The sequence below is a fragment of the Tamandua tetradactyla genome, chromosome Y (assembly GCF_023851605.1).
Source record: "Tamandua tetradactyla isolate mTamTet1 chromosome Y, mTamTet1.pri, whole genome shotgun sequence".
Lineage (NCBI taxonomy): Eukaryota > Metazoa > Chordata > Mammalia > Pilosa > Myrmecophagidae > Tamandua > Tamandua tetradactyla.
Window position 1 is genome coordinate 16,617,022 of NC_135354.1, and position 72,089 is coordinate 16,689,110.

The window sequence follows — 72,089 nt, forward strand, 5'->3', positions numbered from 1 at the left end:
GATGAATCCTACTTGGTCATGCTGTATAATTCTTTTAATGTGTTGTTGGGTATGATTTGCTAGAATTTTATTGAGGATTTTTGCATCTATATTCATTAGAGAGATTGGCCTGTAGTTTTCTTTTTTTGTAATATCTTTGCCTGGCTTTGGTATGAAGGGGATGTTGGCTTCATAGAATGAATTAGGTAGTTTTCCCTCCGCCTCGGGTTTTTTGAAGAGTTTGAGGAGACTTGGTACTAATTCTTTCTGGAATGTTAGATAGAATTCAGATGTAAAGCCATCTGGTCCTGGACTTTTCTTTTTAGGAAGCTTTTGAATGACTGATTCAATTTCTTTACTTGTGATTGGTTTGTTGTGGTCATCTATGTCTTCTTGAGTCAAAGTTGGTTGTTCATGTCTTTCCAGGAACCCGTCCATTTCCTCTAAATTGTTGTATTTATTAGCGTAAAGTTGTTCATAGTATCCTGTTATTACCTCCTTTATTTCTGTGAGGTCAGTAGTTATGTCTCCTCTTCCATTTCTGATCTTATTTATTTGCATCCTCTCTCTTCTTCTTTTTGTCAATCTTGCTATGGGCCCATCAAACTTACTGATTTTCTCATAGAACCAACTTCTGGCATTATTGATTTTCTCTATTGTTTTCATGTTTTCAATTTCATTTATTTCTGCTCTAATCTTTATTTCTTTCCTTTTGCTTGCTTTGGGATTAGTTTCCTTTTGCTTGCTTTGGGATTAGTTTGCTGTTCTTTCTCCAGTTCTTCCAAATGGATAGTTAATTCCTGAATTTTTGCCTTTTCTTCTTTTCTGATATAGGCATTTAGGGCAATAAATTTCCCTCTTAGCACTGCCTTTGCTGTGTCCCATAGGTTTTGATATGTTGTGTTTTCATTTTCATTCGCCTCGAGGTATTTGCTAATTTCTCTAGCAATTTCTTCTTTGACCCAGTCATTGTTTAGGAGTGTGTTGTTGAGCCTCCACGTATTTGTGAATTTTCTGGCACTCTGCCTATTATTGATTTCCAACTTCATTCCTTTATGATCCGAGAAAGTGTTGTGTATGATTTCAATCTTTTTAAATTTGTTAAGACTTGCTTTGTGACCCAGCATATGGTCTATCTTTGAGAATGATCCGTGAGCACTTGAGAAAAAGGTGTATCCTGCTGTTGTGGGATGTAATGTCCTATAAATGTCTGTTAAGTCTAGCTCATTTATAGTAATATTCAGATTCTCTATTTCTTTATTGGTCCTCTGTCTAGATGTTCTGTCCATTGATGAGAGTGGTGAATTGAAGTCTCCAACTATTATGGTATATGAGTCTATTTCCCTTTTCAGTGTTTGCAGTGTATTCCTCACGTATTTTGGGGCATTCTGGTTCGGTGCGTAAATATTTATGATTGTTATGTCTTCTTGTTTAATTGTTCCTTTTATTAGTATATAGTGTCCTTCTTTGTCTCTTTTAACTGTTTTACATTTGAAGTCTAATTTGTTGGATATTAGTATAGCCACTCCTGCTCTTTTCTGGTTGTTATTTGCATGAAATATCTTTTCCCAACCTTTCACTTTCAACCTGTGTTTATCTTTGGGTCTAAGATGTGTTTCCTGTAGACAGCATATAGAAGGATCCTGTTTTTTAATCCATTCTGCCAATCTATGTCTTTTGATTGGGGAATTCAGTCCATTGACATTTAGTGTTATTACTGTTTGGATAATATTTTCCTCTACCATTTTGCCCTTTGTATTATACATATCATATCTGATTTTCCTTCTTTCTACACTCTTCTCCATACCTCTCTCTCCTGTCTTTTTGTATCTGACTCTAGTGCTCCCTTTAGTATTTCTTGCAGAGCTGGTCTCTTGGTCACAAATTCTCTCAGTGACTTTTTGTCTGAGAATGTTTTAATTTCTCCCTCATTTTTGAAGGATAATTTTGCTGGATATAGGAGTCTTGGTTGGCAGTTTTTCTCTTTTAGTAATTTAAATATATCATCACACTGTCTTCTAGCTTCCATGGTTTCTGCTGAGAAATCTACACATAGTCTTATTGGGTTTCCCTTGTATGTGATGGATTGTTTTTCTCTTGCTGCTTTCAAGATCCTCTCTTTCTCTTTGACCTCTGACATTCTAACTAGTAAGTGTCTTGGAGAATGCCTATTTGGGTCTAATCTCTTTGGGGTGCGCTGCACTTCTTGGATCTGTAATTTTAGGTCTTTCCTAAGAGTTGGTAAATTTTCAGTGATAATTTCTTCCATTAGTTTTTCTCCTCCTTTTCCCTTCTCTTCTCCTTCTGGGACACCCACAACACGTCTATTTGTGCGGTTCATATTGTCCTTGTGTTCCCTGATCCCCTGTTCAAATTTTTCCATTCTTTTCCTGATAGTTTCTATTTCTTTTTGGAATTCAGATGTTCCATCCTCCAAATCACTAATTCTATCTTCTGTCTCTTTAAATCTATCATTGTAGGTATCCATTGTTTTTTCCATCTTTTCTACTTTATCCTTCACTTCCATAAGTTCTGTGATTTGCTTTTTCAGTTTTTCTATTTCTTCTTTATGTTCAGCCCATGTCCTCTTCATGTTTCCCTCAATTTATCAATTTCATTTTTGAAGAGGTTTTCCATTTCTGTTGTATATTCAGCATTAGTTTTCTCAGCTCTTGTATCTCATTTGAACTATTGGTTTGTTCCTTTGACTGGGCCATATTCTCAATCTTCTGAGCGTGGACCGTGTTCTTCTGCTGCCTGCGTCTGGGCATCTAGTCAGATTTCCCTGGGTGTCACACCCAACAAAGTTGTAAGATTTTTCTGTGAAATCTCTGGGTTCTGTTTTTCTTATCCTGCCCAGTAGGTGGTGCTCGTGGCACCCGTTTGTCTCATGTATTTGGAATGGATCTGCCCAGTCACCGATCTCCGCGGCCTGGGGATTTCCGATCCAATTCTCTCCATTGGTTCAGGGTGCCATTCGTGGTAGTGGTGTCAGCCGCCATGGCTTGAGGGGACCGTGTGGCTGGTCGCCGGCCTCAGCGGGCCTGGGGAATTTGCCACCAGACCAGGAAGTCGCCCGCAGGGGTGGGGCATCGGTCACCGGCCACCACGGCCTGGGGAATTCCCCACCGGACCAGGAAGCTGCTCGCAGGGGATAGCCACCGTGACTTGGATAGCCCTCTGATCCGAGACTCGTAGCCGTGGACTCACACCCGAGACTTGAAGCCACCCGCAAAAGAGGGGTGCAGGCTGCCTCGGATTGGGAAACTTGTCTCTCCGAGACTCTTAGCCGGCCCGGGAAGGAGGGAGGAAGTAGCTCCAGCCACCGCAGCTGCCGCTGCTCGGGAAATCGCACGCCGCTCGGGGATCTCACTGCAGCCGAGTCCCGTAGTCAGACTAGCCAGTCCAGACTGGGGTACGCTGTGTGTCCATTCCCTGCCGTAGCCCCGGGAGCTGTTCTGCACTGTTTCAGTTCACCTAGTAGTTGCTTTGGAGGAGGAACTAAGATGCACGTACCTTACTAAGCCACCATCTTGGCCCCCTTCTGGCAACTCAATATTTGATTTTCTGAGGAACCACTGGACTGTCTTCCATAGCAGCTGTACCATTATATGTTCCCACTAGCAGTATATAAATGTCCCAATTACTCCACATCCTCTCCAACACTAATAGTTTCATGTTTACTTAATAGCAGCCATTCTTATAGGTGTGAGGTGGCATTGTAGTCTTCATCTGTATTTCCCTTATAACTGATGAGAATGAGCATCTCTTATGTGCTTTGTAGCCTGCTGCATTTTTTCTTCAGAAAAATGTCTATATCTTTAGCCACTTTATGAGTGCATTGCTTATTTTTGTTCTTGAGTTATATGATTGTTTTTTGTATACAGGATATCAAATGTCTATCCAATGTGAGATTTCCAAATATTTTCTCTTATTGAGTTGGCTGCCTCTTCACTTTTTTTGGCAAAAACTTTTGAGACACAAAAGCATTTGGTTTTGATGAGTTTCCATTCTTCTATTTTTTTCCTTTCTCTTCTTTTTTTTTGTTTGTGCTTTGGAGGAAAGTTTAGGCAGCTACTTCCTATTATTAGGTCTTGAGGATGTCTCCTTACATTGCATTCCAGGAGCTTTATGGTACTGTTTATTATCTTTAGGTGTTTGATCCACTTTGAGTTAATTTTTGTATACCATAGATAATTTTATTTCATTATTTGAAAGAAGCATTTTGTCCCAGTTCAGCGGATTTGGGACTGTTGTCAAAGATCAGTTTACCATAGATTTAGTAATTTATTTCTGTGCTCTTCATTAAATTCCATTGACCAATACTTCTATCTTTCAGCTAGTATCATACCATTTTGATCACTGTGGCTTTATAGTAAATTCTAAAATAAGGAATATTTAATCCTCCCAGTTCATTCTTCCTTTTTTAAATGATGTGTTCAGGTGTTTGATGTCTCTTTCCCTTCCAGATGAATTTGAAACTGGCTTTTCCATGTCTTCAAAATAGATTGTTGGAATTTTGATTGGTACTGCATTGAATCTGTAGATTACTTTGGGTTGAATCTTAACTACATTTAACCTTCCTACCTGTGAGCAAGGAATGTTTTTCCACGTATTTGGATCTTCCTTGATTTCTTTTAACAATGTTAAGAAGTTCTCTGTGTAGAAGTCCTTTATCTACCCAGTTAAGTTCAAACCTAGATACTTAATTCTTTTAGTTGTTATTCTGCATGGATTTTTTTCCTTGGTTGATTCCTTGGTTAGGTCATTGCTGTATATAGAAACATCACTTATTTTTCCAAGTTAATTTTACATCCCACCATCTTGCTGAATTTGTTTATTAGCTCAAGTAGCTTTGTTGTAGATTTCTAAGAACTTTCTAAGTACAGTATCATGTAATCGTCAAATAATGAAAATTTTATTTCTTCCTTTCCAATTTGGATAATTGGTATTTCTTTTTCCTGCTTATTTGCTCTAGCAGGAACTTCTAGTACAATGCAAATAATAATGGTGACAGAGGGCATCCTTGACTCATTCCTGATCTTAAGGGTAAAGATTTCAGTCTCTCACCATTGAGTATATTGCTAGCCATGGGTTATTTACATGTTGAAAAAGTTACTTTTTATTTGTATCTTTTAATATATTTTTGTCACAGAAGGATGTTGAATTTTCTTTTATTGTACCATCCTCACATTCCTGGTATAAACCTCACTTGGTCATGCTATATAATTCTTTTTAAAGTGCTGTTGGATTTAATTTGCTAATATTTGGTGCATCTATGTTCATTAGGAAGATTGGTCTGTAGTTTTCCTTTTTTATAGTATCTTTACCAGTTTTGATATTTAAGTCATGCTAGCTTCATAAAATAAGTTAGGTAGTATTCATATTTCCTCAATTTTGGGGGAAATTTTGAACAAGATTGGTGTTACTTCTTTTTGGAATGTTTGACAAAATTCCACTGTGAAGCAATTTGGCCCTGGGCTTTTTTGTGTAGGAAAGTTTTTGATGTCTGATTGACTCTCTTTATTTGTGATTGGTTTGTTGAGATCTTCTATTTTTCTTGAGTTTGTGTAGCTTGTTTGTGTATTTCCAGGCATTTGTCCATTTCATCCAACTTTGGTTTCTTGGTGTATAGCTGTACAAAGCATCCTATTATGATTTTTTTTATCCATTGAGTTACTCTGACTGATATTCTTCAAAGCTGTGCCCTTCTCCAGACTTCTCTATCTTGTCTTTTCTTTCAGTTAGCAGAAGTCCCTTTAGTATTTCCTGTAGGCTGCTCTCTTGCTGAAAGATTCTTTCAGGGTTTGTCTGTGACAATTTTAATCTCTCTCTCAGTTCTGAAGGACAATTTGGCTGGGTACAGAATTCTTGGCTGGAAATCTTTCTCTTTCAGAAACTTAAATATATCACACCTGTTCTAGTTTGCTAGCTGCTGGAATGCAATATACCATAAATGGAATGACTTTTAAAAAGGGGAATTTAATAAGTTGCTAGTTTACAGTTTTAAGGCTGAGAAAATGTCCCAGTTAAAACAAGTCTATAGAATTATCCAATCTAAGATATCCTCCAGGGAAAGATACCTTGGTTCAAGAAGGCCAATGATATTCAGGGGTTCTCTCTCAAGTGGAAAGGCACATGGTGAACATAGTCAGGGTTCCTCTCTCATCTGGAAGGGCACATAATGAACACAGCATCATCTTCTAGCTTCTCCTCCTGGCTTCCAGTTTCATGAAGCTCCCTGGGAGGCATTATCATTCTTCATCTCCAAAGGTCACTGGCTGGTGGATTCTCTGCTTGGTGCTACAGCATTCTCTGCTCTCTCTGAATCTCCTTCATTCTCCAAAATGTTTCCTCTTTTATAGGACCCCAGTAAACCAATCAGGACCCACCCAAATGGATGGAGACAAGCCTTCACTTGTTAAACTGGTAAATCCAGTTTAACAACTGCTCTTGACTAAATCACATCATCCAGGGAGATGATCTGATTGCAGTTTCAAACAACAGTATTGAATAGGGATTCTACCTTTATGAAATGGGATTTTGATTAAAACATGGCTTTTCTAGGGGACATACTTCTTTCCAAACCAGCACAACACCACTGCCTTCCTGCCTCCATTGTGCCAGTTGAGTAGTCTGAACTCAGTCTTATGTAGTTTCTCTTATATGTAGTAGATTGTTTTCCCCTTGTTCTTTTCAGGATTTTCTCCTTCTCCTCAAATTTGACAGACTGATTAGCATATGTCTTGTAGAATACATAAATGGATTTATTCTATTTAGAGTCCTTTGGGCTTCTTTGATTTGTATTTGTGTCCCTTATAAGGGTTGGCAAGTTTTCCCCCATTTTATCTTCAACAAATCTTCCTAGGTCTTTACTATTCTTTTCTCCTTTTGAGACATCAATGATTCTTATATTTGTGTGCTTTGTATTATACATCATTTTCATGAGATCCAATGACAAATTTTCCATCTTTTTTTGTGATTTGCTGCTTTGAGCATTTGCAATCAGTTTTTCTACACTCTAGTTTGTTTATTCTGTCTTCTGCCTCTTCAAATCTGTTGTGTGTGTCTCTAGCATATTTTTTATTTGATCTACTGCATCTTTAATATCTTTAGTATCTGCTATTTTCTAATTATTTTTTCAAATTCCTGCTTTTGCTCTTCTAGCATCTCCTTGATCTCCTTTCTGTCATTAGCCATCCTTATATTTTATTTAGTAGAATTATATGTACATCTTTGATTGTTGTTCCTAAGCCAGTGTCTCTTTCAGTGTTTTAATTTGGTCTTTAGGCTGGATTATATTCATCTTCATCTCATATGCTTATTGATCTTCTGTTGTCTTCATAACATGTAAATATTTTGATTGTTTTACTTTGTAAGTTGATTTCTTTCAGCTAAAACTTTGTATTTGTGGGATGAATGTGGAGCAGGATATAGGACATGGGGTGGGGCACAACAGTGCAGTGAAGCATTGCAGCACAGGTAAAGGCACAGGTTGGGGGCACTACACTTGTGCCTTTGAGCATGGGGTATGGGTCACAGAGTTTTAGAGGGGTGGTGCAGGGGCCATGGTATGGGGTTCAGCTAAGGCAGGCTTTGGGAGAGAAGCAGAGTGCAGTTAGTAGCACATAGAAGTAGAGCACTCCTAGTCTCCATTTCCCTACGTCCATAATCCTTAGAGTTTCAGGTTTCCATTTGGGAAGGGGCACTTTAGGCTGTTTGCTCCAGTTGGATGGTTACCAGTTCTCTGCATCTCAATTATTCAGCTTTTTGAACCATGGATTCCTTATGTGGTGTAGAAGGCCCTTCTGAGTCATTTTACACCCTGGTATCACCATCTTAGTTACCTTCTCATCCTTTCTCTAGCTGTTCCTTATAGCAGGGGTAAACTCAACCTATCCTATTATTCCATATTCCAGGAACCCTGGGTCCAGCCTTTTGCAGTATTTTGTGCTATCTGACTCAAAAAGCCTCAAGTTTTTTTTTTCCATTGTCCCTGACTCCTTTCTGCTGGAGCAAAAATTCTTTGTACCTTTACCACATATCCCAGGAATCTCTGTGCTGGGAACCTATTTTCAGCAGTCAGGAATTGTTAATTAACTGCACAAGTAGAGCCTTGTTGAGCTAAATCCTTGCTGTTAGTAAAAGCCTGTTTCATTTCCCCTTGAGGATCCAGGTTGCTGCATTCATGGGGAAGGGGCACTGGCTTCCATGGCTTATGAGACTTATATTCTGTGTGAGGTTTCATCAGCAGGGCTGGCTTATCCAGACTGGTTTATGCTGTGTTTCTTGTCACTGATGTAACTCCAGTGGTTGTTCTGTACTGTTTCTGCCTATTTACTAGATGCTCTGGAGGATGAACTAAATTTCATACCTCACTAAGCTGACATCTTGCCCTTGTCTTCTGGCCAACTGATTTTTGATAAGGAAACCAAATCCATTCAATTGCTACATAACCACCTCTTCCACAAATGGTGTTGGAGAACTGGATATTTATACATAAAACAATGAAAAAGGACACCTATCTCATACCTTATTCAAAAATTAATTCAAAATATATCAAGGATCTAAACATTAGGGCTAACATAGAACCCTTAGAAGAAAATATAGGCAAATATCTTAAATATCTTGTAATAGGAAGTGATTCCTAGATCTTACACCCAAAGCATAAGAATGAAAGCAGAAAGTTGAAAATGGAATCTCCTCAAATTGGATATTCTTGTGCCTCAAATAACTGTCAATAAAGTAAAAACACATCCTATTAGTGGGAGACAATGTTCAGAAGCCATATAGCTGATAAGGGCTTCATATCAAGAATATATCAAGAAATTCTACAACTCAACAATAAAAGGCACAAAACCTAATTAAGAAATGAGCAAAAGACATTTATATTCTGAGCAGGAAATACAAATGGTTGAGAACATATGAAAAATGCTCAACTTCACTAACTATCAGGGAAATGCAAATCAAAACCACAGTCAGATGCCATTTCATACCTACTAGAATAGCCATTATCAAAAAACAGAAACTACAAGTTCTGGTTGATGTGATGAAAGAGCTACACTTAGTATTCATGGGAATGTAGAAAGGTGCAGGTGCTTTTGAAGGCAGTTTTGCAACTCTTAAAAGCTAGTATAGAATTGCCACATGATTCAGCAATTCCATTACTAGGTATATACTTGGAAGAACAGAAATCAGGGACATGAACAAATGTTTGCATACCAATGTTTATAGCAGCATTATTCACAATTGTAATAGATTGAAGCAGCCTAAATGCCCATCAGCTGACAAACATATAAGCAAATTGCTGTATTTACATGCAATGTAATATTCTGCACGTTTGAAAGAATAAAATCATGATGCATGCAACAACATGGATGAAACTTGAGTCATTATTTTGAGTGAAATAAATGGGACATTTACTATATGTTCTCACTTACATAAACTAACTATAATGAGGGAGCACTGGCAGTTGAATTAGATAAAAAGGTTATCAAGAGATAGAAAGAGCACAATGATTGGGCAATTTATTTATTTTTTCAATTGTTAAGTTTCCTTTGGTGACCCCCATTTCCCTAAAGGACAGGTGCAGGTAGCTAGGTGATGGCAAGAGATGTTATCTTGAAAATCTTGCCTTGATGAAGGTTTTGCTCACACTTGAAAGGCCCCTGCCCAGAAAAGTACTCTGAAACCAGTGTCTGGGCCATCTCACAACCAGGATCCAGCTTACCCCGTGTATACGACTCATAGTCCACTTACAAATCCAATTTCAGTGGAAAGGCAAGCTCTTGACCTTGGGAGACCCACACTTCTGAAATGGAACTGCTACTGTTGGTTCTAAAGAGAATGAAACTGGCAAAGGCATTCATTCTCAGCTTGTCCAATCATTGGAACATTCCATTAATAAGGTTGTAGAACATGAAGGTCTGGGTGAACCCTACAAGAAAGTAGTACTCAGAATACCATGGGAACTAGCCATCCTTATCAAAGTGCTTCTGAACTGTGGCAACGCCATCAAAATTGTGCCCTCTTTGGAATACTTGCACTTAAATTCATCCAACACAAAGATACTTTTGGGCACGTGAGCAAAGTTATTTTTTGCCTTTGGCTCAGCAGCCAGGGCCTGCTCACATTCATCCATCTCCTCTTCAGGAGCAGGAGCAGTTACCTCTTTCTCCTCTTTCTGCTCAGCCTCAGGCCTCTGCTTCTCCTCCCAGAGAGCCTTCTCTTTCCATGGGGTATCCTTTTTAGCCTGCCTCTCTGCAAACTTCTTATCATCAAACTTCTCACAGAGTTTTACCTCCTCTAAAACTGTCTGAAACTGGTGATGAACCAGTGATTGGTACTGAGGAAGGCATGGTGAAAATAAGGCTCAAGGACCTGTTATAGAGCCACAATAGGAAGCAGACAGCTATGATGCCAGCCAGAGTCATCCACCAAGTGAGTATCCAGCAGCCCCAGAATTCACCTCACCTCTTCCTCTGCATTCTCTGTGACCTGTTTTTTGTGATTCATAATGCCTGATGTGGGGAAAACCCAGGTACCAGCTGGAGGAACTCAGCAAAACTTACCCACTGTACCACTTGCACTGTGGCTCTGGAATACTTCCCAGAGTTCCTCATTGCTCACATAATAGACAGTGGCATCACTCTCAAGCACACAGAATCCATCATCATCTTCAGAGCTAGAATGTTGCCAGCAGAAAATTTGTAGAATAATTCAGGAGTGTGGTTGGTTTGGCCAAAGTGGAAGTGCAGAGGAGTGGTGCAGAGACATGCAGACCTGCGCCCAGCTGTACTGAGCAGCAATGAAGACCTTAAAGTGCTCCTCACTTTCTGGATATTTTTGTAAGGTCCCAGTCACTGTGGTGACTCCTCAGAGAAGGGATGGGCTTCTCAGTGCTGTAGCAAAGTCTGGGCATTTGGTTTTAAGGGGTACAGAATATTTTAATGAGGTTAATTATAAAGACTCAAAAATTAATAGCACAATAATATTTGAGGGCAACACAATGCTTAAGTGTAATTAACAAAGCTGAGTGTGAATATGGTTCAAAAAGAAGGTTGGGATTCCTAAGATGGCGGCTTAGTAAGGTACATGCATCTTAGTTCCTCCTCCTCCAAAGCAACTACTAGGTGAACTGAAACAGTGCAGGACAGCTCCCGGGGCTATGGCAGGGAATGGAAACACAGTGTACCTCAGTCTGGACTGGCTAGTCTGACTGTGAGACTTGGCTACAGTGAGATTCACGAGCGGCACGCGATTTCCCGAGCAGCGGCAGCTGCGGCAGTCGGAGCTACTCCCTCCCTCTTTCCCGGGCTGGCTGAGAGTCTCGGAGAGGCAAGTGTCCCAATCCGAGGTGGCCAGTGCCCCTCTTTTGCAGGCGGTTTCGAGTCTCAGCTTCGAGTCCGCGGCTATGAGTCTCAGATCAGAGGGCTATCCAAGCCGTGGTGGCCCCCCCACCACAGGCGGCTTCCTGGTCAGGTGGGGAATTCCCAGGCCGCGCCGGCTGGTGACTGAAGCCCTTCCCCCGCAGGTGACTTCCTGGTCCGGTGGCAAAATTCCCGGGCCCGCTGCAGCCGGTGACCAGCCACAGGGTACCCTCAAGCCATGGCAGCTGACGCCCCCACCACGCACGGTACCTGAACCAGTGGAGAGAATTGGATTGGAAATCCCCAGGCCGCGGAGATCGGTGACTGGGCGGTTCCATTTCAAACACATGAGACAAACGGGTGCCACGAGCACCACCTACTGGGCAGGATAAGAAAAACAGAACCCAGAGATTTCACAGAAAAATCTTACAACTTTGTTGGGTGTGACACCCAGGGAAATCTGACTAGATGCCCAGACGCAGGCAGCAGAAGAACACGGTCCACGCTCAGAAGATTGAGAATATGGCCCAGTCAAAGGAACAAACCAATAGTTCAAATGAGATACAAGAGCTGAGAAAACTAATGCTGAATATACAACAGAAATGGAAAACCTCTTCAAAAATGAAATTGATAAATTGAGGGAAACATGAAGAGGACATGGGCTGAACATAAAGAAGAAATAGAAAAACTGAAAAAGCAAATCACAGAACTTATGGAAGTGAAGGATAAAGTAGAAAAGATGGAAAAAACAATGGATACCTACAATGATAGATTTAAAGAGACAGAAGATAGAATTAGTGATTTGGAGGATGGAACATCTGAATTCCAAAAAGAAATAGAAACTATCAGGAAAAGAATGGAAAAATTTGAACAGGGGATCAGGGAACACAAGGACAATATGAACCGCACAAATAGACGTGTTGTGGGTGTCCCAGAAGGAGAAGAGAAGGGAAAAGGAGGAGAAAAACTAATGGAAGAAATTATCACTGAAAATTTACCAACTCTTAGGAAAGACCTAAAATTACAGATCCAAGAAGTGCAGCGCACCCCAAAGAGATTAGACCCAAATAGGCATTCTCCAAGACACTTACTAGTTAGAATGTCAGAGGTCAAAGAGAAAGAGAGGATCTTGAAAGCAGCAAGAGAAAAACAATCCATCACATACAAGGGAAACCCAATAAGACTATGTGTAGATTTCTCAGCAGAAACCATGGAAGCTAGAAGACAGTGTGATGATATATTTAAATTACTAAAAGAGAAAAACTGCCAACCAAGACTCCTATATCCAGCAAAATTATCCTTCAAAAATGAGGGAGAAATTAAAACATTCTCAGACAAAAAGTCACTGAGAGAATTTGTGACCAAGAGACCAGCTCTGCAAGAAATACTAAAGGGAGCACTAGAGTCAGATACAAAAAGACAGGAGAGAGAGGTATGGAGAAGAGTGTAGAAAGAAGGAAAATCAGATATGATATGTATAATACAAAGGGCAAAATGGTAGAGGAAAATATTATCCAAACAGTAATAACACTAAATGTCAATGGACTGAATTCCCCAATCAAAAGACATAGATTGGCAGAATGGATTAAAAAACAGGATCCTTCTATATGCTGTCTACAGGAAACACATCTTAGACCCAAAGATAAACACAGGTTGAAAGTGAAAGGTTGGGAAAAGATATTTCATGCAAATAACAACCAGAAAAGAGCAGGAGTGGCTATACTAATATCCAACAAATTAGACTTCAAATGTAAAACAGTTAAAAGAGACAAAGAAGGACACTATATACTAATAAAAGGAACAATTAAACAAGAAGACATAACAATCATAAATATTTACGCACCGAACCAGAATGCCCCAAAATACGTGAGGAATACACTGCAAACACTGAAAAGGGAAATAGACTCATATACCATAATAGTTGGAGACTTCAATTCACCACTCTCATCAATGGACAGAACATCTAGACAGAGGACCAATAAAGAAATAGAGAATCTGAATATTACTATAAATGAGCTAGACTTAACAGACATTTATAGGACATTACATCCCACAACAGCAGGATACACCTTTTTCTCAAGTGCTCACGGATCATTCTCAAAGATAGACCATATGCTGGGTCACAAAGCAAGTCTTAACAAATTTAAAAAGATTGAAATCATACACAACACTTTCTCGGATCATAAAGGAATGAAGTTGGAAATCAATAATAGGCAGAGTGCCAGAAAATTCACAAATACGTGGAGGCTCAACAACACACTCCTAAACAATGACTGGGTCAAAGAAGAAATTGCTAGAGAAATTAGCAAATACCTCGAGGCGAATGAAAATGAAAACACAACATATCAAAACCTATGGGACACAGCAAAGGCAGTGCTAAGAGGGAAATTTATTGCCCTAAATGCCTATATCAGAAAAGAAGAAAAGGCAAAAATTCAGGAATTAACTATCCATTTGGAAGAACTGGAGAAAGAACAGCAAACTAATCCCAAAGCAAGCAAAAGGAAACTAATCCCAAAGCAAGCAAAAGGAAAGAAATAAAGATTAGAGCAGAAATAAATGAAATTGAAAACATGAAAACAATAGAGAAAATCAATAATGCCAGAAGTTGGTTCTATGAGAAAATCAGTAAGTTTGATGGGCCCATAGCAAGATTGACAAAAAGAAGAAGAGAGAGGATGCAAATAAATAAGATCAGAAATGGAAGAGGAGACATAACTACTGACCTCACAGAAATAAAGGAGGTAATAACAGGATACTATGAACAACTTTACGCTAATAAATACAACAATTTAGAGGAAATGGACGGGTTCCTGGAAAGACATGAACAACCAACTTTGACTCAAGAAGACATAGATGACCACAACAAACCAATCACAAGTAAAGAAATTGAATCAGTCATTCAAAAGCTTCCTAAAAAGAAAAGTCCAGGACCAGATGGCTTTACATCTGAATTCTATCTAACATTCCAGAAAGAATTAGTACCAAGTCTCCTCAAACTCTTCAAAAAACCCGAGGCGGAGGGAAAACTACCTAATTCATTCTATGAAGCCAACATCCCCTTCATACCAAAGCCAGGCAAAGATATTACAAAAAAAGAAAACTACAGGCCAATCTCTCTAATGAATATAGATGCAAAAATCCTCAATAAAATTCTAGCAAATCATACCCAACAACACATTAAAAGAATTATACAGCATGACCAAGTAGGATTCATCCCAGGTATGCAAGGATGGTTCAACATAAAGAAATCAATTAATATAATACACCATATCAACAAATCAAAGCAGAAAAATCACATGATCATCTCAATTGATGCAGAGAAGGCATTTGACAAGATTCAACATCCTTTTCTGTTGAAAACACTTCAAAGGATAGGAATACAAGGGAACTTCCTTAAAATGATAGAGGGAATATATGAAAAACCCACAGCTAATATCATCCTCAATGGGGAAAAATTGAAAACTTTCCCCCTAAGATCAGGAACAAGACAAGGATGTCCACTATCACCACTATTATTCAACATTGTGTTGGAGGTTCTAGCCAGAGCAATTAGACAAGAAAAAGAAATACAAGGCATCAAAATAGGAAAGGAAGAAGTAAAACTATCACTGTTTGCAGACGATATGATACTATACGTTGAAAACCCGGAAAAATGCACAACAAAACTACTAGAGCTAATAAATGAGTACAGCAAAGTAGCAGGTTACAAGATCAACATTTGAAAATCTGTAGCATTTCTATACAGTAGCAATGAGCAAGCGGAGGGGGAAATGAAGAAACGAATCCCATTTACAATTGCAACTAAAAGAATAAAATACCTAGGAATAAATTTAACTAAAGAGACAAAAAACCTATATAAATAAAACTACAAAAAACTGCTAAAGGAAATCACAGATTTCCATCCTAAATAGATGGAAGGGCATACCGTGTTCATGGATTGGAAGACTAAATATAGTTAAGATGTCAATCCTACCTAAATTGATTTACAGATTCAATGCAATACCAATCAAAATCCCAACAACTTATTTTTCAGAAATAGAAAAACCAATAAGCAAATTTATCTGGAAGGGCAGTGTGCCCCGAATTGCTAAAAACACCTTGAGGGAAAAAAACGAAGCTGGAGGTCTTGCACTGCCTGACTTTAAGGCATATTATGAAGTCACAGTGGACAAAACAGCATGGTATTGGCATAAAGATAGATATATCGACCAATGGAATAGAATAGAGTGCTCAGATATAGACCCTCTCATCTATGGACATTTGATCTTTGATAAGGCAGTCAAGCCAACTCACCTGGGACAGAACAGTCTCTTCAATAAATGGTGCCTAGAGAACTGGATATCCATATGCAAAAGAATGAAAGAAGACTGATATCTCACACCCTACACAAAAGTTAACTCAAAATGGATCAAAGATCTAAACATTAGGTCTAAGACCATAAAACAGTTAGAGGAAAATGTAGGGAGATATCTTATGAATCTTACATTTGGAGGCAGTTTTATGGACCTTAAACCTAAAGCCAGAGCACTGAAGAAGGAAATAAATAAATGGGAACTCCTCAAAATTAAACACTTTTGTGCATCAAAGAACTTCATCAAGAAAGTAGAAAGACAGCCTACACAATGGGAATCAATATTTGGAAACGACATATCAGATAAAGGTCTAGTATCCAGAATTTATAATGAGATTGTTCAACTCAACAACAAAAAGACAGCCAAACCAATTACAAAATGGGAAAAAGACTTGAATAGACACCTCTCAGAGGAGGAAATACAAATGGCCAAAAGGCACATGAAGAGATGCTCAATGTCCCTGGCCATTAGAGAAATGCAAATCAAAACCACAATGAGATATCATCTCACACCCACCAGAATGGCCATTATCAACAAAACAGAAAATGACAAGTGCTGGAGATGATGCGGAGAAAGAGGCACACTTATCCACTGTTGGTGGGAATGTCAAATGGTGCAACCACTGTGGATGGCAGTTTGGCGGTTCCTCAAAAAGCTGAATATAAAATTGCCATACGACCCAGCAATACCATTGCTGGGAATCTACTCAAAGGAATTAAGGGCAAAAACTCAAACGGACATTTGCACACCAATGTTTATAGCAGCGTTATTTACAATTGCAAAGAGATGGAAACAGCCAAAATGTCCATCAACAGAGGAGTGGCTAAACAAACTGTGGTATATACATATGATGGAATATTATGCAGCTTTATGGCAGGATAAACTTATGAAGCATGTAATAACATGGATGGACCTAGAGAACATTATACTGAGTGAGTCTAGCCAAAAACTAAAAGACAAATACTGTATGGTCCCAATGATGTGAATCGACACTTGAGAATAAACTTGGAATATGTCATTGGTAACAGAGTCCAGCAGGAGTTAGAAACAGGGTAAGATAATGGGTAATTGGAGCTGATGGGATACAGACTGTGCAATAGGACTAGATACAAAAACTCAAAAATGGACAGCACAATAATACCTAATTGTAAAGTAATCATGTTAAAACACTGAATGAAGCTGCATCCGAGCTATAGGTTTTTGTTTTGTTTTTTTTGTTTTGTTCTTACTATTATTACTTTTATTTTTTTTCTCTATATTAACATTCCATATCTTTTTCGGTTGTATTACTAGTTCTTCTAAACCAATGCAAATGTACTAAGAAACGATGATCAAGCATCTATGTGATGATGTTAAGAATTACTGATTGCATATGTAGAATGATATGATTTCTAAAAAAAAAAAAAAAGACAGCACAATAGTACCTAATTGTAATGTAATTGTGTTAAAACACTGAATGAAGCTGCATCTGAGCTATAGTTTTTTGTTTTTTTTTCTTATATATTTTTGTATTTTTAATTTTTTTCTCTATATTATCATTTTTTTATTTCTTTTCTGTTATCTTGCTATTTCTTTTTCTAAATCGATGCATATGTACTAAGAAATGATGAGCATACATCTATGTGATGATATTAAGAATTACTGATTGCTTATGTAGAATGGAATGATTTCTAAATGTTGTTAGTTAATTATTTTTATTAAAAAAAAAGTAAAAAAAAAAAGAAAAAACGAAGGTTGATGTCCCTCCTGGTTTCAAATGATATATCAACTCTAGAAAAGACATATTTAAATCCTAATCTCATTTTGTAGAGGCAGCCACTTCTTCTAACCCCTATTCAGCATTGTATGTTTGAAACTGTAATTAGATAATCTGCCTAGAGATTTTATTTAATCCTAAGAGGTTGTTAAACTGGATTAGGTGGAGATATGTCTTGATTATTTCTGAAATCCTATAAAAGAGGAAACATTTTGGAGAATGAAAGATTCTGAGAGAGAGGAGAATGACATAGCCATAAGAAGCAGAGTTCATCAGGTAGCAACCTTTGTAAATGAAGAAGGAAAATGCCTCCTGGGGAGCTCCATGAAGGGAAGTCAGGAGGAAAAGCTAGCAGATGATGCCATGTTTTCCACATGCCTTTCCAGATGAGAGAGAAACCCTGACCCTGTTTGCCATTTGCCATCTCACTTGAGAGAGAGTCCCTGAACTTCATTGGCCTTCTTGAACCAAGTTATCTTTCCCTGGATGCCTTTAACCAGACATTTCTATAGACTTATTTTAATTGGGACATTTTCTTTGGCTTAGAACTGTAAACTATCAGCTCATTAAATCTCCCTTTTAAATTCCATTTCTGATGAATTGCATTATGGCAGCTAGCAAGCTAGAACAGATTTTGGTACTAGAGAGCCAGGTGCTGCTGCAGTTTACATATACCAAATATGTTGGAACAGCATTTTAAATTGCAAGGGAAAGAATCTGGAAGAGTTGTGAGAAGCTTGATAGAGAAGGCCTAGAATGCTTTGAAGAGACTGTTTGTAAAAATGTGGGCTCTAAAGAAACTTCTGATAAAGACAGACAGAAATGAGGCATGTATTATAGACTGGAAGGAAGATGAGTCTTGTTTTAAAATTGCAGGTAATCTGGCAAAATTTACTACTGGCTTTGGCTGAAAGGCATATCTTCAAAGCCATCAGCTTGAAAATTTAGCAGGAGAGATCTTCAAAGAAATGTTGGAAGTGCAGCCAGGTTTCTCCCCACTGCTTATACTGCAATAGGATAGGAGAGAGATAAACTGAAAACTGAACTCTTGAGTACAATGAAACCAGAAATTGGTGTCCTGGAAAATTCTGGGCTTCCAGACTGGGAGAACCCAGAGAATAGTGCTCCATGTGAGGATTTGACCAGATGTGGAACCAGTCAGCCATTTCAGAAAGCCAGGATCAGACATGGAGTTATCCAGGAAGGATTTGTGGAAACTCCTTATGTCTGATGAGCATGATTCAAGGCTGCTGCATAGAAAGCCAATGAGAGTGCTGTGGAACCTGTATAAACAGAGCCCTGGCCAGTCTTGACAAATTGGAGGAAAAATCACTTCAAAGGCAAAACCATGGAGTCTAGGGTATGAAGCCCCGGTCCAAGAGAACAGACCCACCCAAGCCCATGGAGAGGGTGAATTTGCCCCAAAGACAGAGGATGGGCCTTACACCTCATTGCAGAGGAAGGGTCATGCTGCCTCAGGCCTTTTGAGAAGGTGAAGCACATTCCTTGGGGTTTGGGAGAACCTGGCTGCCACCACATGGAGGAGTTGAGTATGTGCACCGGAGAAGACAAAGAGCTGGGGTGGAGCCTCAATGCTTGCAGAAGTTGGAGCTGAATGAAAAAAGGTCTCCCCAATGTCCCTCAAATCAAGGTTGATTTCAGACAGAGGTTGGCCTCTGTGTAGGCCCTTGGAGTGGGTGGGACTGCTGCTTTCTAAAGCCCTGAAGATAAATGATGCTCAGAATTTGAAATCTGATGGACTTTGCCCTGCAGGTTTTTGAAACTCCTTGGGTCTGGTGATCCCTGTGTTCCTTCCTCCCTATGGAAATGGGTATATGTATCCTATGATTGTTCCTCCTTTCCATGATGGCAGTAAATAATGTATTCTGAATTTCACAGGTCCAGAGCCAGAGATAATTTTGCCTTAGAACAGAACATGCCTGTAACTAAATTTTACAGGAGTTTGTTCTGTTTCTAACTTTGCATTTAATTTGTATTGCTGTTGAAATGGCTTAAGGATTTCTGATATTGTTACAAAATTAATTTATTTTGTATATGGGGAATACATGACATTTTTAGGGTCCAGGTGGAATGTGCTGGTTTGAAATGATGTATGGACCCTAGAAAAGCCATATTTAAGCCACTTCTTCTAATCCTTATTTAGCATTGTATGTTTGAAACTGTAATTAGATCATCTCCCTAGAGATTTGATTTAAGCAAGAGTGGTTGTTAAACTGGGTTAGGTGGAGGTGTGTCTCCACCCATTTGAGTGGGTCTTGATAGTTTCTGAACTCCCATAAAGGAAGAAACATTTTAGAAAATGAAGGAGATTCAAGAGAGTGGAAAATGACATAGCCATAAGAAGCAAAGTTCATCAGGCAGCAACCTTTGTAAATGAAGAAGGAAAATGCCTCCTGGGGAGCTCCATGAAGGAAAGCCAGGAGGGAAAGCTAGCAGATGATGCCATGTTTGCCACATGCCTTTCCTGATGAGGGAGAAACCCTGACCCTGTTTGCCATGTGCCTTCTCGCTTGAAAGAGAAACCATGAACTTCATTGACCTTCTTGAACCAAGATATCTTTCCCTGGATGCCTTTGATTTCTATAGACTTGTTTTAATTGGGACATTTTGATTAATTTTTATAAATAATAGAAAATTAGAAAATCCATCGTTATTACAAGTTTCAATAATAAGGTGGTATATGGAAGAAATAAGGTCAAAATATTGCAGTGGTCTTGCATTAATGGCAGCAAAGGCACTATACCAAAGCCAAATGTCAATAATAGCAGATATAAGGGATATGGAAATTTTTTCTTAAGAAACAATGAGAATGTTCTCATCTTAACTGGAGTGATGAATGAAAAACTGTCATTATGCTGAAAGCCAATGATTTTACACTTTGGGTGGATTTGTACAGTGTGTGAATAAAACTGTTAAAAAAGATTTTTAAAAGATTGAATATTACTAAGAACTTGCACCTTACTGAGGGAAGAGTTCATCTGTTTCTATTTGTATACAGGGCTGTTTTGTATTATCAAGTGAAAATATGCCTTTTATTTTCTGATGAGCGATTAAGTATATTTTAAGGAAATATGTATGGCTGAAAAGTTGACTAAAGGTGGACTGTTATATATTAATACAAATACTGTATTAGTATGTAATTTGTGACAAGAAATATCTATGTAATATTGGGGCCATGGTAGGGTATCAGAATATAGTTTGTCTATGATATTGCAATTAAGTTGGTATTAAACTGAAGGAATTTGTATGGTCCCAGTATGCTAAACTTTATGCCCCACAGAAACCTCAAAGGAAATAAAACAGAAAAATATGCACGGAAAAAAATGATTTGATATTCTAAGGTGTTCATTATAAAAAAATCAACTAAATTACAAATAGGCACTGTGGTAGTTAATTTCTTGATCATTTTGACTAGGATATGGTATTGTTTCAAGCAAACAGTGGTCTGGTTGTTATTACAAGGATGTTTAATGCATTTAAATCATTAGTAAACTGATTACATATTTGACTGATTGCATCTACAACCAATTTAGAACTTTGTCTTCAACATTGAATGAATCCATTTCCTCATGAAAATGCTGAAGTTTGAATCCGTGGTGGAACCCAGAAAAGACATGTCCTTTTATCTTCATGGAGTATTGCTGGATGGGAGCATTCTGATTGTTCCCATGGAGATGCAACCCACTCAATTGTGGCTGGTAACTTTTGATTAGATGATTTCCATGGAGGTGCATCTATACTCATTGCAGGTGGGGTTGCTTGCTGGAATCCTTTAAAAGAGGAAACATTTTGGAGGGAGTCCCTTTTTTGTAGATCTATGAGAAAGCCAGCAGATGCTGCCATGTTTGCCCTGTGCCCTTCCAGCTGAGAGAGAATTCTTGAATATCATTGGCATTCTTGAACCAAGTTATCTTTCCCTGAGGGCTTTGATTGGACATTTCTATAGACTTGTTTAATTGGGACATTTTCTTGGCCTTAGAATTGTAAACTATCAGCTCATTAAATTCTCTCTTTAAAAGCCATTCTATTTCTGGTGTATTGTATTCCAGCAGCTAGCAAACTAGAAAGCATTTTGGTACCTGGAAAGTGGGGTGCTGGTGTGGTTTGCAAATATCAAATATGTTGGAATGCTTCTTAAATGGATAAGGGGAAGAATCTGGAGGAGTTTTGAGAAGTGTGATAAAGAAGGCCTAAAATTTTTTGAGGAGAATCTTGGTAGAAATGTGGACTCTGAAGATATCTCTGACCTTAGACAGACTCTAGACAGAAATGAGACATGTGTCATTACAGACTGGAGATGATCCTTGTTTTAAAATGGAAGGTAATCTGGCAAAGTTGACTTGTGGTTTTGGTTGGAAGGCAGATTTTAAAAGTCATCAACTTGGATATTTAGCAGAAGAGATCTCCAAATTAAATGTGGAAAGTGCAGCCAAGTTTCTTCTTGCTGCTTATAGTGAAATGTGACAGGAAAGAGATAAGCTGAAAACTGAACTCTTGAGTAAAATGGAACCAGAAATTGAGGTCGTGGAAAATTCAGGACCTACAGAAAGGGAGATCCCAGAGTATACTGCCCTATGTGTGGATTTAAACAAATGTGGAACCAGTCAGCCATTTCAGAGAAAGTCAAGATCGGGTATGGAGTTATCCAGGAAGGATTTGTGGAAACTCCTTATGTCTGATGGGCATGATTCAAGGCCACTACATAGAAAGCCAATGAGAGTGCTGTGGGACCTGTATAACAGAGCCACTGCCAGTCTGGACTGGGGGGTTCAGAGAAGGGATAAATTGGAGGAAAAATAACTTCAAAGACAAAACCATGGAAGTTGGGGTATGAAGTCAAGAAGCCTCAGGCCAGGAGAACAGACCCACCCAAGCCCATGGAGGGGGTGACTTTGTCTTGAAGGCAGAGGATGGGTCCTTCACCTCATTGCAGTGGAAGAGTCCTTCCACCTCAGACCTTGGAGAGGGTGAAACACATTCCTTGGGGTTTGGGGAGAACCTGACTGCCATCATATGGAGGGGTTGAGCATGTTTTCTGGAGATGGCAGAGTGTCTGGGTGCAGCCCCAATGCTTGGAGAGGGTGGAGCTGAAAAAAAGGTGGTCTCCCCAGTGTCCCTTTAGTTTGCATTTGGAGAGACACAAGTTACTGTATAGGCCTTTGGAAAGGGTGGGACTGCTGCTTTCTAAAGCCCCCAAAATAAGTAACTCTCAGACCTTGAAATGTAATAGACTTTGCCCTGTGGATTTTTGAAGATGTGTGGGTCTGGTGACTTCTGTGTTCCTTCCTTCTTATGGAAATGGGTATACATATCCTATTAATGTTCCTCTTTCATATGTTGGCAGTAAATAATATATTCTGAGTTTTACAGGTCCAGAGTCAGAGGAGAATATTGCCTCAGGACACTCCTCTTTTAAAGGATTCCAGTTAGCATATCCACCTGCTATGGGTGTAGATTTTATAGTGTTTCTAACTTTATTTGTTAAAGTTAAAGTTTTGTTAAAACTTTATTTTATTTGTATTGTTACTAAAATGGCTTATGGCTTTCTGATATTGTTATGGAATGAATGTATTTTGCATTTGGAAAGACTGTGTCTTTTGGAGAACCAAAGGGTGGAATGTGCTGGTTTGAATCTGTGGCAGACCTCAGAAAAGCCATGTCCTTTAATACTCATCTAATATTGCTGGGTGGGAGCATTTTTATTGTTCCCATGGAGATGTGACCCACACAATTGTGGGTGGTAATTTTGATTAGATAATTTCCATGATGTGTGTCTACACCTATTGCAATTGGATTTGCTTGCTGGAATCCTTTAAAAGAGGAAACATTTTGGAGGGAGTTCCTTTTTTGTAGAATCATGGGAAAGCCAGAAGTTGCTGCCATGTTCACCATGTGCCCTTCTAGCTGAGAGAGAAACACTGAACATCATCAACCTTCTTGAATCAAGATATCTTTCCCTGGATGCTTTTGATTGGACATTTCTATAGACTTATTTTAGTTGGGACATTTTCTCAGCCTTAGAACTGCAAACTAGCAACTTGTTAAATTCCCTTTTTCAAAGACAATCTGTTTCTGGTATATTGCATTCCAGCAGCTAGCAAACTAAAACATCCTTAAAAGGAGAAGGGATGATTTCAGCAGTGAGAAGAGAGAATTTCCACCCCTGATTGCTGGACCCATGAATCCTGGCTATGAGAGAAACACCTAAGCTTCAGCCCATAAACTTCTTAGGAATTCACTGAAAACATTTATTGGAATTCCAACCTATTGTCAGCCTTGCAGATATTAGACTTGTCCATGCCCACAGTCATGTGTGCCAATTCCTATAAATATCTAAAAATATTTACATAATATATAATATATAATTATTGAGCATATGTATATATCTCCAGTTGGGTCTGTTTCCATTAACAACTCTGACTATAACAGAAAGTAATGGAAGAAATAAGATGAAAACAGATAGAATACTTAAAAAACTTAACATAGAGTTCAGAGGAAAGCCTTGAATTTCTAGAAACTTAAATATAAATGGTTTAATTGTTCAGCCCAAATGTAAACTATGACAGAACAGATAGAAAAATATGACCCACTATGTGCTGTTTACACCAGACCTACCTAAAATTCAAAGACATAGGTAGGTTGAAAGTGAAAGCATGAAAAAAATCATGTCATGCAAATAGTTGATGAAATGGAAGGGATTTAGGTATACTAATCTCAGGTAAAATAGACTTTAAGGAAAATTTGTCAGTGAGGACAGAGCAGGTTCATATATAGAGAGAAGGTCAATTTTTCTAGAGATACAATGATTACATATGTTTATGCACCTTTAAAGAGAGCCCTAAAATATATGAAGCAAATATTGATAATGTTGAAAGGAAAATATATATGGTTCTATATTATTAGTAGGAGATTTGCACACCCTATTTCAATAACGGATGGAACATCTATACAGAAGACCAATACAGACATAGAATATGTAAAAAAAAAAAAAGTCATCTAATCCTGGTAGACATACATAGAACAATTTATCCAACTACAGCAGCAGTTCACAAGTGAACACAGGTAATTTTTAAAGAAAGATCATATATTAGGTCAGAAAACAATTTTCTATAAATTAAAAAGTATCAAAGCCATGCAAAACATTTTCTTCAATCAGATTTCTATAAATTAAAAAGTATCAAAGCCATGCAAAACATTTTCTTCAATCACTATGGAAGTAAACTAGAAATCAATTACAGTGGGAGAACCATAAATCAATTACAGTTGGAGAACTAGAAAATTTACAAATATGTGGAAGTTAAGCAATGTAATTGGTCAAAGAAATGCCTTGAGAAAAATAAGAATGAAAATGCAACATACAAAACTTATTACACACAGCAAAGACAGTGCCCACAGATAAATTTATATCTCTCAATCTCATATTTTAAAAGACATCAAATTATTAGTCTATTCTTACACCTGAAGAATCTGTAAAATTAAAGATCAAATTAAACACAAATTGAGCAGAAGAAAAATAATAAGAAGATCAGAGTGGAGATAAATGAACTAGAGAATAGAAAAATCATTGAAACCAAAAGTTAATTTCTTGGGGAAGAAATAGACAAGATATTGGCTAGACAAACAAAGAAAAAAGGAGATGGTACTTAACAAAAATTAGAAATGGAAATGGAAAATTATTGTGGCCCTTACAGTAATAAATAGGATTATAAGAAGATATTATGAACAGCTGTATGCCAAGAAATTACAAAACCTAGATAAAATGGACAAATTTCTAGAAAAGCACAACCTACCTATTTCAAAAAGAAATAGACCATAAATGGCAATAACAGGGAGTATTAGGTAGCATTCTCTAAATAATATCTGTAAATATCAAATTTATGAAACTGAATTACCCAACCATGAAGATGTAAAAGTCTAAGATCTTTAGGGCAGCGCATGGGCTGGCAGCCCCAATGAAGGTTCCCTTGAACTCTTGGGAGAGGCTAGCTGACTAAAGCAGGAAGAGTGATTGTTTCTTCTGATTCCTCCTTAAAAGGCCTTTCAATAATTATATTAAACATCACTTACTGCAGAAGACACTTGGTCTTAAGTGTCTGCTTAGCTAACTGCAGATACAGTCAGAGGTGGATGCAGTCAACCAACTCATAATTTAAATCCATGAAATATCCTCAAGCAAAAAACAGGCCAGTGCTTGACTGACAAGACAACCTGGCGCCACCACCTTGCCAAGTTGACACATGAACCTGATCATGACAGTACACTCCTTGTCAGCTTGGTAGCTATACACATCATCTTAAACCATACTTAATCTTTAAAGTGAATACTAACAGACACATTTTTTTCCTTTCCTAATAATGCTCATAACAGAAATGCATTAAATCTCTCCAAAATAGGGCAATATTCACTCTTAAACTTAGTATCCTACAACTTAAATACCATAACATGAACAAAACAGCATATATCATATGATAGAGAAGAAAAACAAAGATAATTGATTTATAAATAAATACATAGATCTTAATTACAAAGCAAGGAAGAAATATTCATTGCATTACAGTCATCATTTCTATAACTGATCACATAGCCATGTTCATATTTATCACTACCTTCTTCCACTACCCATTTCATGTTCCCTTTACCCTCAATAAGAACTTTCAGCTGGGCATGGTTCTTTGCCTGGTGATGTGACCCAAACCTTCATTCCTGAAGTTTAAGAGCCATTGGTACCTCTGCCTAGATTTAGTTGTTATAGTTTTCCACTGATTTTTGTTCACAGGGCATGGCAGTACCACGAGACACCCTAGGGAATTTCCTATATTCCAGAAAACTCTTCTTTACCACCATTGTATAGTAGCAGTCCTATTTCCCCCTGGCAGTCATGGTCAATTACCCCAGCCAGTAAATTAATTCCATTCTTCAATTGTTAACCCACTTACATGAGTGGCCCCAAATGACCAGGTGGCAGGCTAAGTTTTCAGTTCAATGGAATCAATGTTGTTTCTCCTGGTGGAAGCACTCCCCCTTCTGGAACTAAAATCTGTAGACAGCAGGGCTCAAGGTTGCAGGGACAGGAAGAAAACACTTTCCTAGTGGATCACTGGGGGTAGCAGTGAGTGGTGCCACTCCCATACCCACCCCTTGATTCTTGGACCCATGGATCCTGGATAGGCGCAGATTCAGAGCATATACATCCCTCTGGAGAAAATAACCTCAACCTTGCAAGTAGTTGGCACCATAATTGAGTTTTCAAAAGGTCATTCTAACATTCTGTTAACACAGCTGCCTCTAGAGATGAGGAGCATGATCAGACCAGAGAATTCCATGCATGTATGCCCATTCCTGCACTTCATTGGCTGTGATGTGGGTTCCTTGATCAGTAGCAATGGTGTGTGGAATACCATGATGATGGATAAAGCATTTCATAAGTCAACAGATGGTAGTTTGGGCAGAAGCATTGTATGCAGGGAAGCAAACTCATATCTAAAGCATGTCAATTCCAGTTAGAGCAATTAACTGCTCCTTTCATGATGGAAGTGACCAATGTAATCAACCTGCCACCGTGTAGCTAGTTTATCACCTTGGGGAATGGTGTTATATAAGGGGGTGTTTTAGTTTGCTAGCTGCCAGAATGCAGCACACCAGAGATGCATTGGCTTTTAATAAAAGGATTTATTTATTTAAAATGTATGATTCTTCAGAGAATAGGCAGCTAACTTTCAACTGAGGCTCTTTCTTATGCATGAAGGCACAGAGTGATATCTGCTGTCCTTCTCTCCAGGCCTCTGGGTTCCAACAACTTTCCCTATGCATCTCCAAAGGCCTGGGCTGAGCTGTGAGTGCTGAGGTGAGGTATGCTGAGCTGCTTGGGCTGTGCTACATTGAGCTGTCTTATTTAAGCATCAAACCAATTAATTCAAACATCATTCATTGCAGCAGGCATGCATCCTAGGCAACTGCAGATGTAATCAGCAACAAATGTCCACAGCAAGAGAACTAGGCACTTTCACCTGGCCAAGTTGACTCCTGAATCCAACTGCCACAGGGGATGAGGGTGCATCTCTACTGCTGGCAGATTGGATACTCAGCAGTGACTGCAGCCAAGTCAGCCTTGGTGAGGAGAAGTCCGTGTTGCTGTGTCCATGCTCAACCTCCAACTCTACCACCATGACCACTTTGTTCATGAGCCCACTGGGCAATGATAGGACTTTCTGGGGAAAGAGGTTACTGGTATCCACACAACAGTTAATCATATCAACTTATCCACTTGATTATTAAAACCTTCCTGTCCTGAAGTCACCCTCTGGTGTGCATTCACATGGGACACAAATCTCTTCATGTTACCAGCCCACTCATAAAGGTCTATCTACATATTTCTTCCCCAGATCCCTTTGTCACCAATATTCCAATGATGTACTTTTCAAGTCCATGAACATCCAGACAAACCATTAACAACAACCCATTATGCAAATGCACCTCTGGTCACCTCTCCTTCAAAGTAAAATGAACAAACAAGTGCACTGTTGAAAGTTCTGCTCACTGAGAGGATTTCTCCTCATCACCCTCCTTCAAGGATATCCCTGGTATGGGGTTTTAGTGCTGCAGATGCCCAATTTTGTGGTGCTGCAGCTGTCCTGCATATCATGCAGATATCTGTATACCTGGCCCACAGTTTATCTTTCTTAGCCAACTCACTGTAAGGAGCTACCAAGAGGTCATAGCTCTGGTCTTGGAAAGAGAAGGTAATGTGGCAGGAGTGCAGACCATGGGCATTTGTTTGCAGTTTCATCTGGTGAAACAGGATAAATCAATCCAGGTAGAGGAGCTAGGACTGTTTCCCCAGTGGGAATAATTATGTGCTTCACAGTCACTGTAGGTTAATCCCTTTAGGTTGAGGTTTGGTGACTGATTCCTCAGAATTGACTGGTGGAGGGAAGTCATTTCCTTAGGGCAGGCAGGAGGGTGAATGGCCATGTCCTCAGGAAAGATTATTACAGGCTTATCTAGAAAAGGCTCAATACAATCTAGTGTTTCAGTGTCTCCATTCCTATCATTTTCAATCCATATATTGACATCCCATTTTTCAGCATCCCACTCTTTTCTAATCAGTACCCTCACTTTAATGAATGACACCATGAAAGGTTGAGATTTCAGTTTATGTTGTAAAGTTGCTACCTAACAATGAAACACTGAGTCTGATTTTCAGACATTTCCAGTCTGTAGTTGTAGGAAGTGAGAATTTTTTTCAGGGCATTCATAGAAACTTTTACATCTGTCATATAGTGCATAACTTTCTTGTTTGAAGGCTTCAGCTCATCTCTTTCCCTTTTCATTGTATCCAGCATATCTAACAACAACCAACCAACATCTGTATACCTCTTAATTCCACAAAACTCTTTAAAACTGTCAAAAACATTCTCAACCAGAACCTTGCCTCATATAAGCAGTTAGTAGAATCAAATGGAGATGTATTGATTATTTCTTTTGCCTGCTCACACCATGGACAATCAGTGTCATCTTGATTACAGAAAACAATCATTAGTGACTTCAAGTTTAGTGAGGGTAGAAAACCAATTGTAAAACCTGTTTTTAAGATTATATTTCTTAAGAGCCACTCCTGTTATCAAGCTGTATTAGCTAAGGTTCTCTAGAGAAACAGAATCAGCAGGAGATACCTATAAATATCAAATTTATAAAAGTGCCTCATGCAACCAAGGGAATGGAAGAGTCCAAGATCTGTAGGGCAGGCCATGGGCTCCTTTTAAGTTCCTCTATCAGTTCTCAGGAGAGGCTGGCTGGCTGAAGCAGGAACAATGTTGATCTCTTCTGAATTCTCTTTAAAAGCCTTCTTGTGATTAGATTAAGCATCACTCACTGCAGAAGACACTCTCCTTAGCTGTGGATGATATATCCACATGAAATATCCTCACAGCATTTGACAGGCCAATGGTTACCCAACCAGACAGCCTGCCACTACCACCTGGCCAAGCTGGCATATGAACTTGACCATCACAATAGGAAAACAGATTGAGTCAGTAAAAGAAAGCTCCAAGGAAAGAAACTTTAGACCCATAGTTTTCTGGTGAATTTTACCAAGCACTCAGAGAAGAATTAATACCAAGCATTTAAAACTTCACCAAAATGCTGGAGCAGATGGAAGGTATCTTTTTTCATTCCATTAGGCCAACATCATCCAAATACCAAAGTCAGAAAGAAATAGCATATGGAAAGAAAATTAGAGTTCAATAACCCTTATGTACATAGATGCATAAATTCTTAGCAAATAGCTAGCAATCCAAATTCAGTTGCACATTAAAAGTATTATACACCATGATCAAATGGAATTTATCCCAATAATACAAGGATATTCCAACATAAAAATAACAAATCCACATAATTCAACACATAAATAGAATGGATAAAAGACCCACTCACCATTTCAACTGATGTAGAAATTTAACCTGATAAAATCCAGCACAGTTTCTTGATGACAACTCTGATAGGTAGGGAAAAAAGGAGACTTCTTAAATATGATAAAGGGCTTCTTGGCAAACCATATTGCTGACAACACACTTCTTGGAAAAAGAGACAAATCTTCCCTATATGATTAGAAAGAAGACAAGATTGCCATGAATCATCATTGCTATTTAACATTTTCCTGGAAATGTTAGCCAGAGTAATTGGGTAAGAAAAGTATTCAAATTTAAATAAAGAAGTAAAATGGCATAAGTTCACACATGACATAATCCAATATATAAAAAATTCCAGAAAAAATGACAAGAAAGTCCTTAGACGATATAAGCTGGTTCACCAAATGGAGGGGTGTGAATCAATACAGAAAAATCAGCTGTGGTTCTATACAACAAAAAAGAAGAATTAAAATAAGAGATAAAGAAAAAAATTGCATTTATAATAGTAAATAAAATAGTAAGTAAAGTAAAAAAGTTAGGAATCACTAAACAAATATTTGCAAATAATCATTACTGAAAACACTTAGGGAAGATCTAAATAAAAGTAAGGATATTTTGTATTCATGAATCATCTGACCATATCATTAAAGTGTTGATACCACCCCAAGCAATTTACAAATTTAATGCACCACCAATTAAATGCCACAGTTTTCTTCACAGAAATGAAAAATGTTATCATCAAACTCACATGGGACAGAAAAACCCTTAAGAGCAAAATTATTCTTTTTTAAAATATCTTTATATATCTATTTTCTTAATAAAATGTCACATTTGACTGTTTAAAAAATCCTAGCAAGCCATTCAGACTTCCTCACAGAAGCAGTAGTGTCTACCTTTAGCAATTTTTTTAACTAAAGGTTTTAGAAAAATGTTTTTCACTTAAAAATAATTTTATTATAAACAACAAATAGATGCACAAACATTCTGACATACAAACATTCTTGACATGGTTACAATCAATGGATCACAATATCATCACATACTTGTGTATTCCTCACCATGATAATCTTTTTGAATATTTGCAATCTCTCCAGCAAAAGAAAGGAAAAAGAAAAACTCATGCATGCCGTACCCTTTCCACTCCTTTTCATTGACCACTAGTATTCAAATCTACTAAATTAATTTTAACCTATGTTTCCCCTATTATTTGTTTATTTTAACCATATGTTTACTCATCTGTCCATATTGTAGATAAAGGGAGCACTGGGCAATGGCTTTCACAATCACTCATAGACCTGGCTATGGAAGAAACAGCACTATACAGGGGATGCTGAGTCAGAACACATGCACCTTGCTGGAGAACACTACCCTAGTCTTTCAAGGTGTTGCCACCTAGTTGGCACTATAAATGAATTTTCAAAAGGCCATTCCACAGTTCTATCAATCCAGCTGCTTTCAGATGATGGGGAACATGGTAAGACCAGAGAATTCCATGAGTATGTGCCCATTTCCACACTTCAAATGCTGTTAAGTGTGTTCCTTGATGAAAAGCAATTCTATATGGAATATAATGTTGATGGATAAGGCATTCTGTGATCCCACTGATGGTAATTTTGGCAGAACTATTCTATGCAGTGAAAGCAAATGATCTCCAGAATATGTCTCTATTCAAGTTAGAACAAATTGCTGTCTCATTCATGAAGGGAATGGACCAATGTAATCAACCATGTGGCTGACTTGTCATCTTGGGGAATGGTGCCACAGTGGGGGCTGAGTGTGGGTCTCTGTTGCTGGCAGATTGGGCACTCAGCAGTGGCTGTAGCCAAGTCAGCCTTTGTGAGTGGAAGTCCATGTTGCTGAGCCCATGCATAACCTCCATCCCTACCACCATGACCACTTTGTTCATAAGCCCAGGGAGCATTGACAGGAGTTGCTGGGGAAAGAGGCTGACTGGTATCCATGGAGTGGGTTATCTTGTCCACTTGATTATTAAAACCTTCCTCTGTGAAGTCACCCTCTGGTGCACATTCACATGGGACACAAATATGTTCATGTTTTTAGCCCTCTCAGAAAGGTCTATCCACATACTTCTTCCCCAGACCTCTTTGTCACAAATTTTCCAATTATGGTCTTTCAAAGTCCCTGACCATCCATCCAAATCATTAACAACAACACATAAGTCAGTATACAGATGCACCTCTGGCCAGTTTTTCTTCCAAGCAAAATGAACAGCCAGATGCACTGCTCATAGTTCTGCCCACTGGGAGGATTTCCCCTCACCACTGTCCTTCAAGGACACCCCAGAAAGGGGTTGTAATGGTGCAGCTGTCCACTTTTGGGTGGAACCTGCACATCATGCCGAACCATGCATAAACCAGTTCTGAGTTTTCTCTCCCTCAGTCAATTCACTGTGAGGAACTCCCCAAGAAGCCATAGTTTCTTGGGGATCTAAGAAAGAAAAGGTAATGTGGCAGGAGTGCAGACGATGGGCGTTTGGGCCACTTCTCCATGTAACTTACTTGTGTCTTCAGGACCTGCTCTGGCCCTATCTCATATATACCATTTCCATTTCACAATAGAGTGCTTCTGCCCATGCCCAACTTTTTGGCTTGGTGGGTCAGTCAACACCAAACTCATGATAAGCAACTCAAGTCTCATGGTAACTTGGTGACCCGTGGTTAAGCATTCAGTCTCTACTAAGGCCTAGTAGCAGGCCAAAAGGTGTTTCTCAAAAGGAGAGTAGTTATCTACAGCAGATGGTAAGGCTTTGCTCCAAAATCCTAAGGGTCTTCATTGTGATTCTCCTATAGGGGCCTGCCAAAGGCTCCAAACAGCATCTCTATTTGCCACTGACACTTCCAGCAACACTGGATCTGCTGGATCATATGACCCAACTGATAGAGCAGCTTTTACAGCAACTTGGACCTGTCACAGAGCCTCCTCTTGTTTAGGTCCCATTCAAAATTTGCAGCTTTTCTGGTCACTTGATAAATGGGCCGGAGTAGCACACCCAAATGAGGAATATGTTGTCAACAAAATCCAAAGAGACCATCTAGGTGTTGTACCTCTTTATTGGTCATAGGAGGGGCCAGATGCAGCAACTTCTCCTTCACCTTAGAAGGGATATCTTGACATGCCCCAACCACTGGACACCTAAAAATTTCACCAGCTTGGAAGGCTCCTGTATCTTTGTTGGATTTATCGCCCATCCTTTGACATGCAAATGCCTTACCAGTAAGTCTAGAGTAGTTGCTACTTCTTGATCACTAGGTCCAATCAACATGATATCATCAATATATGGACTAATGTGATGTCTTGTGAGAGAGACACATGATCAAGATCCCTACAGACAAGATTTTGACATATTGCTGGAGAGTTGATATACCCCTGAGGTAAGACAATGAAAGTATATTGCTGACCTTGTCAGCTGAAAGCAAACTGTTTCTGGTCATCCTTACTAATAGCTACTGAGAACAAAAGCAGTTGCCAGATCAACAGCTGCATACAGGTACAAGGAGATGTACTGATTTGCTCAAGCAATGATACTACATCTGGAACAGCAACTGCAATTGGAGTTACCACCTGATTGAGCTTATGATAATCCACTGTCATCCTGTAAAACCCACTTGTTTTCTGCACAGGTCAAATAAGAGAGTTGAATGGGGATGTGGTGGGAATCACCACCTCCACATCCTTCACATCTGTAAGAGTGGCATTAATCTTTGCAAAACCACCAGGAATCCTGTACTGCTTCTGATTTACTATTTTGCTTAATACAGGCAGTTCTAGTGGCTTCCACTTGGCCTTTCTCACCATAATAGCCCTCACTACATGAGTTAGAGATCCAGTGTGGAGATTCTGCCAATTGCTAAGTATGTCTATACCAGTTATAAAATATGGAACTGGGGAAACAACTGCAGAATGGGTCCAAAGGCTCACTTGGGCCCAGTGTGAGATGGACCTGAGATAAAACTCCATTGATCACCTGGCCACCATAAGCCCCCACTCTGACTGGTGGACTGGAATGATGTTTCAGGTCCCCTGGAATTAATGTCACTTCTGAACCAGTGTCTAATAATCCCTAAAATATCTCATCTCATTTTTCCCAGTGCACAGTTGCCCTGGTAAAAGGCCAACAGTCTCCTTGGTGAAGGCTTGGAGAAAGATTAACAGTATAAATTTTTGCAGTGTAATAGGTTCTTCCTCAAAGGGACCTGGCCTCCCCTTCATTCAAGGGGTCCTAGGGTTGTAAACTATTTCAAGTCTGGAAATTGATTAAGGGGCCATGACTCTGTGTTTTGTAATTCAGGTTAGACTTCTGTTCATTTGACTTAGAACTCTTCTGTTTATACAGCTCAAACAAGAAATTAGTAGACTGCCTTGGACCTCAGCAGACAGCTCTATGAGATATTAGCAATCCAGAACCTGAAGAATGTCAAGGGAAGCTATATTAGCTAGGGTTATTTACAGAAACAAAATCGGCAGGTGATATCTGTACATATAAACTTATAAAAATTATCTCACATAACCTTGGGAATGTAGAGACCAAGATCTGTAAGGCAGGCCATGAGCTGGCAGTTTCAATGAAGGTCCTCAATGAACTCTCAGAAAAGGCTGTCTGGTTGGCTTAAGTATGAAGAATGATTTCCTCTTCTGAATCCTCCTTAAAAGTTTCTAATGATTAGATTAAGCATCACTCTTTGCAGAAGACATGTTGCTTCCTATGAAATGGAGCATGAAGGATATTAAGAAATGATGAGAAATACAGATGGGATCAAGGGACCTGAAGCTTAGCAATTACAGACAACAGACAACTTTATTTTTAACTAGTTTCTGCTTATATACTGCAGGGTTTACATGACAAAAAGTATGTATACATTTCGTGATAAAACAGAGTGCTTCCTTTTCAGTATTTTGCTCCCTACATACAAGAGATAGCTAAAAAGAAAAAATAAACATTCTCTCCCCATCAGACTGTCAATCAATTAAGCAGATAGCCTCCACAGTTTACTGCCAATGCCTCTCTGAAGCCGGCTGCTCCCAATAAATTCCACAGGTTTTCCATTAACCCTTGCTCCTACATTTCCCCCTTTTAATTTTATAAGCTGAGGTGACTGTGCCTGTCTTAGGTTGCCCTTATGCTCTGAAGGAAGGGTCTTACCCATCATTGGCTACCAGTCAAGCTCTCTGACTTTGATTCAGGAGAGAGCCAATGATTTTCACTTGAATCACAGTGTTAGCATGGCTCTGCTTAGTGGTGCAGCTTCATGCTTTGAATATTTGTTGTTTGACAAAGCTGAGGAGGAAGAGAAAGAGTATAAAGAGCCCTAAACTCAAGCCTATAGTAGTCAAAAAATGATGATTTCCACCAGTAAATAGGATTAAAATTTTTTAGCTCTTGGGTAAGTGATTGTATAACATCATCTCCATCAGTTATGTGTAAATTACTCTGAGATATTTCTAATACCCACTTTTGTAATTTTAAAATATTGAGGCTTAAACTATCTGAATGCCCCCAAAGATGCCTTTTTACCTTTTCCCATTCTATTTCAGAATGATTATATCTTAAGGGTAATACAAAAATTGCTCTCATTCTAGTCACATTTTAAACTTTGTAAAAATTTAAATTATACATTTGATTTCCAATATGAACCAATGCTCTCTCTATATCATTTAGTCCATTATTAATTTGCTCATCAATATGAGATTGACTATGCCACAGCTCACTGGCATTTTTATGCCATATGTAACATAATTCTGTGTCTGTATAGTTTGATGCAATGCAGTCCCAGCGACCGCAGCAGCCATGATAATTCCAATGATTCCAATGACAGTTGCAATAATGAGTTCAATTAGTCTCTTAGTCCTTTTCAGATATTCTTTTGCCAAATGAGTCAGAATTTCTGTTTCTGGAGAAGATTGCCAAGATCTTGACATCTGCACTGGCAGCCAAATACCTTTTCTTCTCCTTGCTGCTGTAATCATCTCATTTTCCTGCAACATAAGTTCTTGGATACAGGTGAATAGAGAACAATTCTCACAATTAGATGTTTGATTTCTTATTTACATATGACCTTTAACAAATACATATGGATCTCTAGTGCATATTTGCATATAGCATTTATGGCTACTATTTAAAGAGAAGTTATAATTATTAGAATTTGCTATAAAAATCAGTGCCGATCCTAAAATTTTCCATGAATTTTTCTAACTAATGTTATATTTATCATCCCATGGATTTGGCACAAATCATCCTCTATGTATTAAACCCTGATTTAGCTTACCTGTCCATATAGTCTCACTTATCTTCAAGTTAGAGATGGGGGTTCCCACAGGGGCCACATCTCTTACAATTCCATAGAAATCATTAATTATGATAACTGCTCAATCTATATGGCATAACTGCCATCCATCCCAACTTTCTCTCTCATCTAACAGGCAAATGTTATGTGATTCCATAGAGTTAAAAGAGAGATATACATATAGGTAATTATGAGAATCATTCTGAATCTTAAACCATGTAGTTCAATTACTTATTGTCATACCTGGTAATTCACTACTTATGCATATAGGTTTTTCTAAAAATAGAAAAGTTAAATTTGACACCATTTTCCCCTCTTCCTTAAGTAGTTTTGGAAGACTTGAATCTACTGGACCTAGGAGTCCTAAACTAGTATTCAGTTATATTGGTAAGGTTAGATCTGCCCATGTTAGTGCCCACAGCAGAGGTGGGTTAGGAATATAAGTCCAGTAAGTATAATTATGTCCCTGTCCTTCAACAATTAAAGTTATATGTCCTATGATGTACATTACTTATTTAGTTATTTTCATCAGAGTCAATGTGTTTGGGTTTTATTCTTTTCAAGGGAAACCAAACTGAGGTTCTGTCATCTGTAATGATGAGCAAATTCTCTACCCCACACCTTTATCATGACTGGTTTCCATAAATCATCCTTAACAATTTTCCAATAGATCAGCTGCAGCTGCAGTTCTGTTTGAGTCATATAATTTCTCTTTTCCAAATTACTAAAGTGTTATTCTGCAGGAGTCTGTGATGAATTATCCTAAACTTTTTAAAAATTTAAAGTAAACAAGTCTTTTGCTAATTGATCTTTAGGTGTACTTATTTTTCACAACATCATCCTCCTGATCATCATCTCCCTCTTTTTATTTCATGGGCACAGACTTTAGCATCTAGCTTGTTTGTTCAACAATTCCTTGCCCAGAGGGATTATGTGGAATTCCTGTGATACAAGTAATATGAAAAGTAGTACAAAATTTATGAAATTCCTTCCCTGTATAAGCAGGACCATTGTCTGTTATAAACTGAGAGCATCCCATAACAGCAAAAACATTAAGTAAATGTGATCAAACATGACAGAAACGTTCTCCAGATTGCACAATACCGCAGATGAAATGAGAAAAGGTGTCTATGACAGCGTGTACATATTGCATTCTACCAAAATATGAAATATGAGTAACATCCATTTGCCATAATTCATTTGTTTTTTGACCTTGAGGATTACCCCCTGATGCAATGGGGATGCATTTAAAGGTCCACATGTTGGACAAGTCCTAACAGTATCCTGAGCTTTCTGTTTAGATAAAGATGGAAATTTCTTTCACAGTCCTTTGCTATTAATATGAGCCAATTTGTGAAATGTTGTGGGATCTTGAATTACCCCCACAAGAGAATCTGCTTGCTGATTTTGTAATGATAAAGAACCAGGAAGATTAGTATGGGCTCTGATATGCATGATAAAAAGGGGATTAATTCAACTCCTGACTAATGTTTGTAAATGTAAATTGGAACAATTCATCTCCTTCAAACAAAGAAGCTGTCTCAATGTGAGTAACTGTTTGGCAGACATACTCAGAATCAGAAACAATATTAAGAGATTGTGGAAAATTCTTCAATACTTGAATTATAGCTGACAATTCAGTGTACTGGGCTGAGGTATAAGGTGTTTCCCAACTTTTGTTTCCCCTTGGGGTGACATATGCAGTCTGTCCATTACTACTACCATCAGTAAAGATGGTAATGCCTCCCTCCAGCAGGGAAACCTGAACTATTTTAGGCAAAATCCATTGTGTTCTTTTTAGAAATTGTAAAAGTTTTGATGATTGTAAAAGTAGGCAGATGATTATCAATTTATCCTTTAAAATCACTTAATGCTATTTGCCAAGAGGTATTGAAGATAAATAGACTTTGAACTTCTTCCTTTGTGAGATCACATACTAAGCAATTAGGATCATTTCCTCTCAATTGATAATATCTTTGGCAACCTTTGGCTTTTAAAGAAAATATTTTTTGCAAATATGTATTTAAATGTTTTTGTCAGTTGTTTGGTAAAAAAAACCCATTCTAAAACACCATCTTGCCAAAGATAGGCCTGTGGGAGATTGCAAGGTAAAGAAAATAAGAAAATCAACAGGCTTTTCTATATCTATTTGAACAAGCTGTCCTTCCTGGATGCATTGTTCAATTAATTGTAATTCTTGTTCTGCCACAGCTGTTAACTGCCTTTTGCTTAATAAATCAGAATCTCCTTGTAAAATATCAAACAGGTTCTATAACATACACTTAGGAATCCCTAAAGTGGCAGGTAGTGAAACTGAAAGCAAAGTAAGTGTCAATAGAGACATATATCCATAGTAAATGACCAGATTTTGTAAAATGAATTCATTGGGTTGACTGAAAAGAAAGGCAGGAATGTGGATTCTTTATAACTGACTGTGTGTTTTTGGTAATTTTAAATTTAGTGCATGCAGCTTTTATGATAGTTTTCCATAATAGTGGCCAAATTCCTATTTGCTTACATGACCAGGCCCAGATGGGTCCTCTGAAAACTGACTAGAGACCAAGAGGAGCTTCCTGGGACTTAGATATCTTTGTTAAAGTACACTTCCTTCTGGGAGGATACCAGCTAGAGTGTGCATTTTAATTGGTTTTTACCAAGGTCATATGATAGCAACATCAGTTGCATGTAATGGCCAACAGGTGAACAGAACAGACTTCACAAGTTTATTTTTTCCTTTCTTTCAGCTCTCAAATCTGATTTGTTTCCAACATAAGAAATGGTTATTTTGGGATAAATTTAGTTTATACATGTGTAGTTTCTATAAATTTTGGACAAAGCATTAAAATATGTTGACTTAAGGGAATTTAGGTATTTGTATGATTTAAATATTATTTAGTGAGTAATGGATTCATTTACAGCAATATTACTTTAGATTAATAGATTAAGCCACTTTTGGTTTGGGACAAGAAAAAAAACAGCTTTTTACCAGTTTAATGATACTTAGGAGAAAATCAATATTTTTTTATACAGATAACAGCAGGATAAAAGTTTACATACATCAGAACTGCAACCCTGAATTGCATATCTCTTAGGGGATCAATCTGTTATATGATTCCATAGGAACCATTAATGAGTATTGACTTTTGTTTGGCATGGTATTGTTCCTATTTAATATTTTGACTCAAGTGTATATGAATTTTTATATAAAGGCAACTCATTAAGAACAAGTTCAGAAATTAATTTTTCTTTATTTGCTCTGCTAAATGTATGGTAAAGAAGGAATTTTTAAAATATATTATAATAATATAACAGTTTTGAGGAATTATAACTGGTGTGGGTAAGACAGGTTATAATGACTCCATAGGTTGAATTACAGCATTAAATTTTATCAAATCAGTTAACATTCTCCATTTCTCTGATTTCTTTTTTATAATAAATACTGGGGAATTCCAGGGATTATGAGATTCTTCTATATGTCCTGCTTTAAACTGTTCTTGAACTAACTGAGGGCTTGTAACTTTTTTATAGATAAGGGCCACTGCTCAACCCTAAAGGCTTATTTGTAGTATACATAGTGAACATTGCTGGAGCATCTCCTCACTTTATACTTTAAGAGTTCCCCTATCAGATCCCTGTCTGGGCACCAACTGTCAAGTCCAGCTCAAGAACTGTCCAAACAGGTTCAGAAGGGGAAGTGGGAGATTGAGAAAAAACACAACTCAGAGTTTAAGAGAAAGCACAGGCTAGGTGGTTCATTGCTTGACTGAACACAATGACCAATTAGAAACAGGAATGTCCTCTCCATTTTGTTATGCTCACTGCAAAGCCTTCATAACCAATTTCCATTACTTAAGATTTAAAACATTACAGCCTTAAGGCTGTTAACGAGCACTGAATCGCTATCATGTTCCTGACAAAGAAAAATGAGATTGGAGTTCTCTCATTTCCAGGCTTTAAAGTATATTGCAAAGCTACAGTGGTCAAAACAGCATGGTGCTGGCATAGGGATAGATAAACCAACAAATGGAAGTTGAATTGAGAGTAGAGAAATAGACCCTCTCATTTATGACTGATAGATTTTTTCCTTTAACATTTTTTTAAATTGGGAAATATAATATATTACAAACACAGCACATATAAAAGTCACATTTTAACAATTAGTTATAAAACCTATTTCAAAGTTTTGGTATGGGTTAGAATTCCACAATTTCAGGTTTTTCTTTTTAGCACCTCCAAGACACTGGTAGTTAAAAAGAAATACCAATATGATTCAGTAGTCATGTTCATTTGTTAAATCCTAACTTTTCAGTTATAACTCCTCCTTCTATTTTGATCCTTTTCCCAGTGTTTAGAGATATTTGGGCTATGCCTATTCTAAACTTTTCTTCATGTTAAAAAATGGTGTGAATAACATGGGATGGGAGATGGAATTGGTGGTTGTTCTTGGAGAGCCTGACAACCTCTGGGTTTTAGGACTTATCTGGTCTGGGAACCATCTGAAGGTTTTAGATTTTTGAAATTTAAACTTAGGATCCAAGAGTCCTGGGTGTTATTTAAGGTTAATAGAAATGATGCTGTTGCAATTTGGCAAACCATAGCAATTAACAATATATAGCTGAAGTTTGCATAAGAGCAGACTCCAGAATAACATTTCAACTCTGTTTGGACTCTCTTAGCCAATGGCACTTTATTTTGCTACATATCTTTTCCTCTTTTGTGGGAATTGTTGATCCCACAGTGTCAGATTCAGTCTCATCCCTGGGAGCCATGACTCACATTGTCAAGGAAACACACTGCTGGATGACATACTCAGAGAGGGGGAAGCGTAATTACTTACTTTCATAGTTAAGACTAGAGAGAGAGGCCACATCTGAGTAGCAAAGATGCTCTCTGGTAGTAAATGAGACATAATTATAGGTAGGTTTTGTTTCTCTATTACAGAAATAAGTCAAATCAAGGTATCAAGGCCATGCTTTCTTCCTGAGATTGTGTCATTTTGGGCCTTTTTTTGTCAGTAATGCTTTGTCCTCTGTCACATTGCCAGTCACATGCTGTCATCCCCTGACTTCTCCCTTCTCTTCTGGGTTCTACTGATACAGACTCTTCCTTCATCTCTCTGTCTGTCTCTCCCTCTTCATCTCATTTTATTTATAAAGGACTCCAGTAATAGAATTAAGACTCATCCTGATTAAAATGGGCACATCTTGTCAGCTGAGTTAGCTCATCAAAAGATTTATGTACAAGGAGTTCATGCCACAGGGTTGGCCTACATTATGAACATATTTTTATGGGAGTACATTAAGCTTCATATCACCACTCTGTTATCCCATTTCTATATATCTACCTCAAAGTATTGACAAAGGGTTTTAAATAGATATTTGAATACTGTGCCTATGATAATCTTATTTATAATTAGCATAAGATGGCAGCAGCCCAAGTTTCCATTAATAGATCAAGGATAAGCAATATATGGTATATGACATATTGGAATATTATTCAGCTATGAAAATCAATGAGGTTCCATTGCTTGCTATAGAATGCATGAATCTTTAGCAATCATATTGAGTGATGTAAGCCAGACACAAATGTAAAAATATTAAAAGATTTCACTAATTTGAAACAATTAGAATATTCAAATTCAGAAAGTAGGAAACAAAGTTACTGGAGCTATCAGCAAAATGACAGGAAACAAGATCAACTTTCAATTCATTGGTAGTAATTACATTCAATTCTGTACCATCATCATCAATTGCACCGTAACTTTTCTATCACCCCAAATGGATATTCCACACCAAGTAAGGATTAATTCTCCATTTCTCACCATTCCCTGGATGTTGGTAACCATATTTTAGTTTCTTACTTTCCTATGTTTGGTCCATGATTTTCTTCTCTTGTAGTATCTTTACCTTGTTTTGGTATGGGTGATGTTCATAGAATGAGTCAGTAGTGTCCCCCCTCCTTCAAATGTTGGAAGTTTGAGCAGGATTTGGAATAGTTATTCCTGAGGTGATTGATAGAATTCACCTGTGAAGTGATTTGATCCTGAACTTTTCTTTTATGTGAGGTTTTCATTGATTAATTCAATTTGTTTACAAGTGATTGACTTGTTGATGTCCTCTATTTTTCTAGACAGTGAGGTTTGTTCATACAAACCTTTTTAGGAGTTTGCCCATTTCATCTATGTTGTCAAATTCATGGGCATACATGTGTTCATAGCATCCTTTTAGCTTTTTAAATTCTGTGATATTAAGAGTAATGTTTCCCTCTCATTAATGATCTCTCACTTTCTTTGTCTGTTTAGCTGTTTGCCAATTATTGATATTCTCAAAGAATAAACTTTTGATTTTATTGATTGTCTCTAATGTTTCTCTGTCCAAAGTTTCATTTATTTCTGCTCTATTCTTTATTTCCTTCCCTCTGTTTGTTTTTGGTTTAGTTTGTTTTTCTTTTTCTAGTTATTTCAGGTGTATAGTTAGTCCTTTGATTTTAGCTTTTTCTTCCTTTTCATGAAAGAATTTAGGGCATTAAATTTCCTTTTCCCTCTGCCTTTTCTTATCACATAAGATTTTTTTGAATGCTGTATGGTGAGGGTCATATTTCATTTTTTTTCCATGTGACTATCCCATTATTCATTATTGCAACTCCATTTGTTGGTTTTCTTTTTTGAGGTGGGGTGGGAGAGTGCATGGACCAAATATTGAATGCAGCCTCCAGCATGATGAATGAGAATTCTACCACTGAATTACCTATGCACTCCCCACATAAATTTTGATATGTTGTGTTCTCATTTTCATTCATCTCAAGAAATTTAACAATTTCATTTGTAATTTCTTCCTTGACCCACTGGTTGTTTAAGAGTGTGTCATTTAACCTCCATATGTTTGTGAATTTTGTTATTCTTCACGCATTACTGATTTATACTTTTATTCCATTTTGATTAAAGAAAGTATTTGTATAATTTCAATATTTTACCATTTACTGAGTCTTGTTTTGTGGCCCAAAATGTGCTCTCCCTTGGAGAATGATTACTTGAGAAGAATTTATTTGTTGTTTGAGGGAGTAATGCTCTGTAAATACCTGCTAGGACTAGGTAATTTTTAAAAATTTATTTGAGTTCTTTCTTTCCTTAATTATCCTCTCTACATGTTCTTTTATGAATGTTCTATTGATTGATGAGAGTGTTATTATTAAAAGTCTCCTGCCATTTTTCTATTTCTCCCATTAGTGTTGCTAGTGTTTCCTTTATTTTGGCACACTCTGTGTAGGTGCATAATTATTTCTTCCCAGAGGATTACCTTTTTATTAATATGTAATGTCCTTATTTGTCTCATAGCATTTTTGTACTTAAACTGCATTTTGTTCTACATTAAGTTATACTGCTTCTTTTCTTTCTTATTGTTTGAGTGAAATATCTTTTTCCAGGCTCTCATTACTTTACTCTTTGTATTTTTGAGTCTAAGATGTCTTTATTGTAGACAGAATATAGGTTAATTGTTGTTTTCATACATTTTTCAAATCTGCATCTTTTGATTGGAAAGTTTAATACATTAACATTTAGTAGTGTTATTACTGTAAAGGCAATATTTACTTCAACCACTTTATCCTTTGACTTTTGTTTATCATATCCTACTTTCCCTCTCTTTTTCATCTTTCAATTATCTTTCCTGATAATCTTCATTTTTACACTGTCCTCCAACCATCTCTCTTCATCTTCTTTTCAGCCTTAAGAACTCACTTTAGTATTCCTTTTTGGGTAGAGCTTGTTAACAAACACTTTTAACTTCTGCTTACCTGTACATATTTTAAATTGTCCCTCATATATTAAGATCAAAGTTTTGCCATGTAAAGAATTTTTTCATAAAATTCTTTGACTTTTAGTACCTTAAGTACATAATAGCACAGCCTCTTTAACTATATGTTTTCTGATGGGAAATCCATGCTTTATCTTATTGCAAGTCCCTTGAAACCTTACGTTTCTCATGCTGCTTTCAGAATTCTCTCTTTATTTTTGACAATTGATGCTCTGACTAATATGTGCCTCAGAATGGATTATTATGTTTTATTCTGTTTGGAGTATGTTAGGTTTTTAGCTCTGCATTTTTGTGTTTTGTATTAGGATTGGTAAGCTTTGGTAATTATTTCCTCAAATATTCTTTCTGGGCATTTTACTTTCCCTTCTCCTGAGACTTTCATTTGCTTGTGTACTTCATGTTGTCATTCATTTTCCTAATATCTTGCTCAATTTTTTCCTTTTTTCCCTCCACCTGTTCTTTCATGTTTTTTATTTAAATGCTCTGTCTCTAGCTTGCTGATCTCCTTTTCTGCCTTTTTCAGAAAACAGAAGAAGGGATCTTTGTGGCTTTGAGTCACAAAGCCACCACAATAGTCCATGTTATCACCACTTGCCACACTAGAGACTCCTGAAGCTGTCTGTCTTTTGACATGGGACACTGCCTTTGCCATCATTGTGGTTATTGTCTCCAATGTCTCTAAATCACAGTTAGATTAGCCATCTCTTTTACACTGTGTCAATACCAATATATTTTTTGACAAAACTGCCATTTCCATTTCATTGTGGAAGAATGGTCTTTACATCAAATGTTTTTCAGAGACCTGGATATCCATATTCAAAGGAATGAAGGAAAATCACTTGCTCATACTATTTATAAAAAATAACTGAAAATGGATCAGAAACTAAATATAAGAATAGAACTACTGGTCTCTTAGAAGGAAATGTAGGTAGGATTTTTAAGATTTTGTTCTATGCAATAGTTTCTTAATATTTACAGCCAAGGCTTGAGCAACAAAAAAAAAATTAGTTAAATGAGACATCACCAATTTTTTTTAAAAAGGGCATCAAAATATTTATCTTGAAAGTGAAAAACATCCTATTCAATGGGAGAAAATATTTGAAAATCACATAAACAATTAAATTTTAATTTCCAAATAGACAAAGAAGTTGTACAACTCAACAACAAAAAGACATACAACCCAATTAAAAAATGGGCAAAAGACTTAAATATACATTTTTCCAATGAGGCTATCCAAAAAGCTGGGAAAATATTAAAGGGTAATCAATCTCACTAGCTATTAGAGAAATAGAAATCAAAACCACAATGAGATACCATTTCACACTCATTAGGATGGTTGCTACTAATAAATAAAATTACAAGAGTTGGGCATAATGCGGGGAAACAGGAGCACTTATTCATTGCTGTTGAGAATGTAAAATGGTGCAGCCACTGAGGAAGATAGCTTGAAAGTTCTTCAGAGAGCCAAGTACAGAATCACCATTTAGATTCTGTAATCCCTTTATGAGGTATGTACTCCAAATAATTAAGAGCAGAGACTCAAAAAGATATTGCATACTGATGTTCACAGCAACATTTTTCACAATTGTCAATAGATGGAAATAACTAAAGCTTCCATCCGCAGATGAATGGATAAACAAAATGAATACATTTATAGAATGGAATAGTATTCAGCAGTATGAAGTAATGAAGTTCTGAAGCATGCAACAAAAATGTGGACAAATATTATATTATCTCAATGACATGAAGAAATTAGAACAAGAAAATTCATAAATTTATGGTCTATAATCTAGGTTACTATAGTCTGGGTAGAGAATGGAGAGTTAATGCCCAATTTTTACAAAATTTCTATTAGGATGATTGCAATATTTTTAAATGGATAATGGCTATACTAGAACCATATTGTAAATATCATTAGTGGGCCTAGAATTTGTATGTGAATGTGGTAAAAAGGGGGAAATATCAGGTCAAGAATACATTATTAGAATAAAAATTAAAAGATAAAACATTGTACTGCATAACAGAGTGAAACCTATTGTATGTCACAGAATGTTTATTTTTTAGCCTTTTGGTCAAACTAAAGTAATGTGCCAATTTTAATAATATTCCCAGGGAATATTGAAATAGATCTTTGTTTACATGTTCTGGTATTAAAGGTAAAAAAAAGTCCTTTGAGGATACAGCAATTTCTTTATAAGAGTAGAAAAGTATAGAAATACAGCATTTGAAAGCATGAAAATAAAGAAAAAACTAAAAATAGGAATGTTTAAATTGTTAACATTCACAATGTTAAAGTAGACTACAACTGTTTTAGAACTATTTCCCCCAAATGTTCTTATGAACATTTCAATACATACAGAAAACTTGAAGGAATTGTGCAACATATGCCTACTATTAAAATTCTTAATTGCTAAGAAGTTGCTATATTTTCTTTATCATCAAAGACTCCATCTAACCATTTTTTTTTGTGATGCATTTCAAAGCACATCAAATACAGTTCATTTTACCCCTTGCCACATACTTATAGAATTCAAGGTTTGTTTATATGTTTATTTAATTTAGGTAAAATTTGTATAGAAATACACATTTATAATAAAATACATGAATCATCAAGTAATACATTATAACTAACAATACAACCCTAATTTTAAGCAAAATGAAAACATATGCATCACTTCATAAATTTCCTATATGCCCTTCCCCATCCAATTCAATTTTTCCATCTTCAAAGCAGCCACTGCTTTGATTTAGGTTTGCCTTCTCTAGAACTTCACAGACATAATATCATCTCGGGTTTGCTCTTACTTAAGGGTTTTCATTCTGTAATTTTCTGAAATCCATCTATATTCCTTAGTAATCTATTTACTTATTTCTGATAGTACTTCAAGCATAACACATCCACTTTGAATTCATTTTTTGATTCATAGATGCATAAGGCATTTCCAGTTTAAGTGATTATGAATAAAGATGCCATGAACATACTGCACAGTTTTTTATGCAGTAATATTTTCATTTCTCTAGAGTATACACATGAGTGGACTTGCTTGTGAAAGTAGTTTTAAGAAAAATTGCTGACTTTTTCTTAAGTGGCTATACAATTTTATTTTCTCAGCAATGATTTTGCATTCTTGTTCCTCCACATCACTGTCAACATTTAGTGCAGTCAGCTAAAAAATTTTCAGTTATTCTTGTGTGTTTTAAAAATTTTTCATTTTTTGATGACTAGCACTATTGAACATTTTTGTATGCTTCTTTATCATTTGCATAATTTCTGTTGTGAAATGTTGACACAAACCTTTGACCAACTAAAAAACTTGGCCTATTTTTCTTTTATAATTTAATTGTCCATTGTCAAAATAGTTTCTTCCAGGCTGTGGCTTCCATACTTATTCTCTTAAATAAATACCTTTTAGGGAGCCTAAGTTTAAATTTAAGTCTAATTGATCATTTTTCTCTCTTTTTAGGCCTATTCAATTGCATGTCCAATCTACCCTCAAGTCATGAAGATTTTCTCCATCATGCCTTGTAGAAATTCAGCTTTTATTTCAGTGTTTTATAATTATCTTGAATTACCTTTTTTTTTTCATGCCAGAATTTCCCTGGAGAATAGGGGAGAAAAAGGGGCACCATGCAGGATTAAGAAATGACAGACACAAAAAGATAGCTATGGGGGTCAGGGGACTCAAGCTTATCAGGAGCAAGAGCCCAGGATTTACTGACACCCACATATTTATTGACTCCTACATGGGAACTGCTTTAGGGAATATAATCAAAGCAAGATTATTTTTGAATATCTGTCATGGCAGCAAAGCTACAAATTTGGTTTCCAGCTCCTTGTCCCATGAGCCAATTATTTATCAGAATGTTCTCTTTTCAGGTCTTTTCAGACTCTTGAGTCAGTGTCCTTGAGAACACTTACTTCTGCAGTTTACCACATTAGCATTGCATGGTGTGTCTATGCACCATGCCCTCAGCTTTCAGCCAACTGCTCAAGTCCTCAGAGAACAATCTCCAACAATTACGCATCATGTATAATGCCCAAAGTCCACAGTCTGTCAACACTCTCAATTTTAAATAATTTCATTGTTCCCAAGAGAAAGATGACCAATAAACAGATTCTTGAGAAATGGAAACCTAAGCCTCCCCTCAACTCTTAATCTTTTTGAGTAATTTTATCTGTGATTCCCAAGCCAATCACCCAACTTTGAAGAAAACTGCTGTGAGGGTCCCACACTTGTGTGGAAGAAACTGAAGACTGGGGTGGTGGTAGGGTTCCTCTGGTCCAAGTACAGAAAGGGGCACAGGACAGTTCTGAGTTGGGTTTTGACCAGCAAAGTGAGAATGGGATCTCACAGTTTCAGTCCATCCTAGTTAGATAACACAGACCACAACTTTGTTTCAATTGGATCAGGGGCAGAACAAGTAAAGTGCCATAATGGCTTGCTTTCTTAGGGCTGGGAGGTATAGGTAGACATAGATTTTCATCTACTGTGCAGGCCAGAAAATTTATCTTTGTGTCATGAAAGGGTAAAAAAGGATTTTGTGGGGAGGTCCTTCCTTACTCTCTTTCAGGACTTTTAGATCTGTTCTGTGACCCCTGAACAAATACACGGCTTTGTTTTGGTGGGGAAGTATTTATGAACAAATTGGCAAAGAATAAAGCCTTAATAAAACACAAACAAGAAAATCCTAGACAAAATCAAGAAGTCAATTTACAGAATAAATTCATCAATCAGGTGCCCAGACATAATCAGGTGCCCAGATAGAAACAGCAACAACAAAAATCCATGAGGTATTCTAAGAAATAAAAAGATATGGCCAATCCGAAGAAACATATTAAAAACTTGGAAGAGATATAAGATTTATAAAAACAAACCAAAAATTTAAAACAATCCTTCTAAGTCAATTAATGGAGATGGTGTCATGGTTAGGTTCATGTGTCAACTTGGTCAAGTGGTGGTACCTGTTTGTCTGGTTGGCAAGTGCTGGCCTGTCTGTTGTGATGAAGACATCTCATAAAATTAAATCATAATCATGTCAGCTGCTCCACAGCTGATTTCATTTGTAATTAGCCAAAGGGGGTGTATTCTGCAATAAGTAATGTTTAATCTGATCACTGGAAGCTTTTTAAGGAGAATTAAGAAGAGACAGGCTCTTTCTACTTTGGCTGGTGAGCCTCTCCTACAGAGTTCATACAGACCCTCCATTGGAATCATTGGTTTCACAGCCTGCCCTGCTGATTTTGGACTCTGCATTTCTACAATCACAGGAGACACTTTTATAAATGTTATATTTATAAGTGTTCCCTGTTGATTCTGTTACTCTAGAGAACCCTAACTAATACATCTTGGTGCCAGGAGTGGTTCCTAAGAAACAAAATATTAAGAATGGGTTTCTTTGAATGGTTTTCCACTCTGACTGAACTCAAAGACAAAAAGGATTCTAATTCCCATAATCAGAATGACACTCCCAATTGATGGAGTGAGTTTGTAAAAGAGATAGTTAAAACATCACCATTTGATCCTGACATGCACAGTAGCTTAGACTTTAAGCCACAAGAAAAAAATATATACCACCATTTGATTCTCCTAATCCTTCACCTGTACAAAGCCAGGCTCTGGGGGATAATGTTTTTTTACACCTTTACAGAGTTTTGTGGAAATAAGAGATATAGAGATGTTGGCTGTTGTTGTTAGATACAGTAGCTACATTAAGGAGTGAACAGAAAGAGTTTAAGGCTGCAAACATGAAGCTGAAGTACCATCTGACAAATGTAGAAGTTTCTATGAGTATCCTGAAGGAAAATCTTATTTACTGTAACCATAGACTTCAGATCTCTGAAAATCAGACTCAGAACCTTATTGTTAGAGTAGCAACTTTACAACATGAACTGAAATCTCAATGTTGTATGGTGTCTTCAATTAAAGTGAGGGCATTGATTGGAAAGGAGTGGGACCCTGAAAAATGGGATGGTGACATAAGGATTGATAATGATGTTAGGGCTGAGGTTGAAACTCTAGGTCATACTGAGTCTTCTCTAGATAATCCTGTAATAGTTTGCCCAGAGGATATAGCTGCCCCACTTCCAGCCTGCCTTGAGAAGTTGACCACCCAACCTCCTCCTGAAGAGATTATCCCTAGAGTGATTGATCATGTTTCACAAGATGAAATTGCAAATGAAAGTCCTGATGAAAATGGCTTGGAATATATTTCTAATTCTATTCATGACCCACCCCTCATTTCTTCCAGACCTATGTCTAGATTAAAGTCCCATAGGCCCCTAAGGTGAGGTACAAAGTATCACACACAAGGAGGTACATCATACTCCAAAAAAAGTGTGAGTTTTCCAATGTATATAGAAGGAAATCAGGGCAATATGTGTGGCAATGGATTTTAAGGGTGTGGGATAATGGTGGAAGCAATATAAGGCTGGATCAGGCTGAGTTTATTGATATGGCTCTACTAAGCAGAAACTCTGCATTCAGTGTTATAGCTCAAGGGGTTAGAAAAGATATTAACAGTTTGTTTGGTTGGTTGGTTGAAACATGGATCAAAAGGTGGCCAACATTACCTGAGGTTTGCCTTGGCAATTGGCAGAATCCCCACACTGGATCTCTAACTTGTGTAGTGAGGGCTATTATGGTAGGAAAGGCCAAGTGGAAGCCACTAGAACTGCCTGTATTAAGCAAAATAGTAAATCAGAAGCAGTACAGGATTCCTGGTGGAATTGCAGAGATTACTGCCACTCTTACATATGTGAAGGATGTGGAGGGGGTGATTCCCACCACATCCCCACTCAACTCTCTTATTTGACCTGTGCAGAAAACAGATGAGTCTTAGAGGATGACAGTGGGTTATCATAAGCCCAGCAATATACTTTCAAGACTTACCTAAGGGGAATATCAACTGAGGTTGAAATGCCAAAATCTCCCTGGTATAATGTAGATGAGGATATCCAGAGGTTTAGAAAGATTTGAATGTTATAGTGGATTTACATGCAAGGCCTGCTCTTTCAACCCAGGAATGTCCAGAGGATGCACCTTTTACCAAAACAGTGAGAAATAAATTTGTGAGATTAGCACCATCAACCCTGAAGATTGCACTTCTCTGTAGGTCAGATATTACTGTAAGAACTGCTGTCACTGAGCTGGAATCCTTAAATACAATGGGGATGACCAGATCCCAAGTTAGAAGAAGCCGTGGCAGCACTTGCCAAAGACAGGTTAGACATGGCTATTATAATAGAGAACAAACTTAAAGCATGCATCAAAATTAATAGACTCACAGAGATTTATGGCATTGGTTAGTAAATCATGGGGTACCTAGATATACAATAGAAGGGCAGTCTACAGTATTCTTGTTCAAGTTGTAGAAATAAAAGAGTTCCAGATCAATGAAAGGAAGTCTAAACTGAATTACAAAAACACAGGGTCATGGTCCTTAATCAATTTCCAGTCTTGAGAGAATTTACAGACTCAGAGGCCTTTGAATTAAGGGGAGGCCAGGTCCCTTTGGGGGAGAACCCTGTTACACTGCCAAAAAATATAGTGCTGATCTTCCTCCAAGCCTTTGCCAAGGAGATGGACAGCCTTTTACCAAGGTAACTGTGCATTGGGGACAAGGAAATGATCAGATATTTGGAGGATTATTAGACACTGATTCAAGTGACATTAATTCCAGGGACCCAAAACATTACTCTGGTCCAACTGTCAGGGTGGAAGCTTATGGAGGCCAGGTGATCAAAGGAGTTTTAGCTCAGGTCCATCTCACGCTGGGCCCAAGTGAGCCTTTGGACCCATTCTGCAGTTGTTTCCCCAGTTCCATATTTTATAACTGGTATAGACATACTTAGCAATTAGCAGAATCTCCACACTGGATCTCTAACTCATGTAGTGAGGGCTATTATGGTGAGAAAGGCCAAGTGGAAGCCACTAGAACTGCCTGTATTAAGCAAAATAGTAAATCAGAAGCAGTACAGGATTCCTGGTGGTTTTGCAAAGATTAATGCCACTCTTACAGATGTGAAGGATGTGGAGGTGGTGATTCCCACCACATCCCCATTCAACTCTCTTATTTGGCCTGTGCAGAAAACAAGTGGGTTTTACAGGATGACAGTGGATTATCATAAGCTCAATCAGGTGGTAACTCCAATTGCAGTTGCTGTTCCAGATGTAGTATCATTGCTTGAGCAAATCAGTACATCTCCTTGTACCTGTATGCAGCTGTTGATCTGGCAACTGCTTTTGTTCTCAGTAGCTATTAGTAAGGATGACCAGAAACAGTTTGCTTTCAGCTGACAAGGTCAGCAATATACTTTCATTGTCTTACCTCAGGGGTATATCAACTCTCCAGCAATATGTCAAAATCTTGTCTGTAGGGATCTTGATCATGTGTCTCTCTCACAAGACATCACATTAGTCCATATATTGATGATATCATGTTGATTGGACCTAGTGATCAAGAAGTAGCAACTACTCTAGACTTACTGGTAAGGCATTTGCATGTCAAAGGATGGGCGATAAATCCAACAAAGATACAGGAGCCTTCCAAGCTGGTGAAATTTTTAGGTGTCCAGTGGTTGGGGCATGTCAAGATATCCCTTCTAAGGTGAAGGAGAAGTTGCTGCATCTGGCCCCTCCTATGACCAATAAAGAGGTACAACACCTAGATGGTCTCTTTGGATTTTGTTGACAACATATTCCTCATTTGGGTGTGCTACTCCGGCCCATTTATCAAGTGACCAGAAAAGCTGCAAATTTTGAATGGGACCTAAACAAGAGGAGGCTCTGTGACAGGTCCAAGTTGCTGTAAAAGCTGCTCTATCAGTTGGGTCATATGATCCAGCAGATCCAGTGTTGCTGGAAGTGTCAGTGGCAAATAGAGATGCTGTTTGGAGCCTTTGGCAGGCCCCTATAGGAGAATCACAATGAAGACCCTTAGGATTTTGGAGCAAAGCCTTACCATCTGCTGTAGATAACTACTCTCCTTTTGAGAAACACCTTTTGGCCTGCTACTAGGCCTTAGTAGAGACTGAATGCTTAACCACGGGTCACCAAGTTACCATGAGACTTGAGTTGCTTATCATGAGTTTGGTGTTGACTGACCCACCAAGCCAAAAAGTTGGGCATGGGCAGAAGCACTCTATTGTGAAATGGAAATGGTATATATGAGATAGGGCCAGAGCAGGTCCTGAAGACACAAGTAAGTTACATGGAGAAGTGGCCCAAACGCCCATCGTCTGCACTCCTGCCACATTACCTTTTCTTTCTTAGATCCCCAAGAAACTATGGCTTCTTGGGGAGTTCCTCACAGTGAATTGACTGAGGGAGAGAAAACTCAGAACTGGTTTATGCATGGTTCGGCATGATGTGCAGGTTCCACCCAAAAGTGGACAGCTGCACCATTACAACCCCTTTCTGGGGTGTCCTTGAAGGACAGTGGTGAGGGGAAATCCTCCCAGTGGGCAGAACTATGAGCAGTGCATCTGGCTGTTCATTTTGCTTGGAAGAAAAACTGGCCAGAGGTGCATCTGTATACTGACTTATGTGTTGTTGTTAATGATTTGGATGGATGGTCAGGGACTTTGAAAGACCATAATTGGAAAATTTGTGACAAAGAGGTCTGGGGAAGAAGTATGTGGATAGACCTTTCTGAGAGGGCTAAAAACATGAACATATTTGTGTCCCATGTGAATGTGCACCAGAGGGTGACTTCACAGAGGAAGGTTTTAATAATCAAGTGGACAAGATAACCCACTCCATGGATACCAGTCAGCCTCTTTCCCCAGCAACTCCTGTCAATGCTCCCTGGGCTTATGAACAAAGTGGTCATGGTGGTAGGGATGGAGGTTATGCATGGGCTCAGCAACATGGACTTCCACTCACAAAGGCTGACTTGGCTACAGCCACTGCTGAGTGCCCAATCTGCCAGCAACAGAGACCCACACTCAGCCCCCACTGTGGCACCATTCCCCAAGATGACAAGTCAGCCATATGGTTGATTACATTGGACCACTCCTGTATTAGTTAGGGTTCTTTAGAGAAACAAAATCAACAGGGAACACTTGCAAATATAAAATTTATAAAAGTGTCTCACGTGACTGCAGGAATGCAGAGTCCAAAATCCACAGGGCAGGCTGCGAAGCTGAAGACTGCAATGGATGGCCTGGATGAACTCCACAGGAGAGTCTCACCAGCCAAAGCAGGAATGGAACCTGTCTCCTCTGAGTCCTCCCTAAAAGGCTTCCCATGATTAGATTTAGCACCACTAATTGCAGAAGACACTCCCCTTTGACTGATTACAAATGGAATCAGCTGTGGATGCAGCTGACATGATTATGACCTAATCCTATGAAATGTCCTCATTGCAACAGGCAGGCCAGCGCTTGCCCAATCAGATAAACAGGCACCACAACTTACCCAAGTTGACACGTGTCCCTAACCATGACAACTCCCTTCATGGAAGGGGCAGTGATTTGTTCTAACTTGAATAGACACATATTCTGGATATTATTTGCTTTCACTGCATAGAATACTTCTGCCAAAATTACAATCAATGGGCTCACAGAATGTCTTCTCCATCATCATGGTATTCCAGATAACACTGCTTCTGATCAAGGAACACACTTCACAGCAAATGAAGTGCAGAAATGGGCATAGGCTCATGGAATTCTCTGGTCTTGCCATGTTCCCCATCATCCAAAAGCAGCCGGATTGATATAATGGTGGAAAGGCTCTTTGTAAATTCAATTATGGTGTCAACTAGGTGGGAATACCTTAAAAGGCTGGGGTAATGTTCTCCAAGAAGCTGTATATGCTCTGAAATAGCATCCACTGTATGCTGCTGTTTCTCCCATAGTAATAGGATCCATGGGTCTAGGAACAAAGGGGTGGAAATGGGAATGGTACCACTCACTATTACCCCTATGATATAGTAGGAAAATTTTTGCATCCTGTCCTTGCAACCCTGAGTTCTGCTGGTCTACATGTTTTAGTTCCAAAACAGGAAGTGCTTCCACCAGAAGAAGTAACAATGATTCTATTGAATGGAATCTAAGGCTGCCATCTGATCACTTTGGGCTGCTTATGCCACTGGATCAACAAGCCAAGAAGGGGTTTACATTATTGTCTGGGGTGATTAACCATGTCTATCAGGGGGAAGTAGGACTGCAACTACATAATGGAGGTAAGGAAGAGCTTTCTTGGAATATAGGAGATCCCCTAGGATGTCTGTTAGTCCTACCATGCCCTATGATTAAAATCAATGGAAAACTGCAACAACCCAATCCAGGCAGGACAACCAATGGCTCTGAAATTTCAGGAATGAAAGTTTGGTTCACCCCACCAGGCAAAGAGCCATGGCCAGCTGAAGTACTTTCTGAGGGTAAAGGGAACATGGAATGGGTAGTGGATAAGTATGAACTTTGACCACATGTTCAGTTATAGAAACAAGGACTGTAATGTTATTTTGTTCCTATTATACTATTTACATGTTTATATAAATAGTATATATTTATTATTTACTTATTTAAGTTGTAAGATGTCAAATTTAAGAATGAATATTACCCAAGGATTTGCATCCCCTTATGGAGAGATTTAATGTGTTTCCAGTTATATGCAGGACAGTTGAGTATCATTATGTGAAAGGAAAAGAGTGTGCTTTATTGTTTTTTATTTAGAAATTAGGTATGGTTTAAGGTGGTATGTATAGCTGCCAAGTTGACAGGGGGTGGACTTTCATGGTCAGGTTCGTGTCTCAACTTGGCCAAGTTGTGGTTCCTGTTTTTTCATTTGCCAATGCTGGCCTGTCTGTTGCAATGAGGACATTTCATAGATTAAATCATGATCACATCAGCTGCATCCACACCTAAATCCATTTGTAATCAGCCAAAGGGGAGTGCCTTCTACAATGAGTAATGCTTAATCTGTACACTGGAAGCCTTTTCTAGAAGAATTCAGAAGAGACAGTATCTTCCTCCTTTAGCTCGTGAACCTCTCCTGTGGATTTCATTGAGACCCTATGCTGACGTCAGCTTAACAGTCTGCCCTGCAGAATTTTAGGACTCTGCATTCCCACGGTCACATGAGACACTTTTATAAATTTTATATTTGTGAATGTTCCCTGCTGATTCTTTTTCTTTAGAGTACACTAACCGAAATAGATGGCTAGAGAGTAAATGATTAAAGAAGACACCAAACTGAGCATAGAGAAGATTTGAAAGCATGCAAAAAAAGTAAAATAAAAGATCTTACATGAATGAAAACCACAATAGACTAAGAGTAAAATACGTTAGAGACATACAACAGCAGATTTGGCAGAGGCAAAGAAGATATTGGAAGGCTCAAAGAAAGAGCATTTAATTTTTAACAGACAAAATAACAGGTGGAGAAAAGAATGGAAAAATTCGATCTGGATCTTAGGAAAAGAATACCAATATATCATGCATATCCCAGAAGAGACTGGAAGGAAAAAGGACTGAAAGACTATTGAGGAAACTATGGCTGAAAGTGCTAATCTTTATAAAAACCCTAAATATGCAAATCTAAGAATGTCAGTATACTCAAACAGAAAAAAAAATCCAAGTAGAACAACACCAATATACATACTGATCAGATTGTCAAATGCAAAAACAAGGAGTTTTGAAAGTCACCAGAGAAAGGTAATTCACGACGAATTAGTGAAGCCAATAGAATTTCTCTCTAGACAAATGCAGGTGAGAAGGCTGTGGCTTGATATATGGAAAGTACTGAAAGAGAAAAAAATTGCCAGCCAAGAATTCTTTATCTGACAAAGTTGTTCCTCAAACATAAGGGAGATTACTCTACTGATAGGTGTGCCTAACAGTCACCTCTGGAATTTTTGTGCTCAGATGAGGCATCACTCTCTCTAAACCCAATTCTGCAAGTGAAATCATTGCCCTCCCTGCTATGTGGGAAATGACATCCAGAGGTGAAAGTCACCCTGGGAGCATGAGAGATGACTCCTAAGGATGAATCTGGCCCTGGCCCCATGGGATCAACAATTTCATTCTGACAAAAAGAGGGAAAATAAGTGTAACTCATAAAGTATTAGTGGCTGAGAGAGTTCAAATAGAGTTGAGAGGGTGCTCTAGAGGTCGCTCTTACTCAAGCTTCAGCTAGATATTGCAGCCTAGCACAAGTTACCAAACCCCAGCCAAAACAATTTCAGTCAATTCTAAAGAATACCTAGGGCAATATATAAGATGTTTCAAAGGTTGCATACACTAGGGTGATTTTCCAGAAACTTATACCTCCAGATGTGTCCCTTGAGCAGATAAATCCTGAAACATGGAGGGCCCAGCCTCTCGAGAAAACCAGCCAGATGTTCCATATACTGACCTCTTATTTTTGAAAGCCCTTCCAACATGAAAAAGGTAGGATGGCTATAGCCAAAATAACCCTAAAGAGTGGGAGAAAGATCAAAGAAAACTTAAAATTTTCACACAAAAACAGAAGCTCAAAGAATTTCTCAAAAATAGACCTGACACACAAGTCAGAATTCTTTTATGAGAATTTTACCACTGTAAAGAAAAGACAAGAGGTAGAATAGGAGGAGAATGTAGAAATGAAGATTTTCAGAAGGGTAACTAAAAGGATAAAATAAAGAGAAAAAATTGATATAAGAACAAAAATCAAAGAATGAAATGGTTGAAGGAAATACAACCTTCACAATAAAAACATTGAATGTTAATTAATTCCCAATAGAAGACTGGAAGAAAGGGAAAAAAGAAACACATTATATAGATGGTATTTAAAAGAGACTCATTTTAGACACAAAGATAGAAATTGAAATTAAAGGCTGGAAGATATTTCATGAAAGCAGATACTAAAAAAAGGTAGATATAGCTATACCAATATAAGACAAAATAGACACTAAAAGAAAAATGTTATAAGAGACAAAGAAAGATTTTGCATGTTAATAAAAGTGGCAATGTTCCAAGAAGAAATAAATACTTATATATCTAATATATGTTCCAAAAGTATATGAGGCAAAATTGACAAAGTTTGCATGAGCAATATAAGTATCTGTAAGAGTAGGAGACTTCAACACAACACTCTCATCAATAGACAGAACATCTAAACAGAGGATCAATTAAAGAAATAGAAAACCTAAATAATATTTTTAAATGAATGAGAATGAGCAGAAATATATAGAACATTGCACTGCAAAACAGCAGTGTCTTCAATCCTCTCAATGAGTCATGGAACACTGCTCAGTACAGACCACATTCTAGGACAACAAACAAGTCTTAATATATTTTAAAAGTTTGAAATTATACAATGTTCTTCCTTTCATAAGGAATGAATCTGGAAATAAAAAACAAGAGGAGGACTACAAAATTCACAAATATCTGGAGGTTACATCATGCATCCAAACAATCATTGGATGAAGAAATGGCAAGAAACAATCAGAAAATATCACTAGATAAATGAAAACGAGAATACAACATGTCAAAACCTGTGCGATCCAGTGAAGGCAGTGCTGGAAAAGAAATTTATAGTTCTACATACCAACATCAAAAATGTAATAAAGGGCAAAATCAGAGAACTTATTGATCACCTGAAGAAACTAGAAAATGAACCTCAAACTAATGCCAAAGAAAGCAGAAGGAATGAAACAACAAGGTTAGAGTAGAAATAAATGAAATTTAGAAGAAATAATACAGAGAAGTAATAAAACCAAATTTGATTCTTTGAGAAGATTAGTAAAATTGACAATTCCTTACCTAGACAGGCAAATAAAAAATAGAGAGAAAATTCAAATAAATAAAATCAGAAATTGGAGGGCCAACATTACCATTGACCCATAGAAAAAACCATACAGGATACTATGAACAACTGAATATCAAAAATAAGGCAGCATCAATGAAATAGACAATTTCACAGAAATGCAAAAACAACCAACACTGAGTTGAGAAGAAAAAGATGATTTCAACAAATCAACACAAGTAAAGAGATTAAATCTCTCATCAGAAACCTCCCAACAAAGAAAAACCTAGATAAAATGGCTTCACATGTGAATTGTACCAATCATTCCAAGAATTAATCCCATCCTGCTCAAACTCTTTGTTCCATGAAGGCAACACCACCTTATTGCCAAAATCTGATAAAGATATCACAAAAGTTACAGACCTGTCCTTCTAAAGCATTATAGATACAAAAATCCTCAACAAATTACATGCAAATACAATCCAAATCATATTATACATGACCATTATATACATGACCAAGTATATAAGAAAAATATACACTATGACCAAATATGTTTTGTTCCAAACACAACAAGTGCTTCAACATATGAATACCAATTATTTTAAGACATCACATAAACAAATTGAGTTAGAAAAATTATCATCTTTATTAGTACTGGAAAGACATTTGATGAAATCCAGTATTTTTCTAGATTAAAGACACTTTGAAAGATAGGAATAGGAAGAAATTTCCTCAAAATTTTAAGGGTATGTGTGAAAAGCTCAGGGTTAATATTGTACTCAATGTGGGTAGACTGAAAAATTTCTCTCTATGATCAAGAGGAAGACACAGACACCCACTGCCACTACTTTTTTTCAACACCATACTAAAAGTACCAGCTAGAGTAATAAGACAAGGAAAAGAAATAACATGCATCTGAATCAGAAAGGAAGAAGTAAAACTTTCATATTTACAAAGGTCATGATTCTATATTTAGAAAGTTTTGAAAAATCTATTATAAAGCTACTAGAGCTAGTAAACAAGTACAGCAAAATTAAACATACAAAAAATCAGTAATGTTTCTATGTATTAGTAATGAATATCCAGGGAGGAAATTGACAAAAAATTCTACTTACAATAACAGCAAAAGAAACAAAATAACTTGAAATAAACTTAACTTTGGATATAAAGGATTTGTATTGGAAAACTACAAAACATTACTAAAGGAAAACTTAAATAAATGAAAGAGTACTGTGTGTTCATGGGTCAAAAGGCTAAATCTCATTAAGATGTCAATTCTATCTAATTGAACTATAGATTCCATGAAAACCCAAGGAAAATTCCACCAGTCTACTTTGAGAAAGCAGAAAAGTCAATAATCAGATTTATTTGGAAGGCAAAGGGGTTTTGAATAGCCAAATACATGATGAAAAAGAAAAATGATGTTGTAGGAGTCACACTTTTTTAATTTAAGCATATTACAAAGCTACAGTGGTCAAAGGAGCATAGAACTAGCATAAATGTAGACATTGATCAATGAAACTGGATTAAGAGTTCTGAAATAGACTCACACATTAATGGCTAGTTGATTTTTTAATAAGGTTGCCATGTCCACTCAACTGGGACAGAATAGTCTTTTTAATAAATGATGGTGGGACAACTGAATTTCCATATCAAAAAGAATGAGAGGACTATTTTTCACATGCTATAAAAATGAGTTTAAGATGGATCCAAGATCTAAATATAAGAGACTGTCCCATATAACCCCTAGAAGAAAATGTATTAGATGGTGATTTCTTGGATTCTAAACCAAAAGCACATGCAACAAAAGAAAAAATAGATACTGAATATTTCTTTGCCTCAATGTAATTTGTCAAAAGTGTAACAGAGAGTCTACTCAAAGGGAGGCAATATCTAGAAACCACATACCTGAATTAGGGTTTGATATCTAGAAGATATAATGAATCCTAAACACAACAATAAAAATCCAAAATCCAATTTATAAATGGCAAAAAAGCACGGGAAAATATGCTCAACTTCACTAGCTATTGAAAGAAAAGGAAAAAAAATCCCATTAAGGTATCATTGCACACCTATTACAATGGCCACTACTAAACAACCAAGAAGCTACAAATGTTGGAGACGATTTGGAGAAAAGAATGCTTATTCATTATTGGTGGGAATGTAAAATGGTATAGGAACCTGGAAAACAGTTTGCTATTTTCTCAAGAAACAAAGTATGCATAATGTGATATGGGTCAGTAATTCTGCTGGTAAGCATATACACAGAAGAACTGAAAGCAGGGAGGTGAACAGACATTTGCACATGGATGTTCATGGTGGCATTATTCACACTGCTAAGAGATGAATATAATGTCCATCAGCTAAAGAATTAAAAAGCAAAATGTGTTATATATATGATGGAATATTACTTAGTAGTAAGAGAAACTGAAGCCCTGAATCACAGGATAACATGTGTGAACCTTGAGAACATAATGTTGAATGAAGGAAGTCAGACACAAAAGGAAAATATGATCTCATTTATATGAAACAATTATATCACCTAAACTCTTAAAGTTAGAATAAGAGCACAGGTTACCAGGCAGAATGAGAATAGAAAATGGGGAGTTATGCTTAATATATGCAGAATTTTTAACTGGTTTGAAGGCAAATTTTGGAAATTGATAGTGGTGATGGTAGCAGGATATCGTGACTTCAATTAAAAGCACTGAATTATGTGTGTGATTGTGGTTGAAAAGGTAATTTTGGAGTCAAGTATCTCACTAGAGGGAAAACCAGAAGTTAAAAAAATGTTGTGTAATCAGTGAACACAGTGGTGGATGATAGTGTGCATCACTATTACAAGGATTTAACAATTGAGTTGCATATGGAGAAGATGTAGGTATTGTCAACTATGGACTCCAGTTAATGGGAATATTTTAATATTCTTTTATCAACATAACATGTATAGCAACAATGGTATTTGTCAATGATTGAAAGGATAAAGTGCATAGGACATTTTGGGCTGTATTTTAGAAATAATGAACATTTTATAAATTGGCTGAGGTGGCGAATGCACAACTATGTGATAATATAGTGAGCCATTGATTGTGTAGTTTGGATGGATTGTGTGGCATGTGAATATATCTCCATAAAGCTGCAAAAAATCAAATTAAAAAATTCAAGAAAATTAAACAAAATCACTGTAAAGTGTAACTGTAGAAATTATGATAAGACATATTTTAATGGCTATGACTAAATAAGAAGAATTTAGATTTAGAAATTTGGGGAAATAATGATAATGGCATGTTTAAAATTTATGGCTCTAATGTGACCTGGCAAAATATAGAATCAGCCTTCTGTAATTAATATTACAACAATGACACTTAATTATTGAGGGGAATTTGCTGCCTGAGGCTATTTGATGAATCATGCTCACAATACTTTTATAATGTTTCCTTCTATGTTATTCAGGGTTCTCTAGAGAAACAGAATCAATTGGAAAAATCTGTAAATATGAGATTTATAAGGTGTCTTATACAATTATGAGAATGGAAGAGTCCAAAATCCATGCAGCAGGCTGTGAACCTGACATCTCCAATAAAGAGTCTAGATGAACTCCATAACAGAGGCTTACTCACAGATGAAGCAGTGAAAGAGTCTCTATTCTTCTTTAAAAATCCTCAAATGATTGAATTATCTTGTAGGGGGTATGTCTTATATGATCTCAGATGTTATCAGCCACAGATGCCATCAACTTATTGATGATTTAATCATTGACTGTTGAAATATCCTTGCAGTAATGGCCAGGCCAGTCCTTGCTTGACCAGACAACTAGACATAAGCCCTTTGTCAGGTTGACCCAGAATCTAACCATCACACTCCACACTTTGTCAAATTGGCAGCTATATACATTCACCCTGGAATGTGCTTAATTTCCAAATAGAACACAATAAAAGACATATGTTTTGCTTGGCATTTCTCAACTGTCCTGCATATAACCAGAAATACACTACATCTCTCCAGAATAGGGTGAAAATCTTTAAGCAAGTTTCACTCTTAAACTTCAAATCCTATGATTTAAATACTATCATGTGAACAATACAACTTATGTCATACGACAAGAGAAAAACAGGATATTTGCTTCTGTACAAATGCAAACATACTCATAATAAAACAAGGGGGAAATATTCATACAATCATAGTTCTTATTTCTGTAACTGGTTACACAGTCTTAGTTCATATTCATCACTAAACTTCTACTGCCCATTCCATGTTCCCTTCATCCTCAGAAAGCACTTCAGTTGGTCATAGCTATTTGTTGGCTGGAGTTACATAGGCATTCATTCCTGAGTTTTCTGGGCCTTGGGTAATCTTGCTTGGATTGGGTTACTGCAATTTTCCATTAACTGTAATAAAGGGCATGGTAGCACTAAGGGACACACTAGGGGATCTCCTGTACTCCAGAAAATCTCTTCTTTATCTCTACTTTGTAGTTGTAGTCTTATTTCCCCTTGATAGTCAAGATCAACACTCTAGACAGAACAGTAGTCCCTTTCTGTGAGTATTGATTCAGTGGCATGAGAAGCCCAAATTGGCCAGGTGGCAGTCCTAATTTCCAGTTTAATGGAATCACTGTTATGTCCCCTGGAAAGAGCACTCCTCCTTTTGTACTTAAAGCCTGTAGACCAGCAGAGCTTAAGATTTTAGGAACAGGGAGCAAAAATTTCCCTTGTGGATTATTAGGGGTGATAGTGAGTGGTGCCACTTCCACTTCCATCCCTTAAGTACTGAACCTGTGAACCTTGGCTATGGGAGAAAGAGCACCATAAAATGGATGCCAATTTAGAGAATACACAGCTTCCTGGAGAACATTTCCCCAGTCCTGGAATGTATGGCAACATAGTTGGCACTGTAATTGGGTCTTCAAACAGCCATTCCACCATTCAATCAATCCAGCTGTCTCTGGATGATATGGAACATGGTAAAACCAGAGAATTCCATGAGCATGTACTCATTCTCACACTTCATTTGCTGTGAAATGGATTTTCTGATCAAAGCATTGCTGTTTAGAATACATGACAGAGGATAAGTCATTCTGTAAGTCCATGTATGACAATTTTTGTAGAAGCATTACATGCAGGTAATGCAAACCCATATCTAGAGTATGGATCAATTCCAATTAGAATAAATATCTGCCCCTTCCATTATGGAAGTAGTCCAACATAATCAACCTGCCACCAGGTAATCTGAACACCTTAGGGAATAGTGCCATATCAGTGATTGAGTAAAGGTCTCTGCTGCTGGCAAATCAGGCCCTTAGCAGTGGCCTAGGTATGTCAGCTTTGGTGAGTGAAATTCTGTGTGGCTGAGCCCATGCATATCTTCCATCTCTACAACAATGTCCACTTTGTTTATAAACCTATTTAGCAATGACAGGAGTGGCTGAAGAAAGAAGATGACCTTCATCTACAAAACAGGTCATTTTAACACCTCAGTTACTAAACATTTCTCAGTTGAAGTCACCCTTTGGTGTGCATTCACATAGGACACAAATATTTTCAAATTCCTTGTCCACTCAGAAAGGAATTTGAGTATCCTTGTTCACATACTCCCCCAAGACCTTTGTCACCAATTTCCAATCATGCTCCTTCCAAAACCAGGCAGCCAAACAGTGCATCTCTGGACAGTTCTCCTCCCAAGCAAAATGAACAAACACATTCACTGTTAAAATTTTTGCCCACTGGGAGGATTTCCCAACACTGTCTTTTAAGGATGTCTGAGAATGGTGTTGCAGTGCTGCAACTGTCCACTTCTAGGTGATCACTGCATATCATACAGAACTATCTGTAAACAAAGCCTATTTTCTCCTCTTCAGTGAACTGACTGTAAGGAATTCCCCAAGGGGCCATAGTTCTAGTCTGGGAAAAAGGACATGATGTGGCATGAGTGGGGACCAAAGGATTTGGATTACTTCCTCACATAAATTACCCGTGTCTTCAGAATCTTCTTGAGCCCTATCTATAATACATTATTTCCATTTTATGATGGAGTGCTGCTGTACATGCCCAATTTTGTGCATGAGTCAGACAACACCCAGTTCATGATAGGCAACTCAGGGCTCATAATAACTTGGTGGCCCATGGTTAAGTGTTCAGTCTCTACTAAGGCCCAGTAACTGGCCAAATTTTTCTCAAAAGTCAGTAATTATCTGCAGTGGATGATGAGTGTTTCCTTCAAAATCATAAGGATCTGCCTTGTGACTCTCTTAAAAAGGCCCGCTGAAGGCTCCAGACAGCATCTCTATTTAACACTGGAAGTTCCACCACCAATAGATCTACTGGATCATATTATTCAAATGGTAGAGCAGCTTGCATGGTAGCCTGGACCTGTGGCAGAGTCTCCTCTTCTGGATTCCACTCAAAACTAGCAATTTTTCTGGTCACCCAATAAATGGGCCAGAGCAACACACCCAAGTGTGAAATATGTTGTCTCCAAAATCCAGAGACCAAGTAGGCATTGTGCCTCTTTCGTAGGAGGGGACATTTGCAACAGGTTATGCTTCATCTTGGAAGGGATATTTTGCATACCTCACACTGAATATCTAGAATTTTACCAAGGCAAAAGTACCATGTATCTGTTGGATTCATCTCCCATCCCCTGACCCACAAATACCTTACAATAAATCTAGTGTAGTTGTTACTTCTTGCTCACTAGGTCCAATCATCATAATACCAGTATAATGAAACTGTGTAATGTGTTATGGGAAGCAGAAATGATCAAGGTCCCTGCAAACAAGATTGTGATGTAGGGCTGGAGAGTTTCTGTAACCCTGAGGCTGGATACTGCTTGTCTTACCAGCTGAATGCAAACTGTTTCTGGTGTTCTTGACTGACAGCAATTAAGGAAAACCAGTAACCAAATCAATAGCTGCATACCATGTATGAGGGGATATATTAATTTGTTCAGGAAATTATACCACACCAGGAACAGCAGCTGCAGTTGGAATCCCTATGTTGTTAAGTTTATGACAACCCCCTATTTTGCCCTAAGTCCCATCTATTTTCTGCACAGGTCAAATAGGAGAGTTGAATGGGAATGCAGTTGGAATCACTGTCCCTGCATCCTTCAAGTTCTTAAATCCTTAATCTTTGTAATCCATCCAGGAATACAGAATTGCTTCTGATCCAAAATTTTATTAGGTAGGGGCAGTTACAGTGGCTTCTGCTTGGCTTTCCTACCATAATAGCCCTTGCTCCATGAGTCCGAGAACCAATGTTAGAATTCTGCCAGTTACTAAGTATGCTGATTCCAATTATGCATTCTGGAACTGGGGAAATGACCACAGAATGGGTCCAGGGACCTGCTGGGACCATTGTAACATTGATCTGAGCTAAAATTTCATCAATCACCTGACCTCCATAAGCCCCTACTCAGAATGATGTTTTGTGTCTCCTATAATTGATGCCATTCCTGAACCAGTGTCAAATAATCCCTGAAATATCTGATTATTTCATTTTCCCTAGGGAACAATCACTCTGATAAAATGCTATATGTCTCCTTGGGAAAGTCATGGAGGAAGTTAATAGGACAAATTTTGGACAGTGTAAAGTGATCCTTCTCCAAGGATACCTGATCTTCCCTTCATTCAAGGGGTTTTGGGCTGTACACTGTCTCAAATTTGGGAATTTATTAAGAGAATCTGTGATTCTGTTTTTGTAATTCAAATTAAACTGTTCTCTTGAATTAGAATTCTTATACTTACACAGCTCAAACAAAGATTTAGTAGACTGCCAATCTATTTTATTTTAAGCTAACTTGGATTTACTAGCCAATGCAACATTCTTCGAATGTCAGATTATTTTAACTGCTACTTTGAGTTTCCTGTCCATTATGATGGCCATGTCCACTTGTCTAGGTGATTAATCATTGCCATATGGCTTCTGCCAGCTTGGGATCTGGTCATCCATACTGCTTAAACATTCCAGCTTAGAGTTAGCAGTTCCCGCAGTAATATCTGCCCCAAAGAGAAGGGTGATTACAGAGCTCTTTAAGGATAATGGAGTTGGTCTCATAAATTTACTTCTCAAGTCGCTGGTGAAAGATGTGAATTCCAGACACTCCTGTGGTGTGTGTTGTGGGGCACACTGAAAGAGAGACCACATAATTCAAAACTGCAAGCCAATTTGGAGTCTTTATTAGCTGGCCAGTGACTGCCTCAGAAACTTAGGAGAAGGAAAATTCAGAGAGAAGTACCTAGAGGTTTTCAAGTCATGCTTATAAAGGCTAAAAATTATGTTGTGATTTGCAGTTGCTAGCAAGCAAGTGTATCCTAGAAGCAGAGAAATGCCATTAGCTGTTACCAAAACACATCCCATCCTCTCAGTTTCCTAACATTGGTTATTGTTTATCTCTTGGGGACACTCCACCCCAATGTTGTGGGGACTTTCCCTGCTTGGGCTTGATTGCTTGCTCCTGGCCCTCCACATTCCCCACTGGTTTTATGAGAGAATCAAATCAGTGTTTCTTTAGTTTGATTATAAATTTGCAGATATTGGGTTCCATGAACTAATAATTTAACATTTTGTGTCTTATTTGTACATATGAGGTTAGACAGTTGATTATATAGGTCCCAAACATTAAGCTTAATGTGATAATTAGGGCCCTGCTACAGCATAAAAGAGTGTGGTCAGCCATGGGGACCAGGAAAATAAGTTTTTATTTCACTGGCAGGGGTCCATCCACCAGGCCTCCAAGGCAGCTGGCTGAAGCTTCTTTATCCAAACTAGGTTTCCAGGCTGCACCTGAAATATAATTTTTTAGGGGCATGATTTGTTGATCCCAGATGGGCTGCCTTCACCAGTTCCTAAGTTTGCTAGGTTGCAGATTGCAGGTCCTGTAATGATTTCAGAAGAGTATGGTTATTTAATTCAGCTATTTTTTCTTCCCCCAATTTAGGGATTAGTGTAGGTGGTCATCCAAATGTGATTTCATATGGGGTAATTCCCTTAACGTAGGGAGTATATCTAGTTTTTAGGAAGGCAAATGAAAGGAAACTCACCCAGTTTTTGCCAGTCTCAAGCTTTAGTTTATTTAAAGTTTCCTTTATTGTTCTATTTATTCTTTCAAATTTCTCTGAACTCTGTGGTCTAAAAATAATTCCCATTTGATATTTAATATTTTTGCTAACAATTGGGTAACTTGGGTGATAAACGCTGGCCCATTGTCAGACCCCATTGCAGTCGGGGGGCCAAACTGGGGGACAATTTCAGATACTAATTTTTTTGCCACTATTGTGCTGTCTTGGATCTGGTAGGAAATGCCTCAGTCCATCCAGAGAAGGTGTCAATGAAGACTAATAGGTATTTGTATCCATATGGACCACATAATATTTCAGTGAGGTCTGTTTCCCACTGTTCTCCTGGGGCTTGTCCTTGGGGCATTTCTTTCTTTCAGCTGGAATTTACCTGTGCACAGATGTGGAATCTGGATGATACTTGCTGGGCTTGTTGTTGCAATCAGGAAATGTAGCAATCTCTTTGTAAGTTCAGTTAGTTTCATACTGCTTAGCTGTGTACTTTGGTGAACCTGGATAACCAAATATTCCCCAGGTGCTCTGGCACTAGGATTTTCCCATCTAGGAGAATTTTTCAACTGTCCAGATCTGTTTCAGTGCCCAGAGATTCACCCATTCTAATTTCTTCACTGGTATATTTTGGAGGGCTTGGCAGCACTTGCCCCGGTAAAACAGGAAGTATTTGCAGCATTCCCCATTGTTTTTTGGGCAACCTCTTTTGCCATTTTATCAACCAGGACATTTCCTCTGGCAATTTGAGTTTTGGCAGTCTGATGTTCTTTGCAGTGTATAACAGCTGCCCCTTTTGGCAAACAGATAGCCTCTAGCAAGGCAAGTATTTCTGGTATATTTTTTATTTCCTTTCCTCTCGATGTCAAAAGTCCTTGCTCCTGATATAGTGTCCCATGGATGCGTGCAGTTGTGAAGGCATATTTGCTGTCTATACAGATGTTGACAACCTTCCCTTTTCCCCACCTTAGAGCCTGGGTCAGAGCTATCAGTTTGGCCTTTTTGGATGAAACCCAATAACTCAACTGGACTAGTTTCCATAATAAGTTTTTGGTTGCCTTTTTTCAGTTTAACAGATTATTAGCTATCAGTAAGAGGTTCTGGATATTCCTGTCTAAAATGAGCCAGATCTCACCCACCATTGAACAGGGTGGGAGTATTTTTGAAATCCTGTGGCAACTAAGTCCAGATTAGTTGTCCAGAGAACCCCCCTCTGGGTCAGTCCATTAAAAATCAAACATGGGTTGACTTACTGTGGTCAGGGGAAGTGAAAAGAAGGCATCCTTTAAGTCCAGAACAATGTAGAACTGTTGGCTGGGAGGTAACAGGCTCAAGAGTGTATATGGGTTAGGCACAGTGGGGTGAATGGTTTTAATTCTTTTGTTTACTTCTCAGAGATCTTGCACTGGCTGGAAATCATTGGTCCCAGGTTTTTGGACCAGGACAAGGGGGGTGTTCCAGGCTGAATGGCAGGGGACTAGAATAACTGCCTCCAGGAGTCTTTTGATATGGACTGTAATGTCTTTTATACCCTTATGCCTGGTATTTTTAATTTAATTACCTACAAATATGGTTCTGGGGCTGGCAGCACCACCTCCGCAGTAAGTAAATCCTTTTATGATAAGGGGCATGTGAGGAGGATTGCTGAGGGGTTTGTATTGAAGGAGAGCTTGGTTGAATCATTTTTGAAAGAGATGTTGGCTTGTAACTTTTGGAGAAGATCTCTCCCCAAAACGGGGTATGGACACTCTGGCATTACAATAAACAAGTGGGTAACAGTTCCTTCCTCAAGGTTAGTGATTCTAATCTTAATCCATGGGCAAGACTTTGTCTATCTCATTGCTCCCTGTATGGAAATTTTTTCCTTAGATATGGGCCCTTCTGTCTGCTGGAAGACAGAGAAGGTTGCCCCAGTATCCACAAGAAATTTTATAGGCTTGTCCCCAATTTCTGAGGTGGTCTTGGGTTTCTGGGGGCTCAACAGATTGGAGCCCCAGCCACATCAATTCACCTCTTCAACTAGAACAGGGGCCAGTTTCAGTCCTTTCACCTTTTGTTTTACCTGTTCAGCCACTGTGGATACTAAAATTTTGGCTATTTTTTTGGACTGCATGGTCCCAGTGTCATCTCTGTTATTAAAAACTTTTTGTGAAATCTCTATCAGTTCAGACACCACTTTACCTGTAAGTTCTTCTAATTTGTGTAATATTTTTCTTATATCTGGGACTGACTGGGTGACAAATGCTATATTTATGGCTCACACATTTTTGGGTGCCTCTGGATCTATAGGGGTGTACAAGCTGTATGGCTCCAGGAGGTGGTCAAGGAAAGTGGCCAGAGATTTGCCCAGCTTTTGTATGGTTTTACTTACCCAAGGCAAGTTGGTCAGCTTCTAGGCCACCACTTTTATTCCCTGGGGCAGAGTCTGGTGGTACCGATTGAGAGCCTCCTTGTTACTTCCTATTGAGATGGAGCTCAAAGGATATTAAGGAATGATGAGAAAAAAAGAAAGGAAGAAAGAAAGAAAGACACAGATGGGCTCAGGGGGTCTGAAGCTTGAGTTTACTTCAGACAGACTTCAGACAATTTTATTCTCAACCAGATCCTAGTTATATACCACAGGATGTCAATAAATATGCAGGCATTTCCTGAGGGAGCAAGATTCTTATCTCTCAGTGTTCTTCATACTTAACATAATTGTTTGGGGTAAACATTCTCTTCCTCCCAGACTGCTCTACATAACAATCTTCACAGTTTACCGCTGCCATCCCGAGGCCAGCAGCTTGCAACAAATTCTGTAGGTCTTCCTTTAAACTCTTGGCTTCTACACCTCCTTACCTCTATCAGTGTTGGGGTCCCATCTGGAATGGCTGGAGGGGAACAGAGCCCCTAATCAGGTTGATTCAGTAGCTGGTTGTCCATCAGGTCCAAGAATTAACTTCCTTGCCTCTCTCCCAATTCTGTCTCATTCCTCAGAGGTGAAGAGGACCTGGAGGAGTTGTTGGCAGTCATCCCAGGTGGGCTGGTGGGTAAAAAAGACACTCTCCAAGAGGGAGATGAGCCCTTGGGGTTTTTCAGAGAAAGAGGGATCCTGGTTTTTCCAATTATATAGATTGCTAGAGGAAAAGGGGACACAGACATGAAGGTGGGCGGTCATCTCCCAGGGCAGGGCCAACCTGCCTCAAGGGTAAAATTGGGGCTCAGGAAGAATCCGGTGATTGTACACCAGAAGAAGTGTGGTACGCAGAGCCACTTCTGGTATGGGGGAGACTGAAGGTCACCTCCCAGCTATTAGAGGGACTGGTTGCCACCTCTTGGTCATTTTCCCCCTCTGGTCTTAGAGGGAGCCGAGGGGCTGTTGGGTATGAGGGAGGGTCCTTCAAGAGCAGATCCTCTGGTGGTCCTGTCAATACTGGGATCCCATTAGTTCTTTCTTTTTGAGAGGTTTTTATTAACAGGGCCATTTTGGCTCTGGGGTGTCTTTCATTTTGGGACTCCAGGCAAGACCGTAACCACTTGGGTTTTTCTGTTAAAATTTCAATCCAAATTAGTACAAAGGGGATTTGGTCAGGGTGGCCTGGATCACCAAAAATTATCCTTTGGACTTTAAAAGCTATAGATAGATCTGTGGTTCCCTCAGGATGCCACTCAGAACCAAAAATTGGCCACTCCCATGAGCAGAATCTTTTTAGCTTGAAGGTGTATTGACAGGGGCTCCGTAGTCTCCAACCTTCCACTGAAATTCCTGGAAAAATTTTCAAAAAACATTGAAGGGGAGTACAGACAGATAAGCTTGACTGACCCATGGCAATTGTGACAAGAATGTCACAGAATGTGACAGAACAACACAGAATGCAATGAGAACAACTGATGAGGGAAGGGACAACCAAACCAAGACATGCAAAAACTTTATCCTTAATTTATTGCTAACCACAAGCCCCGGGCAATGTCTTGCTCTGGGACCTGACCTTGGAAGTAATGCTGTGTCCAGCCTTGGATCCAATAATAGACCTGTACTCACTGGTGAGGTTTCCAGAAACAGATGACTCCACCAGATTTATAATTTCAGAGAGTGCTGTAGAACCAGCCCAGTTCCTGGTCCTTACCTGGGGCAGAGGAACATCTCTCCAAGGCTTTCCCCTTGGCTGGTCCTCAATTCCAGGGGCAATCCCCAGGACATGTTGTCACCAGACGTTCCATTAGGGATGATCTCGCTGGGGCCTCCAAAAGAGAGACCACATAATGCAAGCTGATTTGGAGTCTTTATTAGCCAGCTGGTGACTGTCTCAGAAA

General features: G+C 38.1%; 1 pseudogene; it reads right to left on the reverse strand.

The window, feature by feature from the left end:
• Positions 1–9,575: 9,575 nt before the first annotated feature.
• On the reverse strand, positions 9,576–27,661 carry LOC143672577 (elongation factor 1-gamma pseudogene; annotated as a pseudogene).
• Between the last annotated feature and the right edge of the window lie 44,428 nt (positions 27,662–72,089).